The 71,828-nt window shown below is 41.8% G+C and overlaps 3 protein-coding genes across 3 annotated transcripts; 2 read left to right on the top strand and 1 right to left on the bottom strand.

The window, feature by feature from the left end:
* Positions 1 to 19,881: 19,881 nt before the first annotated feature.
* Positions 19,882 to 60,845, bottom strand: LOC147584689 (glutamine amidotransferase-like class 1 domain-containing protein 3, mitochondrial). Its single transcript, XM_086710107.1, has 5 exons — positions 59,777 to 60,845; positions 56,030 to 56,200; positions 51,245 to 51,447; positions 49,484 to 49,586; positions 19,882 to 20,159 (listed from the first exon to the last, which is right to left on the bottom strand). Exons 1-3 carry the CDS (start codon positions 59,798 to 59,800, stop codon positions 51,403 to 51,405), a joined length of 240 nt encoding a protein of 79 aa, XP_086566233.1. The 5' UTR covers positions 59,801 to 60,845; the 3' UTR covers positions 19,882 to 20,159; positions 49,484 to 49,586; positions 51,245 to 51,402.
* Positions 38,854 to 45,816, top strand: ACOD1 (aconitate decarboxylase 1). The gene is made up of 4 exons (XM_025924014.2): positions 38,854 to 39,075; positions 39,852 to 39,941; positions 41,422 to 41,627; positions 42,516 to 45,816. Exons 1-4 carry the CDS (start codon positions 38,869 to 38,871, stop codon positions 43,459 to 43,461), a joined length of 1,449 nt encoding a protein of 482 aa, XP_025779799.2. The 5' UTR covers positions 38,854 to 38,868; the 3' UTR covers positions 43,462 to 45,816.
* On the top strand, positions 60,744 to 71,169 carry CLN5 (CLN5 lysosomal BMP synthase). The gene is made up of 4 exons (XM_086710093.1): positions 60,744 to 60,956; positions 64,773 to 64,938; positions 65,608 to 65,833; positions 68,898 to 71,169. Exons 1-4 carry the CDS (start codon positions 60,802 to 60,804, stop codon positions 69,407 to 69,409), a joined length of 1,059 nt encoding a protein of 352 aa, XP_086566219.1. The 5' UTR covers positions 60,744 to 60,801; the 3' UTR covers positions 69,410 to 71,169.
* The last annotated feature ends 659 nt before the right edge of the window (positions 71,170 to 71,828 follow it).

The following is a 71,828-nucleotide window of genomic DNA, read 5'->3' as shown; positions in this document are numbered from 1 at the left end:
CCTAAGCTTGCTCAATAAAAGTTTGTTCAGTGAACGGATGAGTCAGTGAATGAACAACTAAACTGGATGAGTGAATCTGAGGGAAGAAGTGAATAAATATGTTCCAAGTGTCTAATTTGCCCAATTGGCTTATTTTGTTTTTTAAAATCACAATTTATTTAGCTTTTAATTTTTTTCCTGCCTCATATTTTTTTATCCATTGGGGAGAAAAAAATTAAAAATTTTTAATATTTAGAATTGCTGAATTTTAAATCAGATGCCTTGGTAAATTGTTTCTCAAAAAGGCCCAGTGGACATAAATATGAGGGTGGTTTACATTCTCTTTGTCTTCAAAAATGTTTATTTGCTATGTGTTTATCCACAAGCACTGGGTAGGACAAATCCTTCCAGGAAAGCTAAACAAACAGGGATCCCTATCAGCTGCCTATCATCTATCTCAAGACATTTAGCATGAACTATAAACAGCTTCCATACATTTTCCTCCTTCATAGATATATAGCATATTAACAATAATAAAACCTTTGGGTGATTCGTAATATATAACCAATAACTTAAAATTTTGTGGTTTTTATTGTCTCTCGAGTAATATGTCACCTTTTCGGGGAGAAATCATGTCAAGTGTCTTTTAAATGAAATTATAAGTCTGTAGCTTCTTTCCATTAATATAAATTAACAGCAACAAGAGGTATTGATACTCTTTAGTTTTCTAAAATGTGGTGTGGAATGATACCACAGAAAGCAGGTAGAAGTTTCACTGTCTACGAAATGTTGAATGCTTAGCCAACCACTTCCAAAATGTTGTATTGTTACAATGATGAGTAAACATGCAAGGTGAAGGTTTAGCTTGTGTTTAAATAGTAGTCAGGAGATGAAGAACTAAGTTGGTTTTACCTCCAGCTTGCTGTTGAGGGAAGATACATATGTATGTGATGGAGGAAGAGCAGCACCTAGTGGTAAAAAGTATCAGCTGCACCCACCAAGGAGCTGACTGGAAGTGTTCCAGAAAGTTCAGCCACATTTTTTTTAATGCCTTTTTTCTTTTTAAGTTTATTTATCTATTTTGAGGGAGAGAGACAGAGACAGAGAGCACGCAAGTTGGGGAGGGGCAGAGAGAGAGAGAAAGAGAGAGAGAATCCCAAGCTGGCTTTCAGGAACAGTGAGATCATTACCTGAGCTGAAATCAAGAGCCAGACTGACTGAGCCACCACCCAGGTACCCTTAAAAATGCATTTTGCATTTCAGGTATTTTAAATGCTGGCATCTTCAATTCTTCAGATGGGTGTTTATCATGTCAATTACCGATCTGAGTCAACTTTACATGCTTGATTATCTCCAGATAAAATGTAGAGATGATCAACATATCCAAGAATTTAGAAAAAGGCCCTCAACTTTCCAAACATTTCACAGGTACCTAAAGTAAGTATGGTAAAAGGTACAAGTTAAAATAGTATATTTCTTGGGTGACCTGAGATTTTATTTAACAATTATCCATCTAAGTCTACTAGTACATTTGAGCAAAAGAGTAATGCCTTCTTAAGCAAGAAATTAGTATTTCACTGAGATTATTTGAAGAACTAATTATTATTTGAAAGTACATTTAAATAGCTATTCTGAAATTCTCTTTTCTTTCAGTGATGGATAAGCATAACAGTATTTTACAGCATTTGGATATACAATAAATTAATAATTGAGCATTTAAAAACTTCTATAATGGAAACTAATTTTAATTATATAGCTTATCATTTCTTGACATTGACAGAGGTAGGGAGAAATTGTTGGTAAAATTATGAGTAATCATTTGTGTAAACATTGATTCCTAAATTAAGTGTAAATTCAACTAAAATTTTATTCCATCAGGGTAATCATATGAGTACGCCATTTGTCCTTGAGACCCTGATAGGAAAAGGCAGAATTGTGAAATTCAAACTGCATTTGTAAAACCATTTTGTTTTGATTCCCCAGACTACTTTTTCTAATAGCAGGAATCACACACACACACTCACACACACACACACACACACACACACACACACACACACAGGCCAATCATCATATGCCTCCCCTTGGCCTTTGGGATTGTTCCAAGATTGTCCATACGAAGTGCAACTGCCCGCAGAGATATCTTAAAGCAGAAAGGGAAGTCCCTTCTCTCCCCTCAGGTGGCCAGCTGTAAGGGGCCATGCTCCAGCACAAGAAGCGTACTGCAGCAGAGAATGAAGTCAAATCACAGAGAGGACAAATAGCCCTTAAGGCAGAAGTCTCCTGTTCTGGTTGCTGAGGTCCCTGGCTCCAAGTTCCTGTTTCTCTTCCCCAGTTTCTCTTCCCATAAATCTCTTTGAGACAAAATCTACTTTGAGATTTGCTTCTGCAACCTAAAGAGAACTGACTCATAGTGCATTTCTAAAATAAGGCATATCATGCTACCATCCTGGTCAGAAATCTCCATTGCTTGAAAAATAATCTCCAAGTTCGTTTGGCTTTATGATTTGCCTAATCTATCTTTCCAGCGTCATCTCACTCAATCTAGTGAAACTGAATTACTCTTTATTTCTTCAAAATACCTACTATTTATCCTTATCCACTCTGCCCCATGAAAATTATTTTCTACCTCCAGACACCCCAGTTTCTACCTTCTGAAATTGTGAAATCAGCCACTTTTAAGATCAGCCACAAATGATTCATCTTCTATAAGTCCTTCCCCATTACTCCATGAATCAGTTAAGGGTCAGCTGCCTATAAATGAAAATCTAAAATTATAATGGTTTAAAGAAGTGAGAAATTTAATTCTTGTTCATGTAAAAGAAGTCTAGAGGCAGGCATTCCCAGGCTGTTACAGCAACAACACACAGACATCAACGTGTTTGTGTTCTATGCTACATAACAAATTAGCACAAACTTAACAGCTTCAAACGACACATTTTTATTCTCTCTTAGTTTCTGCGAGTTAAAAGTCTGGCTATGGCTTAGCTGGGTGGTCTCACAAGACTGAAATCAAGGTGTGGGCTGGGCTACATCCTCATCGGGAGACTAGGGAGAAAATCCACTTCCCAGCTCCCTCAGGATTAATTTCTTTGTGGCTGTAAAATTCCTGAAGCATTACTGTTTCAAGGCCAGCAACAGAGAAAAACAGTGTGAGCTGCTTGGGAGTGTCTGAGTTCAGGGAAGGCAGCACAGCACCTCTTTTAAAGGCAAACCTACCCAGAATAATCTCCCTTTTGATGAGCTCAAACTCAACTGATTAGGGACCTTAATTACATCTACAGAATTCCTTCACCCTTGCCATATAATGAAGCGTAATCACAGGAGCGATATTTCATCTCCTTTACCATATCCTATTGATTAGAAGAAGCAAGTTATGGGTTCCATCCTAACCCAACGAGAGGGGATTCTACGAGGACATGACTCATTGGGGGCTACCTTGGTATTGTCCACACAGAGGCCTGGGTCCTTGATTTTTCTGCTCTACCCTATCACTAGCTTCCATCCTAAAGTTCCCCTCATGGTGCAAGAAAGTCCTAGAGCTCTGCCCATCATATCCACCAAACACCCTACAGAAAGGAGAAAGAAATAAAGAAAGAGTATTCCTCGCACCTGGTTCAGCTGCCTGTAAGCTGGCTTTGCAGGAGTCCTACAAATTCACTGAAATCTCTTCAGCCTCGGCCCCTGGCAATTAGGAGATACATCGTCTGTAAAAGAGTTATTAAGATGCAATAAAACAAACTTAAAGTCACTCTGCTTTTTATTGTCACGATTCACCAAAAATTCTAAATAATCCAGTGATAGAATACTCTTCCCTCGTCCCCAAAAAACATTGTAGGTGGTCTAATTTCTAAACAATTGGTGTTCTTATGGAAGAGTCTTAATAATATATGTGGAAGTTTCAAATTAGCAGAGTTTTATTACTTATCCTCTAATAACATGGTATTCTACTTGGAAGTTAATTCAAAGAACTCCCCATTCACATCCCAGCACAGGAGAAACCACCTACTTCAAGAGTATGTTCATAATGGTCTAGAATCTTCCAAGTCCCCCCCTCCCCAGGCACAGTTTGTGCCACCAGCTCCATTGGGATGACACATCTCTGAACTGAAACAACAGATACTAAATAAACAATGACAGTACAGGAAAGAAACAGAAATGGATGGGAATGCAAGCTGGTGCAGCCACTCTGGAAAACAGCATGGAGGTTCCTCAAAAAACTAAAAATAGTACTACCCTATGACCCAGCAATTGCACTACTAGGCATTTATTCAAAGGATACAGGTGTGCTGTTTCGAAAGGACACATACACCCCCATGTTTATAGCTGCACTATCAACAATAGCCAAAGTATGGAAAGAGCCCAAATGTCCATCGATGGATGAATGGGTAAAGAAGATGTGGTATATATATATACAATGGAGAATTACTCAGCAATCAAAAAGAATGAAATCTTGCCATTTGCAACCACGTGGATGGAACTGGAGAGTATTATGCTAAGTGAAATTAGTCAGTCAGAGAAAGAGAGAAATCATATGACTTCACTCATATGAGGACTTTAAGACACAAAACAGATGAACATAAGGGAAGGGAAACAAAAATAATATAAAAACAGGGAGGGGGACAAAACAGAAGACTCATAAATATGGAGAACAAACTGAGGGTTACGGGAGGGGTTGTGGGAGGGGGGAAGGGCTAAATGGATAAGGGGCACTAAGGAATCTACTCCTGAAATCATTGTTGCATTATATGCTAACTAATTTGGATGTAAATTTTAAAAAATCAAAAATAAAACAAGTTAATTTAAAAAAAAGGGAAAAAAAGAAACAAAAATGGAATTGATGACGTTTTGGGGTGATGGTGGGGGCTCTGGAGCCGACAACCAAGAAAGAATTCTTGAAGACATCTTTGGTGCAAAACAGTGATTTTATTAAATCACAGGAACAAGACCCGTGGACAGGAAAAGCTGCACTGGGGTTGTGAAGAGTGGCTCATTACATACTATGAAGTTGGGGGAGGTAAAGTCAAAAGGGAGGCCTCCTGAGGGACTTTGATGTGCTGAAGAGGACTCCTAAATTACCTGAGGCCTTGCTATTGTCAAGCGAAGATTGTTTTCCCTCTAGTAAGGAATTAACATTAGGATAGTAGTTCCTGGAGAAATGTTGTACTCTGTATTTGTCTCAAGTGTTGTCAGTGGGCTGCAGGTTATAAGGAAATTTAATTTCACCTGCCATTTCCTGCTTGCCGTTGTTCCCCATATCACTATGGAGGGGATGTGATGTTGGGGCTCCAGGGAACTGAGTCTACAGGTTACTGGAGATTAGGCTATTGATAAGATTGTCTTTTTTTTGTAATTTACCAAGACACCTGTAAACTGATAGAGATCCATGTCCTGTATGCCTGATCTCTCAGTTGGCCATTTGTTTTCTTTCCTTTCCCTTGTCCTTGGGCAGCCAGGAGTGCCTGAGGAATATCACACACATCCCACCTGCTGCCGGGGAGAAGGGGTGCTAGCTTGCACTTTGACCTCAGCACGACCCCATGCTCCCTCATCAGAATTGCTTCAATTCTTTCATTCTGTGTAACCACTTAGAGTTGTTTTGTTGTGTTTAAATTTAAACCAAGGGACAAGGGGCATCTAGGTGTCTCAGTTGGTTGGGCATCCGACTTTAGCTCAGGTCATGATCCTGCAGTTCGTGGGTTCATGCCCCGCATCGGGCTCTGTGCTAACAGCCCGGAGCCTGGATCCTGTTTTGGATTCTGTGTCTCCCTCTCCCTCTGCCCCTCCTCCGCTCACACTCTGTCTCACTCTCTCTTAAAAATAAATAAATATTTAAATAAATAAATAAGTAAATAAATAAATAAATAAATAAAACAAAAGAGGGGGTGCCTGACTGGCTCAGTCACTTGAGCACCTGAACACTCAGGTCATTATCTCGAGGTTTGTGAGTTTGCACCCGTGTTGGGTTCTATGCTGACAGCTCAGAGCCTGGAGTCTGCTTTGGAATCTGTGTCTCCCTCCCTCTCTGCTCCTCCCCCACTCATGCTCTCTCAAAAATAAATAAATGTTAAAAAAAATTTTTTTTAAGCAACAAAAGACAGTGCAAACTGTGAGGTGTATTTTTGTTTTTTTTGGTCACCTCAAATTTTAACTTATACGTGAAATATTTCACTTCATGATGATGATTTAAAATTTTTAAATATTTTTTTTAAGTAAGCTCTATGCCCAATGAAAAGCTCGAACTCACGACCCTGAGATCAAGAGTCACATGCTCCACCAACTGATCCAGTCAGGTGCCCCTTTCTTCTTGTTTAATTGTTAGTTGTTTCTCAACCAAAGAACAAATTCAGAAAGTGAGACATCACATCAGTGGCAATTTAATGGGTGCCTAATTTTTGCAGATGTTTTAGTTTTATTAAATTTTAACACATGGGATTCCCGGGAGGCTCAGTCAGTTGAGCACCTGACTTTTGATTTTGGCTCAGGTCATGATCTCACAGTTCATGAGATCTTGTTGGGCTCTACGCTGACAGTGTGGAGCCTGCTTGAGATTCCCTCTCTGCCCTTCCCCCACTCACGTTCTCCCTCTCTCTCTCTGTTTCTGTCTCTCTTTCTCTCTCAAAATAAATAAACATTTTTAAAAACGTTTTGTTTAACTTTTATTAACTTCATTAGTTACTATAAGGTTATCCATTACTATGACAGACAATTATACAGATATAATTGGGGTTTTTTTCCTTTCTATTTCTTTCCTTTTGACATACCTATGGAGCCCAATGATCTTGATTTATCTTTCTATAAAATAAATAAGTACAATAAGTAACTACAGAACATGCTTTGCTGAACTCTGTTTTGAGATGGAGAGATCTCTACTTTCCTGTGCTTCTGAGATGGAAAGAGAAAGAACCTTACTTATCCTGTTCTCTGCTCTCAGGTGCCCCAACCATGTATCAACATCAGGCCATTGTTCTGGCCTGAAAAATCTGGCCGTGAGGGAACCATCTCCCCCCACACAGGTGAGCTTTACAAGGTGTGAGTCAAGATCAAGCCATTGTTCACTCAGTAATAAACTGGGTGAGTTAGGAATAGAAATTGAAAAAAATCCTTTAAAATGGTAAATAATCTGTTATCTTTAATGGACAGAAAGATTGTTAGGGTTTAAAGAATTTGCCTTTCTTTTTCCTGTGCTCAACATTAGTTTGGAGGCTCAACCTTTTATCAACGTTTAAGTGCTCTATCTATCCCATTGAGAAGTTTGAACAAAGAATTCTCACCTTCTTTAGAATGAACAGGCTATGTTAACCAGGTGCATCGGGAAGGGGACACACAAAAACCCCATCCTGGAAATTCTTTACTCAGAATTACACTAGCTGGAACTGTATCCTGGAACCTCATTCTCAACAGATAGTGGAAAACACCCTGTCTCAAAAATCTGATAATGAAATGTTCATTCAATGCATTATGTAACCTCCCTCTATAACAAAGGACATCAAATTATCATCAGATCTTTCTGTCCAGGCAACTCATAGCTCCTTTCCACTTCTGGGTCTGTGCAAGTTCACCCGTTTCAGTCCACACCACTGGATATTTCCAGAAGAGGGCAGAGAGATGCGGTAATAGTATTGGTTTATGATTTTATGTAATTCTGACATTTGGTCTCCCCAAATGCCTCATCAATTAATCTGGGGAGGGGGCAGAAACAGAAACTGCTCATGCTCACTGGACTGGGGTAGGCTCGAGGAAGCATGACCCTCTGCTCACACATTCACTATTGAGAAAGATCCAGGACACTGGCCATGACAAGGACAGTGTTCATGTGTGGACATTCTCAAGCACAATACTTGTTTACTTCATTGTACAAGAAAACATGGATCATGGATCATGCATTTCAAAATTAAGTCATTTCTATATTTTAAATTCATATTCATAGAAATTGAATGCTATTTATTAAATAACTTTTAATAAATGTTATTCTCAGGAATATTAATTATTTACTAAATAATACTCCATGAATGTCATGTGTTACATAATAGTTATTAATAATATAATAGAAATAACATACCTTGAATAAATGTTATTAAATGAGAATATATTCAATTGTAAAATTAAACATCAAATCTCCACTGTGTTAAATATAAATAGTTAAGTCAAATACAAATGGAAAAAGAATAAAGAGGGTGTATTCTGGAGATAACATTTGCAACAGTGAGGATAAGACACGTATGTTCACTGCAAACCTCACATTTCCCCACCGCGGTGTGGGGGTGGGGAGAGGGTGTTAGACAAGTTGCTTGGAAGCCTTCCAGGGGCACCTCCTCCCCTTTGCTGGGTTTTGGTTCTTTCTGTCAGGGACCCACCTCCAAGTTCTCTGGGCCAAGAGATATATAGTCCATGTTGAGCCCAGAAGAGAAAAAGCAAGCCAGTCAAAGTAGAGAAGTTTGGTGGCTCTGGCTAAGAGCCTCCCCATTCTTTCTGGCGTTTCTCAAAATGGTTCTCTCTGGTTCAGAAGACACCTTCCCCCCCTCCCTCATGCTCCCTGACAACCAGTACTGTGGGGCAGATGCTCCCAAGACTGCAGTTTGAGAAACCCTGACCTTTTAAACAAACTGAACCTGAGATCCTCTTAACACAATAGAGTAAAACAATGCTTGGGCTTCGGGTTATTAAATGTATAATGCCTACTTTTTCTATTACTTAGTTAACACAGAAATAAGTGGGGAGGCAGGGATGAAAAGCATCAGAGGCGATCCAGTGCGACTGGGTTGGGGATGCTCGCGGATAAAGCACAGCCAGTGAAGTACGGTCCTGGGAAGAAATGCATGAGGTACAAACTAAGTCAGAACCTGAAGCCCCAAAATGCAAATTAAAATGGCTTAGTCCATAAAAGAAAGCAAGCCCCGAGGAAGAAAAAACAATTTGGGGAAATTGTGAAAATGGACCCATGAAAATGAAAGGGGGGGCTCCACGAATAAATTACTGCAAAAGTAATTTTTTTAAGCACACGGAATTTTTTAATATACTGCTCAACACCACACACACACACACACACACACACACACACACACACACACACAGAAATTCTTCCACTTTGCAATGGTAACTACAATGTCAGCAGAGATTTCTTCAAGCAGATGTTCTTTCTCCTTTAAGGGCCATATTGGAAAATTGACATGACTCTTTGCCCCAGGCCAAGATGCTGAGTCTGCAGCCAGCCCAGCCACTACCCCCCCACCACCGCCCTGCTTTTCTCCCTACTTACATCTTTTTCTGCTTCTGCAGCTGCCACCCTATTTGCTATTCTCTAGAATAGTAATAGCAATCTCAGGTGTTTCTTCTACTGACATCTTCTATGGCCATAAAATATCGTCACCATCTCCCTTTTTTAAAAACACATAATTTTTAATGTTTATTTATTTTTAAGAAAGAGAGAGAGGGGGCATGTGAGCAAGGAGAAAAGCAGAGAGAGGCAGACAGAGGATCCGAAGTGGGCTCCACACTGACCGCAGAGAGCCCGATGTGGGGCTCGAACTCAGGAACCGTGAGATCATGACCTAAGCTGCAGTGGGATGCTTAACTGAATGAGCGCCCCAGTCACCATCTCCCTCAGTGAAAATACCTTCAAGTGCCCCTTCACCCCCCTTTATTTTGCTTCACAAAGAAGGTCCTCCAAATAATCATAGGCAAACTGGTGTCTCTACCACGACGCTCCCACAGTTTGCCACTGCAAGCTGGCTTCTGCCCCATCACTGCTCTGAAAGTGCTTTCGCGAAGATCCCCGAAGGCCTCCTGTTGCCAAACGTAAATTCTTTTTATCAAGCCTCAGCATCCCCCAAACTCTCTCTGATGTTTGACCCTGTTGATCACTCTGTGTCTTTAAAACTTTTTTCTCCTTTGGGTTTCGAGTATACACTCCTAATTCTGCTGCCTTGCCTACATTCCTGCTCAGATTTTTTTGCTCCTTAAATCTGGGTGTTTCCTAGGGCTCTGCATTCATCCTAGTCTATACCTGTGGCTCCAACTGTGGTCTCCAGACAGGGACATCCTCATCCTCAATGGCCCTTGTTAGAAATGCAAATTATGGGGGCACCTGGGTGGTTCAGTCAGTTAAGCATGGGGCTCTTGATTTGGGCCCAGGTCATGATCCCAAAGTTCATGGGATTGAGCCCTGCTTCAGGCTCTCTACTGTGAGCGCAGAGCCTGGTTGGGATCCTCTGTCTCCCTCTCTCTCTGCTCCTCCCCTGCTTGCTCTCTCTCAAAAATAAACAAAAAATTTTTTAAAAAGAAATGCAAATTATGTTGCCAGATAGAATTAAAGATACCCAGTTCAACTGGAATGTCAGCAAGGAATAAATTTTATGATAAAAAGTATTTAGGGTAAGTACGTCCCATGTAATTTTGGGACACACTTATCCTTTTAAAAAAAATGTTTATCTGAAATTCAAATTTAATTAGGCATCTTGCTTTTTTTTTTCAGTTTGCTAAATCTTACAGTCCTAAATGCAAATTAGCAGTTCCTGTCAGAGTCCTACTTGATGAGGGAGCATGGGGCAGGCTGGGGGCAAAATACAAACTAGTACAACCTCACCCCTACCCAAGTGGGATATGTGTGACACTCCTCAGGCACTCCTGGCTGCCCAAGGACAAAGGAAAAGACAGAAAACAAATGGTTAAACTGATAGAGTATCCATCTCTACATCTAGTTTACAAATATCAGTAAATTACAAGAAAAAGGCAATCTTACCAATAGCCTGATCTCCAGTAACCTGTAGACTCAGTTCCCTGGAGCCCCAACATCACATCCCCTCCATAGTGATATGGGGAACAACGGCAAGAAGGAAATGGCAGGTGAAACTAAATTTCCTTATAACCTGCAGCCCACTGACAACACTTAAGACAGAGTACAGAGTACAACATTTCTCCAGGAACTACTGTCCTAATGTTAAATCCTTACTAGAGGGAAAACAATCTTCGCTTGACAATAGCAAGGCCTCAGGTAATTTAGGAGTCCTCTTCAGCACATCAAAGTCCCTCAGGAGGCCTCCCTTTTGACTTTACCTCCCCCAACTTCATAGTATGTAATGAGCCACTCTTCACAATCCCAATGCAGCTTTTCCTGCCCATGGGTACTGCCCCATGCTTTAATAAAATCACTGTTTTGCACCAAAGATGTCTTCAAGAATTCTTTTTTGGCTGTCACCTCCAAACCCCATGAAACCCACCATCACTCCAAAACCTCTTCACTACTGACAGTCTGGAGATGGGGCCCATAATCTGCATTTTAACAAGCTCTCTACATGATTCTAATATTGCCTAAAGTTTAAGGAGCACCTCTCCACACCAGACCCTCGGCCAACCTCATCTGTTCCCATGACACTTCCCCAAAGTGTGGGATGCTCCTGAACTGCTAACTGTTGTGAGTTTTCCTGAATTTGACTTAATCATGTGACCCACCTCTGTGTGGAAAAGTAGGAGCAACGCCAGAATAAAGTGATGGAGCGCTTGGCTTTAGAGCAATTTCAACCTGTCTTGGTGTGAGACTGAAAGATTTGGGAGTAGACTCATTGAGAGAGAATCTGTTTTTTCTGCAATTCGCTGCATAGAGTTATAAAAAATAAAAAAATAAAAAGTCCCTGGAAGCACGTTTGTGGCACCCAGTCCCACCTCCTCACCTCTAAAAGGGAAGGTGACAGGGACCCCCCCTGTAAGGTTGGGGGTCTGAGTGTAGAGCAGCCAGTGCATCCATCCGGAGTCCTTCTGAGCCACCATGGCTTTGGATCCTGTAGACAGCCTCGGACAGTGAATTAAGTTTGCACAGTTGCCTGTTCTTCCCTCCAGAAGAGTCTTATGGAGTTAACTGCGACATTATGGAGGAAGAAGCAGTCTTTAATCAAAATAGCGCTGTGGATCGCAGGATCCAATTGATTGAAAGCCTTGCTCTCCTTCTACACACTACAGTTTACTGAGCACCTACTAGGCACTGGGAACTGGCTCTGATGCTATACAGATTGTAACAGTTCTAACTGTGGGAGTTACTGATCAAACAAGAAACACTGCAAGAGCTGGGTTCCAATTCACTTTACCAATAATTGTGGTATAATTCTGGGTATGTTGCTATTATATGGAAATAAAAATCTCAACGGTAAATGGAAGTTATTAAAAAGAGCAGCTGCAATGAAGCCTCAGACACTTATATAACTTTAGAATGAAAATATCAAGAAGGACAACGGGAAAATCATGCAAGGCACATTCCATCAAATAATTAAAGACCGGACTTTTTTATAAATGCTTGATGGCAAGAAAATGTCACAAGTCAGAATAATGTTCATTATTTGTTGAATATGTTCCATATGTCACATGTGTGGATTTTCTAATCCTACGAGAGATTTCAGCTGAAAACTCCCATTGTGTTGACTAGAAAATGAGTGACTTACTTCTTCCCATGCAAGGGGCTGGGAAACCGATTTGGCACAGCAGGTGGCACTGTCTCCCTTGGGTTTCTCTGGTGGGGTCCCCTGGCCACACAGAGCCTTCCTTAAGGAGGCAGGGGTGACAGGGCCCTGTTGTCTTGCTGCAGGCTGCCCCCCAACTCACCTCTGCCACTCCCTCCAGTCACCTGCCTCTCCCTGAAGGTTCCCACTGCCAGCAATGCCCTTTCCCTGTTGCTCTACTTGGAAAATGTCTACTCATCCTTTTCTGTACAGCTTCATGAAATGTCACCTCCCCTGTGACACCTATTTGAGGCCTCCAAGCAGAATCGGTAACCCCCGCTCTCTATCGGTGCCGTAACGCTTTATATTTGCTCACGTATTTCTTCATGAAATATTTATTGATCAGCTGCTACGGACCAGACAGTGTGTCCGGCCCTGGAAACAGAAAGATATGTGGTGTGTGGGGTCTGCTGTCATGAAGCTGGCAAGCCACAGGGAAGGGTGGTACACTAAGGGTGGATGAGGATGTGCAAGGGGAGCATTAGGGAAGCACAGGGTGGGCCTGGGGAGGACAGAAGGTGGAGATGCCTGAGGGGATGCCTGAGATGACCATGCAAGGAGCAGTCAACGGATGGGAAGGAAGGAGAGGGCACTCTGGGAAGCGGGGACCGTGGAAAGGCCCGTGAGTTAGGCGTGCTGGGGATGGGGAGAACCTACAAGCAGTTGGATGTTTGGGGGAACTCAGAGATTGACAACAGATAAGGCAGGTAAGATGAGTAGAGATCAGAACATTCCCGTCCCTATAGGATGCTTATATCTCATCCAGGCAGCTTATTAGAATCACTCTGGTAGAATCATAAAAGTGCACACCCCCAGATGTGCTGATTTAGTTAGTAGGTCTGGGCAAGGGCCAGAAATCTTCCATTTTAACAAATGCTCAGGTAGCCGTGATACATTTGCCCAAAGAACCACATTTTTAAGAAACACTTCTATAATTGATGGGAAGCCCTTGAGGAATTTATAAAAGAACAAATAACAGAGATTTGTGTTTTAGAGAGAACACGCTTGCAGTTTAAAGGAGAATCAATTAAGAGAACGAAGCTGGAAGCGGAGTCCACTTAGGAGGCCTCTTCTGTGGTCAAAGTAAGAAATGGTAGGGGTCCCATCCAGAGCAACAGTTCAGGGGAAAATGAAATTCCCCAAGCCTGGTGATTAGATAGACCAGAGGACGAGAGAAGAGAAGGCTCCTGGTTTCCCAGCATGAACGGGGCCCCAAGTGAAACAGGGAAGACACAGGAGAAGGCAAGTTGGGGGAAAGAAGGTGGTGCAGTCTTTTTCATACAGAGCAGTCAGTGCCTGGGAACATCCAGACAGAGCACTCAGAGAGCTGAATGTGTGAGTCTGAAGCTTGGGAGAGCAGAATGAGCCCAGGAGACAGATCTGGAAATAGTCTGCCCCTGCTGCTCGTCGGGGACCATGAGACCTAGAAAGAGCCCCTGTGAGATCATTCAGCATGAGAAGAAGAAAGCCTACACAGACCTCCAGCGAGCACCAGGTGCAATGGACTAGCTGGGGGAGAGGAGCTATGGCGGACCAGGAGAGCATGGGTTAGGGGACCCAAAGAAGGGAAACATCAGGAGGGAGCACAGTGTTGGGATTAAGGGCATAGGTTCTTCCAACGTTTATTTATTTTTGGGACAGAGAGAGACAGAGCATGAACGGGGGAGGGGCAGAGAGAGAGGGAGACACAGAATCGGAAACAGGCTCCAGGCTCTGAGCCATCAGCCCAGAGCCTGACGCGGGGCTCGAACTCACGGACCGCGAGATCGTGACCTGGCTGAAGTTGGACGCCCAACCGACTGCGCCACCCAGGCGCCCCAAGGGCATAGGTTCTAAAGTCAGACTGCTCCAGCACTTACTAGTTGGGTAAAATGGAGTATTATCTTTTACTGTCTGTGTCTCAGTTCCCTCATTTGTAAAATGGGCATACTGAGGGGCACCCATCTCATTGGGTTATTCTGATGGTGAAGTCAGTTAATATAAAAAAAAGCATTTAGGCTATGTATGACCTCCACATATGAGGTTCTTTTTTTTAAAACAGTTTTATTGAGGTATAGTTGCAGAGTAAAACGGAGTCTCTCATGTCAAGCAGGGGCCTGTGTCAAGCAACGACATAAGCATTTAAAGGTGAGCAGGTATGCAATCTCACCTGGACCAGCATCAGCTGACACCCCGGAAGCGATAACATGCAGAACCAGAGGAAGTCTGCAGGAGCCAAGTGATTAAATCTTTTTAAAAAGGGGAGGATTTTTGCAGCAAACTATCAGACTCTTCAGACATGACCTCTCTATATCTGACCACTTAAAAAGGCAACTGCTGCTGAAGGCCCAGCCCGACTGAGGTACGAACAGAACCGAGATCCTAGTTCCTTCACTGCTTGGACATAATAAGCAGTAAGTGCTGAGAGCTGACCCGGACCCAACCAAAGCCTCATCTCAACTGTGCGCCCACAGACTGATGTCGAGTTTGGTTCGTTAACTTCCTACATCCTTCTGTTATCTTGTTTGTTGTGTGGTTCGTCTTACATCCTGCTCTGTGCACTGTGTAAGAAGCCAAGTGCGATCACATAGTTTGGAATCCTGAACCTGCTTTGTAACTGTGATTCACTTTGCTTTATGACTGAATGCAGCTGACACTAGAAAGACACAACTCACATGTGCGCCTTCCTAGCGCACTCATGACAAATTGATATGTAAAAACCTGCACGTATTTCACATATACAATTTGGTGAGTTTGGACATATGCCTACACACATGAAACCATCACCACAACTGAAGTAATAGAAGTATCCATCACCTCCAAAAGTTTCCTTATATCTGTGTGTGTGCGTGTGCGTGTGCGTGTGTGTGTGTGTAGTGAGAATACTTAACATGAGATCTACTCTGTTAACCAATGCTTAAGTGCACAGTACTGTTTTGTTAACTACAGGCATAAATGTTGTACAGCAGATCCCTAGGCTTAGGTGGACCAGAGACCTGAGCCCAGAAGGATCAATGATATCTCTGCCAAAGCCAGATCAGATGGACAATGACAACCTGGCCCTGATACTGGATACCTAGTGTTCTCCTAACCAGTCCACTAAGACAACATAAGTACCCTCCTCCTCCCCACAATACGCAGGATGGTGAGGGAGAAGGCGACCCTGGGTCCCACTAAGATTTAACTTCTGCCATTCGGCAGATGATAGATTCAACAAGAAAAGACATTAACTATATTCAGTTACAGAAATTCTACAAAAGATACACTTCTTAAACCTGTGTTTATGGGTAGAGATGTGTGCCTGCTACAGAAATCAGAGGAGGCTCTGATGAATGTCCTGCTAAATCCACACAGTCCTGTGCTCGTGTCTACGGTCTCATCAGCATTCCAAGAAGGAAGTGACATGACCTTGACTGTGGCAGGCCTTTTCTCCCATAACCAGCACTGAATGAGACCCGAGTGTTTACAATCCCTCCATTTAATGAGCCAGGTATGGCCTGGCAGGTTCCTGTTTGACTAAAGCAGTGCATTAGAAACAAAAGTCCTTAAATTTTTCAGACCCAAATAATCTTTCATATGCTTTATGATGCTAAATTCTGATCTTCTAACTAACCTATTAAAGTACCTGAGGAAATTTAGTGCTCTTTTTTGAGGAAAATATTGATCCTTCCCACAGGACCCTGTGTGACTGACACATGGCAAAAGACAGAAATCAGGCTTTTCAATTTCAACAACATGTTGGCAATTCTGCCTCCTTCCAGCCTCTGAGGTGTACAGATGGATCCTTCTGCCAACAACGCAGACCATAACTTAAGGTCCAAGTTGAAAAATCCAACCACAAACCAATTTAAAGCCAGCCCTTTCCAAATGGATAACGATGTGGTATATGTATACAACGGAATGTTACTCTGTGATCAAAAAGAATGAAATCTTGACATTTGCAACAACGTGAATGGAACTAGAATGTATTATGCTAAGAAAAATAAGTCAGAGAAAGACCAATAACATATGATTTCACTCATATGTGGAATTTAAGAAACAACACAGATGAGCAGAGGGGAAAGGGAAGGGAAAACAAGATAAAAACAGAGAGGGAGGCAAACTATAAGACTCCTAAATACAGAGAACAAACTGAGGGTTGCTGGCAGGGTGTTGGGTGGAGAGATGGGCTTAATGGGTGATGGGCATTAAGGAGGGCACTTGTTGGCATGAGCACTGGGGGTTATATGCTAAGTGATGAGTCACTAAATTCTACTCCTAAACCGTCATTACACTATATGTTAACTAACTTGAATATTAAATAAATAAATAAATAAATAAATAAATAAATAAATAAAACCAGCCCTTTCCAAAGGATCCTGTGAGGCCTCTGATATTTAGGGCACCGAGGGTCATGTAATGCCCCACTATCTCTTCCCCCTTTTAGAGCACTCCCCAGCCACCAGTGGGTTAGACAGCACAAAGTAACCACTCTGGCTCATATTAATTACCTAAGCTCCCTGCAGAAATGGCTTCCCTTCATCAAGATTTGTCTTCTCTTCAGTTTTTATAGATTGTATATATAAGAATATACAAGAAATAGCCACTTAAATAATGTCTCTGTGACTTTTCCAAAATTAGAGTTACTGCCCATTAGGTTATGAACTGTCCCTCATGGAAAACATAGTTGATAAACTGCTTCTTGATCCAGGGCAAGAAAAACTTCAGTTCCTCAAAGAGCTAGTCTGCATCTTCCTGTCAAGCAATACAAATTGTATTACTCAACTATTTCCCTTTTTGCCTCAGCTCCAGAAAAGTGAAAATTATTGTACCCTACTGCAGTAATTGATTTATCTCAAGGGCACTGTAACATTGATTCCCCTGCTATATTAATGTATCTCTGGTCTAAATTGTGCATTGTGTTTGATTTTGTAAACAGCCTCCGGCTTTTCTAGATATGGGGGGAGGTTATCATTTTAAAGAAATGCATTTTAATTTTACCAAAAATTGGTTTCCTTTGAAACTTTTATTTCAGTTTTATTTTTATGTTAATTTTTCTGTTTGACTAATCTCTGTGCCCTACATGAGAACCTCAGTTCCATGAGGGGAAAGACTCTATTTAATCTGCTCACTGATGTATCTTCAGTCCCTGGCGTCACGCCAGAGGGCCTTCCATACCTGTATCAGTCAAAATAGACCAAATTGTGCTGCATGAACATAGAGCCTGAAAACTCCTAAGAACAAACTGGTTTTTTTCTCACTTATTCTACATATCCATAGAGATCAGCTATGGGTGTTCTCTGCTTTATATCCACTGGAAGATTATCATGACAAAAAGAAAAGAGATAGGAGAAGCCACAAATCACTTGCCAGTGCTTTCCCTTGACTAGCCAAACTCCAATCACATGACCAGGAAGGGGATGTGTCACCCTCCCAGGAAGGGTTCCTACAGTAAGGGAATTTGGTGATTGGTCATACCATCTATAATGCTATGTTAGGAAATTAATTCATCTAGACTTATAAATTACATTTTCTCAAATTAGTGAGGTGCTGTTTATTCCTTCCCATGTATATTTAGCCTTTGGTACATTTTAAACTTGTTTTATAATAGCTTGATTTCAAAGTATCTCACTATACCATTGATTTGGTTATATTTAGGTAAAATATACTTCACCACGCATAATATCTCCCTCTTTCAAACAGCTCAGGAAGTCTTGAGAGCTGCATACTAACTTTTCCCAACCAACACCACAACAGTTTCAGAGACCTTAGTTGACTTTTGCCGAGCTGATATCAGAGTTTCCATGTTCTATAATTGGATAGCTCAGATAACCTTTCACTTCAAAACACCTGAAAATCCTGGACTACATATAACAAACATTCTCTTAAAGACATGCCTGAGCTTGGAATAAAATGAGGAAACTCCAAGGGCCAAAGATGAGAATAAAACTGAAAAATACAACAGGAAGCCAGAGAGCCAAGAGTGTAGCAATCATATGGTTGATGGGACTTTCCAGTTTGCTACCAGCCTCACAAACTCAGGGTTGAGATTTTAAAGTCTTCATGAAAGGAGGAGACCCCAGTCAAGTTGAGGAGTTACAACTGAGACCCCAAATAAAGCTTTACTCCCCAAAGGACCTCAGCCTAAGTAAAAGCTATGCCTGGGTTGCCGTATTTAGCAAATAATAATATAGGAACATCCAGTTAAATCGATAATGTGAATGAACAGCAAATAAAATTTTAATATAGGTATGTCCAGTATAGCATTTGGGACATACTTATACTAGAAAATTATTTGTTATCTATCTGAAATTCAGATTTAACTAGGAGCCCTGTATTTCACCTGGCAACCCTAGATACACCAGAAAAATTACCCACCAGTATAAGAGTCAATAAGAATGCTTGCCTATCTCCACGTGGGCTCTGAGTTGGGCCAGGAAAGTATCCCCCACAAGAATTAACAATCCAGAGTAGTTACAATTAACAACTCAGGCAACAACAGATGTTGGTGAGGATGCTGAGAAAGAGAAACCCTTTTGCACTGCTGGTGGGAATGCAAACTGGTGCAGCCGCTCTGGAAAACAGTATGGAGGCTCCTCAAAAAATTAAAAATAGAACTACCCTAAGACCCAGCAGCTGCATTACTAGGTATTTATCCAATGGACACAGGAGTGCTGATTCAAAGGGGCACATGCACCTCAATGTTTATAGCAGCACGATTGACAACAGCCAAAGTATGGAAAGAGCCCAAAGGACCATCGACTGATGAATGGATAAAGAAGATGTGTTGTGTATGTGTGTATATATGTAATGGAATATTACTCAGGAATCAAAACGAATGAAATCTTGCCATCTGCAACAACGTGAATGGAACTAGAGTGTATTATGTTAAGCGAAATTCAGTCAGAGAAAGACAATTATCATATGATTTCACTCATATGTGTTATTTAAGAAACATAACAGATGAACTTAGGGGAGGGGAAGCAAAACCAAGATAAAAACAGAGAGGGAGACAAACGATAAGAGACTCTTAAATACAGAGAACAAAATGAGGGTTGCTGGTGTGGTATTGGATAGGGGAATGGGCTAAATGGGTGATGGGCATTAAGGAGGGCACTTGTTGGGATGAGCACGGAGTGTTCATGATGAATCACTAAATTCTATTCCTGAAATTATTAATACACTATATGTTAACTAACTTGGATTTAAATTTTAAAAAATAAATAAAAATTAAAAATTAAAAAAAAGAATTAACAATCATAGGTCTGCCCTCTCACGGACTTAACAATTTAGCTTTACACTACCTGTATGATCCTCATCTACCAAGCCAGAAATTAGCATAAAAAATGCTCCCCAACTTTCCCCCCACTCACCCCCTCCCAAGACCATGATACCCCAGGACTCCTAGCAGAAGGAAATAACACCTGCTCTGAGTGGGGAGGGGTCTACCCTCAACTCAAGCCGCTGCGGAGGTCCACAGACAAAACCTCACTAAAGATGAACTCACAACCCAAAATTACAAAATATGGGGGTCACTTGTGTACAGCAGGGAAGGCTGGCCCTTTCACTCACCAGTTAAAAAAGTCAAAGGGCACAAAGTCTTTGAAACACATCCAGAGTCGCTCAAAGCTGATTTAGTTGGCTGTTTAGGTGGGGCAAATCAAGTATCCAGTTCCATGACTTCACACTGTATTCTCGTCTGGCCAACCATCTCACACAAATCCATCACCATTGCTGAGGGGGGAAAAGCAACACAAAAAAGCCAGTTCTAGTGACAGCAGGTTCAGCATTCGTTAATCCATTACAAACAGACCTTAAGGCACTTCAGTGCTTTTCATTTCCTTTTCTCATTAAGAACTACTTGTTTGCTAAAACTAGAGAAAAGCTGGAGCCAAGCACTTTTAAAGCCTTAGCTTTAATACACCTGCTGCCCTGAATTTCCCATAGACTAAGCCACATCCCAGTTTGCCTGGGACTTTTCTGGGTTTAGCAATGGAATGCCCCATCCTAGTCAAACCAAGAGAGTTGGTCACAGAAAGCATTCTTCATCTTAATAAAAGGGAAATTAAGTAAATCTGTGAAGGTTTTCCTCTTTGTTTTCCTACCAGCAGCATTCAGGCAAAACAAGCTAATAATTATTTCAAGAGGTTCTTGCAGAGTGCCTATAATTACAGCATAGGTATATAAATAGGCATACACACTTTTCACTCCTTGAGCTCTGGTTTCCGCATCTGTGAAACACAGACAACCATGGAACCATAAGGTTTTGGCAAGGATTAATGAGACCGTGTAGAATGTAGATCAAGCACTTAGCATGGTTCCTCGCCCATAATAAACACGCCAGCAAGATAGCTATCTTGATTACTAAGTTTCAGACTTTTGTAGCATACAGATTTTATACTTCAGAAACATTTACTATATGCTTCCATTTTGCACATTTTTGGTTTGAAGTAGCAGTTTTGTCGGTATTGCTGGATTATTCTCACACAGCTTGTCAGAATTTATTGACAGGTACAAATAATTTTCTCTTATTGTGTTTGGACACTTATCTGATCGTTCATCCTTTGACTTTCAGAATTCAAAAATATTCGCCAAGATTTAGGGAAAATAACAACAATCTTGATCATTTTTTCCCACTTTTTAGAAAGCAAACTTGATGTGCTTTATCTTGCCTGCCTATCCTTTTAGTCCAACATGTACGAGTAACTGCGAAAATAGCATTCTCTTTATCCCATCTCTGACTACCAGTGACCCAGAACTAACAGGTTTGTATTTCCACCTGACTGATTTTCAAAGTATTCAAACTCTAAATAACCTTAAATTGAGTATATATTTTATGTCATCCATTGTTGTACTGAAAGAGAAGGGGCTAAGAAAGCTCATATTTCCCCTGTGGCATTAGGCTGCATTGAGCATATGAGTATTAACAATCTTTTAAATTGCTGTCAATTTGAAGACATTACCTTCTCTCTGTTAGGACATAATGCTGAGTCATTTGGAGTGAGTTGGGACAGATTTGCCCTAAATCACTCCTAAAATCTTGTTCGGTTTCTTCTGGCCAGAATATCGTATAATATACTGGTTACTTTGGATATTGCAAGGTTTATCTTTGTTTGACATTAAAGGTCCTAAATGGGATCAAGACACATGATCTAACATTCCTCGTACTTAAATATACATACAAACCACATTTTGAGAAACTTGTTGAACACAGATTCTGATTTGATCAGTCTGGGCTGTGGCTTGGAACTCTGCATTTCCAGCAAGCCCCCAGGTGACACGGACCCTACTGGTCTGGGGACCACCCTACAGCAGCACGGGTGTAAGGCAGTAGTTCTAGGGGTGTGGTTATGGCACCAGTAGCACGGGCACCACCGGGGAATTTGTCAGAAATGTTAATCCTCAGACCTCACCCCAGACTTTCTAGATGAGAAACTCTAGGTACAAGCCCTCCAGGTCACTCTGATACACACAGTTTGAGAACCACTATTTTAAATAAGTAAATCTGCTTGCCTAGATGAACCAAGTACTGGGTTATATCCCACAAGGAAGGAAACCAAGGCTGTCTTTGAGCTAAAACGACCAAGACAAACAGCCAATCCTCAGTTACCTGCTGGAAACGAGCATTTAACAGATCCACCCACACTGGTGAGTGGCCTTTGGAGGAACAGACCTTGCGCGGATGCCAACTGAAAACTTGTCCAGCAGGTATATTCTCTATATCGAAATGTACAGGTAGTATTAAAGCATGCACTCAGCATCAGGGAAGTCTGATACGAGGTAACACAGTAGTGCTAAATTGCCCAACAGAGGAAATAGGCATCTGCTAAGCAGGGACACCAAAAAAAAAAAAAAAAAGAAAGAAAGAAAAAAGAAAAAAAGAAGAAAAGAAAAGAAAAGAAAAGAAAAGAAAAGAAAAAAATCTTGAAAGAATTTGACATTTTCCAGAAAAAAGCATCAAGAGATACCATGGGGAAACTCATACTATTCAACTTCTTTACACTCATTTGACTGTTTAGCATGGCTTGCTGTGGCCTGTGGAGTCTGACTGCCTGTCTCTAAGTCCTGGCTATAGCATGTCCTAGCTGAGTAACCTCAGGCAAGTTACTCAACTCTCATTGCCTCAGTTTGCTCACCTGCAAAATGAAGATAATGACGTTTTGTGAGAATCAAACATTACATTAATATATGTAAAGCTCTTAGAAAAATGCCTAATATTCAGTCAGTGCTTCATAAATATTTGTTTTTATTACAAGTAGGTGGAAAGGGCAGAAGGACTCTACATTTTCTTTTTCAGTGCTTAGGGTCTTCAAAGAATTAATTTCTTTCCCAGTAAGCCTGACATGGCATCGGAGAAGTCAGACAAAAGTCAGAAATGCATGGAGACAAGAGACAGAACTGGTGAGATCTGTGGGTCGGTCCCAGGGAAAAATTGAGAAAGAGCAGGATAGAACTAGAGAAACTGTGGGGCTCTGAACAAAGCCAGGTACATATCAGGAAAAGGAGCAAGACTTAAATCCCAGAGTGTAAGTCAGGAGACCAGTAAGCACTGACCACCCACAAGGATGGTAACATCATTAGCAATCTCGGGATTTTAGGCTCTCACCCTGGCTACAAATGGAATCAACTGGAGAGCATTAAAAAATGCTGATGCCTGTGTATCACCCCTAGAGAGTCTGTTTTGTTGGTTTGGGGCCTTACCTGGGGAGATTTCTAAAATCTCCCCTGAGTTTTTTAGATAGCATGGGTTAAGCATCTTATACTCCAGTCAGCACTGATGTTAGAAGTTGTGAGGGGCCTACATAGATGACAAATGAAATGGCTAAAAAAACACAGTCCCTGCTTATTATCCCCACCTTCACTCTTCTTTATATTTATGCTCTGGATTTACCTTCTCTCTGGCCACAGATAATTCACAGAGTGCCTTTTTTGCTATTCAGAAAAATGCTCCCCTTCTTCCATGCACCTTGTCAAGAACTGATGTTACACCACAAGCAAGATAACAATGTATCTTACCATAGTTTCATGGATGATGGCAGAAGACATGAGACTCCTGGGCCAGAGATAAAGGATTATTACTCACAGAAATAGTAGAGAATAAACATTTCCTTGCAACAAGAAAAAAACCCTTTCCCAAAACAATGGAAAGACGTGACATCTGCACATACAGTGAATTTTATTACAGGAAAGGAACCATGAATTTAGGGAACTTAAATCTTTTATAATGGGCAGTAAGCCTGCTGGCCTTTACTCTACAGAGATAACACTTCTATTTTCCAAGGCTATTTGCTATACACATTCTTCAAAGCACTAGAATAGTGCTGGCAAAATGTGAAAAACATGTAAGACCCATGGAGAATCATCTTCCAGCACACTTTACTTTAATTGTCCAAAAAAATTGCTATAATATAATGATTTCAGGGGCACCTGGGTGGCTCAGTCAGGTAAGATCTGACTCTTGATTTTGGCTTTGGTCATGATCTCATGGTTCGTGAGTTTGAACCCCACATCAGGCTTTGTGCTGACAGCAGTGGAGCCTGCTTGGGATCCTCTCTCTCCCTCTCTCTGTCCCCCCTCTACTTGCTCATATGCTTGCTCCCTCTTTCTCTCTCAAAATAATTTTAAAAACTTGAAAAAATATATATAATGATTTCATTAGAATAAAAAACTTCATATCTTCTGCTATACAATCATCATAGTAGATATGCAAAGCTACAATGTCTACGATGTAGATGGATCCCTCCTGCCTATGAGCAGTTTACAACCTATGCAAATATACACCATGGCATTTTATATTTTTATCTTACTCACCTATTCTATCCTTGTTGGGTCCTACCCAACCTCACTTTTGGACTTATTTTTTTTCCCCAATCATCTTATTCCTAATCATTTTCCTTCTTCCAGCCCAAATTTCCACAAACTATTTACCTTAAGATTTTAATACATTTATTTATTTATTTATTTATTTATTTATTTATTTATTTATTTATAACTTTTATTTATTTTTGAGAGACAGAAACAGAGTGCAAGTGGGGGACGGGCAGCGAGAGAGGGAGACACAGAACCTGCAGCAGGCTCCAGGCTCTAAGATGCCAGCACACAGCCCGACGTGGGATTTGAACTCATGAACCATGAGATCATTACCTGAGCCAAAGTTGGATGGTTAACCAACTGAGCCCTCTAAGCGCCCCAAGATTTTAATACTTTTAGACATGATCAGTCCCCTTCATTCTTGGGCTTACTCCTTGCTATTTGTGCAACTGAAGTAACATGAGGCACCCTTGAGACGGAGGCACACAGATTACCTTTCCATGTTAAACTGGCAAAATCCACATATAATGACTGTGTTCTGTACAAACGACCCATGCTAAGGACAAGATGAAACAACAGACTTCTAAGAGCTATGACAAGGTGTCAGGACCATGAAGATATTTCAGAAGGACATGAAGCGCCACAAGTAAGCTGACATCTTACTAGTTACAAGAACTCAAATGTAATTTCTGAGAACCACACTGTAAATGTGACCAAACAAGAATGTGCTCTCATGCATCTGAGTGTTGCAACAAGAGGAAGATGATCAGTTTGGCTTCTTAAAGGGGAATAAAGAAAAAGAAGTAAATAGAGACTGGCTAGGGTGACCTAGAAAGACTGCATCTGGTGAAGACTAATGGACAAGTATCCACTGTGTGGGAGCAGGGACTTATAAATGTCCTGGTGAATGTCTCTGAAATCTCTGCCACTGCTTTATTCCAGTTCCACACTCAGCAAGCAGCATATCATTCCTCGCCCAACTTCCCAGCCACGCTGGCCTAGGGAAGGACCATACATTGTGAAAGTATCTAGCTTTGCAACATAAAGAAACATCCAAAGTGTCAAATGACACCATGGCATTCTGATCTAAGTCCCAGCCTATTAACAGGGGTGAGATGGTCCCTCCCCAGTGGGGCTCAGCACTCAGGCTGGATCCAGAATGGTCACTCAGCGTTCATCCTTCCCCAAGGTGAGCTCCTGAGCTGAAACTGGTCCAGAAGTCTATGGAAGCAGAGCAGCTTCAGAGACTTTCAGGAAAGCCCCGGCCATCCATTTTAGGACACACAGGCAGAGTGTTACTCCCAGGGCTGAAATGCAATTTCTCAACTGTCCAAAAACTAGAATAGGGTAGGGACTTTGAGCTACCATACTCACCTAGGGTCCACATTTATGTCCTCCCTCACATTCCTTCACACAGCCCCCAGAACAAGGCAGAGACTATTAAAGGTACTGGAGATACAAAGACAAATGATATGGAATCTGCTGGCCCTGAGGGAATTTTGTGTTAGTCAGGGTTCCCCAGAGAAACAGAACCAACAGAACATGTGTGTGTATGTCTGTGTGTGTGTGTGTGTGTGTGTGTGTGTGTGTGTGTGTGATTAGATTTCATTCAAATGAAAGAGAGAGATTTCAGAGAACTAGTTCATGTGATTGTGAAGGCTGGCAAGTACGAAATCTGCAGAGCAGGCTGGTGGGTGCACCTGGATGGCTCTGCTGGTTGAGTGTCTGACTCTTGATTTCAGCTCAAGTCATGATCTCAGTTTGTGCAATCAAGCCCCGTATCGGGCTCTGTGCTAATAGCACAAATTCTTCTTGGGATTCTCTTTCTCTCTGTCTTTCTCTGCCCTTCCCTCGTCTGTGCGCACTCTCTCCCTCTCTAAATAAATAAATGAATAGATAAATAAATAAATAAATGTAATCTGCTTTACTCAAAGTCTACTGATTTAAATGTTAATCTCATCTAAAAAATACCTTCGGGGTGCTGAGTGGCTCAGTTGGTTAAGCGTCTGACCTGGGCTCAGGTCATGATCTCATGGTTTGTGAGTTTGAGCCCCCACACTGGGCCTGGCGCTGACAGCTCAGAGGCTGGAGCCTTCTTTGGATTCTGTGTCTCCTTCTCTCTCTCTGCCTCTGTCCCACTCTCACTCGGTCTTTCTCTCTCAAAAACAAATAAAGCATTAAAAAAATTTTTTTAATACCGTCAAAGCAACATCTAGACTGGTATTTGACCCAACACATAGCCTAGCCAAGTTGACACATAAAATTAACCATCATAGGTTTCCAGTACATTATGTTCCACAGACCCAAAGAGGGCAATTCCCAGTCTCCCCTCCACCCTAATCACCTCACCCCCAAACCCTCATATCACCTCTCCCCATCACACACACACACACACACACACACACACACACACACACACACACACTGTTTTCTATCACTGAAAAAAGTGAAGGATGTTTTTAAAAATAATGTGTTCCCTGTGAATCCCTCCCTATAATTCTTCACAACCAGGCACAATGAACCACGAAGTTTACAGAGAAGAGAGGCAAATGTAAATTTTTGAAGGCTTTGAGATTTCTTCAGAAAACTTATGCCAGAAGGTATCCCTGCTTACAGCCATTAATGGCTCCTTGGTTAGAAAGGGAAGGAAAGACGGGAAATTTATTAACCACCTCTGCCTCCAAATTCCCCTCCCTTTACTCTTCCCAATTTTTGCCAGAAGGAAGCTCCTATTCTCACCACAGAGCAAGTGAAAAAGCACTGGGGTGCAAGACATGCCTCCTTCCTTGGAAATAGGGAGAAGTCGAGGACAAGAAGCTGGTTGTCATGGTCCCTTCAGCCAGACCCCCACCCTGCTCATCCAAATCCCCTCCCCATAGCCTAAGGCCTGCATGCTCTGTGGAGCCTTCCAAGCACTTCTGCCTCAGTGTCCATTCTGGCCTCAGCCCCTTGGAACTCTGCTTCTCTTACTGTCATTCAGTCTCTACTCATTCAGGGTGCCTGGGTGACTCAGTCTGTTAGGCATCCAACTTCAGCTCAGGTCATGAGTTCATGAGTTTGAGCCCTGCATCAGGCTCTGTGCTGACAGCTCAGAGCCTGGAGCCTGCTTCAGATTCTGTCTCCCTCTCTCTTTGCCCCTCCACGGCTGATTCTCTCTCTCTCTCTCTCTCTCTCTCTCTCTCTCTCTCTCTCTCTCTTTCAAGAATAAACATTCTTGAATAAAAAAATAATAATAATAAAATAAGCCACTCATTCCATGCACACTGCTCTACAAAGTTCTCCTTTAAAGTCTCTGTTTCATGTCCCTGGAAGGTTGAACTATTTATTTTTCTAAAGACAAATAAAAATTTTAAACAGCAACAATAATAATACAAGAAGCTTAATTCTCCCTTCTACTAATAAGGGAAGAGATTCTCCTCCCCTCCTTAGAAAAATTAAAATTATAGGTACTTTCTCCTCTCTTTAAAATGTATATAAATCCTTTTGAAAGCTAGATAGGACTTTTGTCAGCTTTTTGATTCAAGAATATTTCTTAGGAAGCTGGAAACCATCTCTGAAATGTAAACACCAAGGGAGATAGTTCCCAGATCTCCCAGTGTCTGTTGGAGATAGGAGCCTAACTTTGATGGGTGCTCCATGTTGCAAAACTATCATCTCCTGTCATAAAGACCCAAGAAGTTTGGTTTTGCTTTGTATAAACTCAATTAGCCAACCTAGACAGTCACCTCCATTACTAGAGAAATTTAGGTACCTAAATTACCACTAGGTAAATGAACTATGTGTGACAGAAGGTGCTGTCAAGACCTCTGATTTGAGGACTAGTTATTGTTTATTTTGAGAAATGTATATAACAGGTTGTGTCTGCTTGGTTATAAAAGGAGGTAAGATTCTTTTTCATCTGCAGTCTCCTAAGGGATCGCCTAGAATGTGCATCGTATTCTGGTTAAATGCTTACTCAATAATATAAGTGTTTTCTTTCTCTGTTACCTCTATGGAGGGCATTTCTGCATTGAGAGATTTTGTTTTTAGTTATATCTCCCCAACATCTCATTCTTACACATCCACAGTCCTTAGCACATTGTTTTCTCACATATAAAAGATTCTCTTGATTGTAACCATTTCTTTTCCCATTTTTACACATCTGAGACCAAGACAATTTTTTTAGTTGATGGGGAAAAGAGTAACACCGATTCAAGGAATGAAAACACAAAGAGGTTGAAAAAGTTTGCAAAATAGATTTTATTGTGAATGTTAAAGCACAGAAAAAGGATACTTTTCTTGTGGATCCCAAGTGTAAAGGGAGAAAGGGAAGGAGCAGAGTCAAGTAGGAATTCCAGAAGACAGAGCCCATGTAACCATAAGGAAAACACCACATCTCAGAAACATCACATGAGGCCACTCTAATTTTAAATAGTTTCCTAAAAAGTTAAATAAAGACCCAGAAGTGGAAGTACATAGCTAATTTGCATACTTCAGATGAGTCACGACAGACATTTCAGCTGTCAGGAATTTTTCTCTCATTGAAACATAACAATCATGAGTTTTGCCTGTTAGTTGTCACCTTGTTGATTCCCAGAGCTGTGTTTTGTTGTGTAGTAAACTTGGAGGCTACAGACTTCACCCACATTACTGACAGACAAGGCTGATGTGTTTGGGATATAAAATTTAAAATCCAGGAATACTGAGGGGCGCCTGGGTGGCTCAGTTGGTTGAGCGTCCGACTTCAGCTCAGGTCACGATCTCGTGGTCTGTGGGTTCGAGCCCCGCGTCGGGCTCTGGGCTGATGGCTCGGAGCCTGGAGCCTGTTTCCGGTTCTGTGTCTCCCTCTCTCTCTGCCCCTCCCCTGTTCATGCTCTGTCTCTCTTTGTCTCAAAAATAAATAAACGTTAAAAAAATTTTTTTAAATCCAGGAATATCTGATTGTATTGTGATGTAAATTAGCATCATGTTTTTCATAGAAAAAAACCCCAAAATGTTAACAAAATAAAGGTAATTTATGGGGAAAAAAATAAGAATTTAGCCAATGCATCTAAGTAGAGAATATGGTAGCTTATGCACCGTGGGCATTAAGGAGGTGGATGAGTTCCTGGGGCAAGGATAGCATGGAGTCTACTTTTAGACAAACAGGCTTAAGCAATGGGATGAAGAAAGGGCCACAGTGATCACCTGGCTGAATACAGACAGGGCCATTAGTGGACCCACTCTGAAATACCCATAGGCCCTAAGTGACCAGTGGACTAACACTAGACACAGTTACCAAAAAAGGGAAAATTCCAAACGTCACCACACCTCCTCACCTTCCCTCCTTAAAAGTAGCCCCCTGCCACTGCCTCATAGCAGACAGCCTCTCCTCTGCTGTCCTGCCCACTGCTCCCTTGTGGTATATTTAATAAACTCTACCTCCTTTGTTTTTCTTCAGGTGAATTCTTTTACCTTCTGTGCCACCGGCTTCCACCCAATTGCAAGAGACATGATATCTGATGTGGGAAACAAAGGCAGAAGGAAATGGTAGAATTAAATTCCCTTATAACCTGCAGCCCATTGATAAATACTTGAGGCAAATACAGAGTAAAACATTTCTCTAGGAACGCCCTACCATCCTAATGTTAATGCTCTGCTAGAGGGAATAACAGCCTTAGCTTGACAGTAGCTAGGCCTTCAGTATCCTGTGAGTCTTCATTAGCATATGAAAATCTCAAGAGAAACTTTCTCTCGACTTTACCTCCCCCAACTCCTAAATGTATAAGTAGTCTCTTCAGAGGGTCCGGAACAGCTCTTCCTGCCCATGGGTCCTGTCTCCCTGCCTTAATAAAATCACCTTTTTGCACCAAAGACGTCTCAAGAATTCTTTCATGGCTCTCAGCTCCGGCCGGACCCCACGAACTCCACAATCACCCCCAAAACCTCATCAATATCTACCTAATATATGTTCAGAAGGAGAAAAGACAGGAAACTGAATGAAGAAAATAATAGAAAATTTCTTTGAGTTGAAGAAAGAGTTGATCATCCAAAAAAAAAAAAAAGCCTCTCATATGAAATGGGAATTATCAAAAGGAGATAGCTAGATGTTTGTTGCTGAAATGCTTAGGCACATTCTTTCTGAGAACCACAACAATTCCATAAATATAGCTTCTAAAGAACAAAACTATCTACGTCTATTCTGTCTGAAAAGGTGCATAGACAATGTCTGCATGGAATATGTTTTAAATGTCTGCTAGATTCATTCAAAGAAGGCATCCACCCAATTTATTCTACTTTTAGCCAGCATCTGCTGCAGAACAATAGAGGCATGGATAATCACTCCGTGCTTGCCAGTTAACTAAGAAACACTAACGGGCTATTTTATGAGGAAAGCTACAAACAATGCTTTTCTTTGAGGTGGAGTGATTTAAAGGATAAATTATAACCACCTTAAGCTTTCCACAAATGGAAAGAAAGATTTCTTCACAATAAAGTATGTTGAGTCAATTGCATTGAGCAATGATTTTATAGCCACACGTTCGTTCAATTGTTCACATTCTTCACGAATTAGTCCTTGGAACCTAATCCCTTCCTGTGCACTTGCAAAATTCCATTCAAACTTTAATAAGTTGGTAAAGTTTACACACACACTCGTATACACACACACTCATACACACACACACACACACACACACACACACACACACACACACAGAGGGAACATATAGAGAATATATACACACAAGACAGCCTTTCACTCTGAGGCATTCTCTTCAATCTTGTTTTAAAATACTCTTTCTTGAATCTTACTGAAGTTTTCATCTTTCCTGTTAAAATTAGGTTTTATCTTCTTGCCTGGTGTCTGGAGAAAATGGGGCCAGAACAATGGCAGACAGATAATGGCCTAAGTCATGGAGATGACGTTGATGGCCCTTATTACCATGGTTGCTGTTGTTGTTTTAAGGAAATTAAATATACTTTGCCCAAAGTTTCCTGTTTTACAGAACCAATGTCATGGCACGTGTGTTTAAATATCCCAAATGAATTAACAAAGAACTGATCAGGGAGACAAACCCTGGCTGCTTGCCAGTGTGACAGATTTCTGATAAAACATAAGCTTTCAAGAAAATGAAATTTAATCATCACAGTTTGGAGACAAACTCAGATTTTGCTCAATAGCAGCACAGGAAGGGCAAGGCAGGAAAAGGAGAAACTGAAATTCAAGTGCACCAAAGTAGCTAATCTGGGCAAAATTGATCAGCTTATGGGGTTTTTCTTTTTTAGAAATAGTCTGAAGTCTCACATTCTGATCTGCCATTTCAAATATTCCTGATTTCCTCTGACAGCTCATAGTCACAAGCCATCCCTTACAGCTAACACTGCTCTTGTCAAGATAAAGATCTGTCCATTGTACTCTACTTGCTACTAGAATAAAAGCCACAGCCATTAAAAAAAAAAATCTTCCTAGCCACTTCCATTGGGAATGAAGAGGGCTTAAATTTCATTCATGTAATAGTATGATTGACTTGTTGAAAGCATCGGGTTTGCATTAACGTATTCAACAAAATTTTATAATATGTAAGTATGTTTGTATGTAACATGTATGGAGTCCTGTGTGAGTTCCTAGGTTGTGGTCATCCACAGGGTAAGTCAGTTTCCTGCCAAACAGAACTTTCCCATCTAATAAGGGATATCAGGAGGCCCTTGTGCCCCAAGGGGACATGCAGGTAGGGCATGTTGAGCTAAACTTAGAATGTTGCACAGGGCTCCTAGATGTGGCCTCTGCACTTAGATAGGGGTTTCCCACCTGGGATATTATTAACATTTTGGAGCAGTTAACTTATTGTAGGGAGCTGTCCTGTACACGGCAGCATGTTTGGCAGCATCCCTGGCCCCTACCCACTAGATGCCACAAATCTGGTGAATGTCCCCAGACATTGCCAAAAGTCCCTTGGAGGACAAACTCATCTGACTTAGAATCTCTGACTTAGGTGGAAGATAAGAGAGTTGTGCGGTGACAGGGAATCTCTGGTACTGACAGGGACAAATCCGTTATAAGATGGCCGACAGGGCCGAGAGGGGAATTCCAGTCCCTGCCCGAAGACTCCCATTCCGGGTTTTTCTTCCCACTCACTTGTGGCGCGAACAGAATACAAATTGTCCCCTCTGCTTCTGCTCAGGACTCAGATCTCTGGAGAGGGATCTCCTCTGAGTCCACTGGTGTAAAATAAGACTCCGATCCACCAAGATCTCCAAGTGCCACTTGGTGTTTCCACCAGTGACCCAGCCTGGTTCCGTAATAGTACAAAGGTCCCGAGGATGATGAATACCTTGGTCCCTTGGGTGTGGGGAGATGCTAAGCCCAATATGAGAAAGACATAACTAGGTTCAGATCCAAAGGGCCTGTGTAAGGCTGGTTGACAGCTTGGAGTTTATAAATTATCTATTGCTGTGTAACAACCCTCAAGACATTTCCACTTAAAACAACAAACATCTATTGCCTAAACAGTTTCTGAGGGTCAGGAATCCTGGAGCAGCTTAGCTGGGCGGCTCTAGCTTAGGGTCTCTCACAAGGTCACGGTCAAGCTGGTAGCCAGGACCAGTCTTTGAAGACTGGACTTGCTATGGAAAGAGGAGGGTCCAGGCTGGCTGTGAGCAGGTGTGTTCAGTTCCTTCCTGTGTGGGCCTTCCACGGGGCTGGCCCTACATTGCTTTTCCCCAGGGACGGGGATGGAAGAGAAAATTTGCATTGAAAAACAATCACCCTGGCTTCTACTTAGAGTGAAGAGCAAAAGACAAAAGGAATTCAACAATCCTTTTTGATTGGAGAGGTGCCATCATAGTACAATTTATCATTTAAGCCCCTGGATACTTAGAAAGTGACTCTAATTACAGAAGCCCTTAGTCTTTAAATTGGTCACAGTTCCACAAAAGTACAAAGTAATTAAACTAGCAAATAACTGAACCAGCTCTTCTTCTGAATTCAATGGTGGCAAAACCTGGAATGTAAACCGGGGTAGCCACTGTGGAAAATGGTATGGAGATTACTCAAAAAATAAAAAAATTGAAATGCCACATAATCTAGTAGTTCCACTAGTAGTATTCAACCAAGGAAAATGAAAACACTAATTCAAAAAGATACATGTACCTCTATGTTTATTGCAGTGTTATTTACAATAGCCAAAATGTGGAAGCAGCCCAAGTATCTATGAATAGATGAATGTATAAAGAATATATGGTGTGTGTGCATATAATATGTATTCTATATAATGGAATATTACTCAGCCATAAAAAAAGAATGAGATTTTGCCATTTGCAATAACGTGGATCAAACTAGAGAGTATAATACTAAGTTAAATAAGTCAGAGAAAGACAAATACCATATGATTTCACTTACATGTGGAATCTTTAAAACAAAACAAAGCAGAAACACACCCCTAAATACAGAGAACAAACTGGTGGGGAGAATGGGCAAAATGGGAGAAGGGTGTGGAAGATAACGGACATCCAGTTATGGAATGAATAAGTCCGGGGGGCGAAAGGTACAGCATAGGGAAGATACTCCAGGGTCCCATAACAGACGGTAGCTACACTTGTGGTGAGCACAGCATAACATACAGAGTTGTCAAATCACTACATTACCTGAAACTAATGTAACATTGTGCGTCAACTATCCTTCAGTTAAAAAAAAAAATACTGGCAAAATGTGAGCCCAGAGAAGCTAAATGACGGCACTTCTGCGAAAGCTCATCAGATATGATAAAACTCATCATTCCTTTATAAAGCTTTTCCACGGTGAGATGGTTGAAGTCATCAGAGCCCGTTTTTCATTTCATGTAAAAATGGTCTTAGGAATTTCTCAGATTTTAACTAACCTGTCTTCTGTACCACTATGAGCATAAACCAATTGTCCAAGACTAGACAGCCCAAGGGAAATAACAATTACCCAGAGAAGCAGAGCGAGGTCCAGCCTAGCCAAGCCACAGTGATTGATTATCAGCAAAGAGGTCTGAACAAGCTGTCAGGCCAGCGTCTTTGGGCAATAATAGCAGGGAAGCAGGAGGTGTATCCTAAGCCAGGAGCCAGGCAGAGAACCAGGAATTGGAGACCTGTATATGCAAAAATGCAGTGCAGGAGCAAACAAGTGAACAAGCTGGGGAAAAGTGTGATTAACTCCCAACGCCCTTCTAGGCTCTTAATCTCAAGCTGTCAGGAACTCAGGCTGGCACATCTGTCCCTAGACCATGGTGTCCGACGGGGGTGAAATGGAAGGGGAAGATGAGTGGCCTTAAACACTGTACATGCCATATTCTTTTGTTCTTAATTTTTTAAATGTTTATTTATTTTTGAGAGAGAGACAGAGACAGAGTGTGAGCGGAGAAGGGGCAGAGAGAGAGGGAGACACAGAATCCAAAACAGGCTCCAGGCTCTGAGCTGTCAGCACAAAGCTTGATGCAGGGCTTGAACCCACGAACCACGAGCCATGAACCTGAGCCGAAGTCGGTCTCTCGACCGACTGAGCCACCCAGGCGCCCCTATGCATGCCATATTCTACTTAACGAATCCACAGGGGACGTTTGATTGTTTCTGATTTTTAATCTTATAAGCAAATCTGTGAATTCTTTTTGCTAAGTTTTTTTCTATACATCCATGCCTATTTCCTTAGGATAAATTTTTAGAAGTGAGAATACCTGGATAAAAGAGTGCAAATTTTTCTACTTTTGATGTATGGCATCTAAGCACAAGATGCATTCAGTTCCCTGATATCTATGAGAAATCATTTGACCATTTGTACATTACTTCCCAGCCTTGTCTAATTCCTCATCTCCAGTTGGGTTAAACAACTCATTGAGAGGAAGTGGAAGTAATCGTACTTGGGAGGTGTTGAAATCATGGAAACTTTAGCGTCAGAATGAAGTGAAAGAGAATGGGCTGGAAAGAATGAAGGGTATAAAGGGAGTCACCTAGCAAGTGAATTACTCCTCCAGTTCACTCCTGAGATAAGCCTCCTCTTTCAACACCACGATGCTCAAGGTATTGTTATATTTTATGTGCTTATTTAAATCAGTTTTCTAGCTTACCTCTCCTTTTCTCAATTTCCTTAGAGCTTCCTGCTTCTTCTTCAAAAAATGGCATTTTAACATTTCTCATGCCTCTGCGCTATTTAATTAACTGCATCTTGTTTTTCATCAGTGTTTTACCAGTAAGAGACATGATTCTGTTGCATACAATTAGGAAGAAAACGAATCATTGCAAGTTCATTGAATTGTAACCTCCCAGTCTTGTCTATATCCATTATGGCATGGCCAGATTGCCTTTGTAATGATCTGTTTACTGTCCTTAGTTTCCTGGAGAAGATAATCCTATTGTGGCAGGAATCGTAACATCTTGGTTTAGTATTCTAGAGAGCTTAGCACAGTGCCAGACACAGAGTAAGATGTCATGAAATATTTATCAAATGGTTGCATGTTTTGTCTTAATATATACATTAATCACAGCATGTTATTGAAAAGAAATGTAAATGTCATGAGAAAATCAGGAAGACCAAAAGAAGTATTTTAGAAATACATGGACTACAGACAGTGGGGCAGTTGCATGTTTATTTTCTCATGCTCCCTTCCTCAGGAGCCATTTCTTTGGCACACAGGGTGTTATTCAGAACTTGTCAGGGAATCCCCATGGGGTCCTACCTGCATAGGTCACCAGCACCATGGGAACATGCAAATGGATGCCACAGTCACCTTCCAGGTGCCATGTTGGAGCCCCGACAACAAATCCTCCCTAGGCATACAGCTTTCCCCATAACGCACTCCCAGGTCAGATCTAACCCTGAAGAGGTAAACAACCAATCACCAAACGCCCTTAACTGTGGGAGCTGTGGGAATGGAAAGAGACATTGAAAAATAAGGTCATTTGGCTTAGAAAAGGGGTCCAACCAGTTCTCAAAACTCCAAGTTTTACTTGGTGGATCATCAAGCCAGGGCTTTTTCCTCCTTGCCTCCCTCTGCCCCTAAATATGTTTACCCAAATTTCTAGCAGCATGACAAAGTTATTGTTATTCTCCATCCTAATTAGAAACACCTGTGCCAGCACCCTCTCTCTCCCATTCATGTTCTCTCCTGCTCTCTCCCACCCCAGACTCCCTCACCTTTCTACCAGAGCTTCAGAGACATACAATGTAGTCCATCCTTTTGAAAAAGGCAGGGTTTCCATGACTCGAGCATCTGAAGACTGAAAATATGGGACTAGCTGGTGGCCAGGTTGAGGACTTGTAGCTGGGCACTGGATCCATCTCTGTACCTCCGTGCAGGCACTATTCTTAGACACCCCGGATCTTCCAATTCAGAAACTCCTTACCCTATAGCTAATGTTTTAAAATGAGGTATCTGGGAGCACCTGGGTGGCTCAGTCTGTTGAGTGTCTGACTCTTGGTTTCAGCAGGTCGTGATCTCAGGGTCTGTGAGTTCGAGGCCTGTATCAGGCTCTGCGCTGACAGTGCAGAGCTTGCTTGGGATTCTCCCTCTCCCTCTGCTCCTTCCCCACTTGCTTGCTCTCTCTCTCAATATAAATAAATAAACTTTAAAATAAATAAATAAACAAACAAATAAATAAATAAATAAACTGACATATCTAATGCTCAGAGAGACCAAGGAGGTTGTACAATGATACAATACTCAGAGCAGAAAAGGGAAACCACCTGGCATTTACTAGGCAGTACTAAGCGCTAGGCATGTAGGGAAACACAGTTGAAGAGTGGATGCTTTTAGCTATACATAATAGATGTTCTCTTATGCAGATGTGTAGAACACAAAATAATTGCCTACACATTGAAGAACTTGATATTTAAAGGAATTGCAAAGTACTCTGCTGCTTATGAAATGCAAATAAGTCTGCGGGTTTTTATTATCTGGTTTGTGGGTGGAAGCAGAATGGTCTTCTCCGCTAGGATGACCATATTCAGCAGGCACTTCATATTCAGCAAGTTCACAGTGAGCCCATTATCATTGTTCAGCTGTTCCTCTTCCTGTGCTCCCTCTCTTGGCAAATGGCACTGCCATATCCCCATCCCGAACCCGGGCTATTGCAGCAGTCTCTTACCTGCCCTTGTCTACCCCTCGACCCATTCTCTACATGACAGACTACACGAGAGAGCTTTGCAAAACACAGTTCTGATCACATCTACCTTTTTAAAGACAGCACTATGGCGCCCCTTTGACAGGAAGTCTTCAGCATAGTGGAACCTCCCCAGCTTGGTCCAAGTCTGCGAATCCCTCTCACCTCCGCCCCTGCATGAAGCTCTGAAGCTGGGGTTGGCCCAAATCACTGCATCCTCTCACATCTCCAAGCCCCGCCCATGCTGCACCTCTGCCTTTAACCTCCACCCTTGTCCCAGGCCCCTTCACCTGCTGACTCCCTTAAGTGTTCATAGCCAGCCCAGGTATCCATGCCTTCAGGTAATCTCCATCAACAAGAATGAATGGGAAGTCGTTCTCAAGTCGTTCTCAGTCGGTTGAGCATCCGACTTCAGCTCAGGTCATGATCTCACCGTCTGTGAGTTTGGGCCCCATGTCGGGCTCTGTGCTGACAGCTCAGAGCCTGGAAACTGCTTCAGATTCTGTGTCTCCCTCTCTCTCTGCCCCTCCCCCACTCATGCTCTCCCTGTCTCTGAAAAATGAATAAACCTTAAAAAATTTTTAATAAAAAAATATATTTCATTTACCAATATATCCTAAATATTATCATCTTAGCATGTAATATTTTAAAATTATTAATGAGATGCTTTATATTCCTCTTTTCCTACTAAGTCTTCAAAATCCAGTGTTTATTTTACTCTCATGACACATCCCAGTTTGGACTAGCCACATTTCAAATGCTCAATAGCCAATGTGGAGAGTAGCTACCACGTTGGACATAATAGCACTAGAACATTTAAGAATCACCTAAAGATTTTAATGAAAACACAGAATCCTGTGCTATGCCTGCAAAGCTTCTGTTTCATCTGGGGGTAAGGGGTAGGATAATTCTGGAGGTCTGGAGTAGGGACTAGAATGTTCATTTTCAACAAGAACCCCAGGTGCTTCGAGGTTTGTTTTCCTCTTTAGGAAATGTGGCTTAATAATTACATGCTCAGTTTTGGAGTTAGACCCAGAGAAATTTGTGTCCAAACTCTACCACCTAAGAGCTGTGGAACTTAGTGATGTCACCTTTCCACATCTGGGTCTCTACACCTGCAAAGCGAGTGGCGCTCATAATACCTACCCAGAAACTCGTGGCATTAAATGGATACTGTATTTACAACAGGCAGGATGATGCCTGGCATGTATCTAATAACGGCAGCTCCTAGCTGAATGCACTGCCCCCCACTCAGGCATGCCCACTTTATGGATGAGATGTCTCTCCCATCCTCTCCTAACTCTGTGCTTCCCTCCTCCATAGCCTACCCACTCTGTGACCATCATCTGCATGTTAGTCTGTGTTCTCGGCTGGACTGAGGACGGAAACTGGATATTGTGCACTCCCACATCTCTTTGCCTCACACACCCAGTACAGGGGCTCAGTACTCATCAGTCTTCAGGAACGGAACTTAAGTTGATCACCTGAGTTTCTCCTTGTGAAGCGAAACTCTTCACATAATAGTACCTCAGGCTCTTGTATAGCAAGGAATGGGCAAATGCAAAGTGAGTACAGCACTGTTCTAACACTCTTCCCTTTAAAGTCTGTCACAGAAAGCTTTGCCAGAGTGATCCATGGCTTGACAGTGGAGCACCTGACAGACCACGTCATTCAGAGAAGCAAAAGAATGATTCTGGATACCCTGGGTGTCGGCTTCCTGGGAACCAATACAGAAGTGTTTCGCAAAGTCAGTGAATATAGTAAGGTAAGAAGTTCAGCGTCTACTTGAGAGGTAAAACCAAGTGTACACATATGCCTGCTCGTGAGTCATACCCACCAACGTGCCCAGAGATGTGTGCTCATGTGCTACTACTACTCTACTCTTCATTTTAGAGATATTACTTGGTGTGTATAGCATTGTTGTATATGGCTTTATGCTTTTCTATGCTCTATTTATCTGAGTTTTAATATTCATCCATATTTTTTGCTAAGTTACTATCTAAAGACCAATCTTAAGACTAGTTTTAACACTAGCAATATCACATAATTTATTGATATTATGACATAAAGCACTTTTTACCCGAGAGTCCTAGAAGCAATAACATCTACCCCAATAGTACCTACCATTCATTCGTGCAAAGACTTTAAGAGTCTCTTGGGAAAAAAGCTGGTTCGGCACTCTGAGCAGAGAGTGGGTGCTTATGCGGTAGACGTGATACCCACTCTCCACAATTAGTCCACCTTCGCCAGTATTTACCCTCAAGGAATAAATAAGAGTAAATTCAGACTCCATCCACTAGAGCACCTGTGGATCACAGTCTGGGATAGAGCAACAGCATCTCCTCTCCCTTCCATGGACAAAGTTGTGTATTCTTCTACAAGGAAGAGAGGAATCCAATGGTGAAGGCTGCCATCTAGCACGAAGTTTTCAAATAAGGACTCTTAAAGTCATGCCTCCACGATGAGGAATGGCTCTTAAAATGGTGACTTGGCATGCCATGTTTCCACTCTGTCTTACTGATTGATATTCCTTTCTTTCAGATCTACAGTTCCAATGTGGCCAGCACTGTTTGGGGTCAGCCAGACTTAAGGCTCCCGCCGACATATGCTGCTTTTGTGAACGGTGTGGCTGTAAGGAGGTTTACATCTTTTCTAATTTTAGGCAATCATAATAATTTCAGAGCCAGGAAATATCTCAGAAATTGCTCAATTTCCATGTTTCACTGATAAGTCATTGAGGTTCAGAGAGATAAAGTGGTCGGCCCTCTCTTCTATGTAGTTATTGATGCTTTACAGTGAACTGACGCTTTTCAAACACATTGTGAAAGAAAGGAAATCAGTTGGAGGATTTAGATAAAAATACCCTTATGGTATCTAACTTTGAACATCTATAGCAAAAAATATAAAACCCGCTATCCAGACTCAATTCCTTTTGTTGTGGCCACTACCAGTTCTTATTCAGTAACCAGCTTTTCATCCATCCTTTCATTCAACAGATATTTACTGAGAAAGAAACAGTGGCCATATGGTGTCTATATTTTCTGAAGCAAAAATCAGCACTTTTCATCTGACAATGTTTATGCTTTGTCTGTGTGTCAGCAGCAGTCTGTATCTATATACAAGATATAATTTAGACATGAATGTGTTGGGATGTCTGAGATAGTTTTATGTTTTGTGGGACAGTAGTTTAGAATACTGAAAGGCAAACGCAATAGTGTATCCCAGAGTAAATGTCCAGCAAGCAGTGTCCAGATCAGCCACATCCAAGAGACATGGAAATCGATTTTTTTTTTCAACGTTTTTTAATTTATTTTTGGGACAGAGAGAGACAGAGCATGAACGGGGGAGGGGCAGAGAGAGAGGGAGACACAGAATCGGAAACAGGCTCCAGGCTCCGAGCCAACAGCCCAGAGCCTGACGCGGGGCTCGAACTCACGGACCGTGAGATCGTGACCTGGTTGAAGTCGGACGCTTAACCGACTGCGCCACCCAGGCGCCCCGGAAATCGATTTTTAAGTGAACTTCTGGCTATTACTATTTCATATCAGGGATAAGCAAATGGCTAGGATGAAGAGGAATAAAACCTCATAGCAGAAAATAATGATTTTAAAATATACCTTAATAGTTAATCTGGGTTTGAGAGTTCTTGCAACTTCCCTGTAAGTTTGAAATTATTTCATAACAAAAAGGTACAAAAATATATGGCCTGATATGGAATAAATGGCATTAAACTTTCAGTGCAACTTGTCTGGAGGGTGGGGGAGGAAGAGAGGAACAGCCGCCTAACTTCACAGCTTTGTTTTTAAGCACTCTTTCCGGGTGCTGTGGCAGAGAGCTCTGGTTACCTGGGTAAGAGCCAAGCTCACTGGGGCTCTCTAGCTGCTCCCTAAAGTCCTGCCTGCTCTAAGCAGAGGACAGCACATCCAGTACCCCGCCATATGATTAAGAATTACAGCCGGTTTACAGGTTTTATTTTCAGATAATCAGAGCTAAAAATCTCATATCAAATAGAGTTATTACTAAATTAAACCCTTACTGGTCCAAAAGCCATTGCATTCAGGTAAATCTAATTTGGTTTTTGGTTGCTGTTTGTGTGTGTATGTTTACATAGATTCACTCAATGGATTTTGATGATACATGGCATCCTGCCACCCACCCTTCTGGAGCGGTCCTTCCTGTCCTGCTGGCTTTATCAGAAGCTCTGCCTCCAAGTCCAAAGTGTTCTGGCCTTGATCTGCTCTTAGCTTTCAATGTTGGGATTGAAGTGCAAGGCCAATTACTGTGTTTCTCCAAGGAAGCCAATGACATACCAAAGAGGTAGGGAGAGAATCTGCCCCATCCAGAGGTGGATGCATTCCCCCTTGACTTGTCCACTGTTCTTTCTGTAGAGCTTTCTGACATAGAGGTGAGTTAGATCAGCTGGAGATATTAACATTAGTGCTGAGAGCTAAGTCAATTCTCCAGCCACACAGCAAACCATATATCCATATACTAAGGTATGACCCCAGAAGAAATAATGAAAAATCCCATTTGGGTTTAGAGAATCAACTAACCACAACCATAAAATAAATTGGGGCCTCTCATCCTAGGGCGATTCACGTCATTTTGGCACCCAAGGTACTCTGAATATTCCTAGTCTCATCTCAGAGCAGAATCTACTTTGATATTTGCTGAGGTCCTTCAGATTGAGAACATTCAGAAGATCCTGAACCTGACTGTTCAACCCATAGAGCAAAAATAGTCACATGCTGGCTATATCATGTGATTCAATCTTATATTTATTTTTCCACTTGATCCAGCCTGCTAGCAGAGGAGTAGATTGGAATACCGGGCGAACTTTCAATTTCTGCAAGGCCCTCCATTTTTATAGCTACTTACATGGGATTTCAGCAAGCAGCAACTTTTGCCTTTCTGGCAATAACTATAAAGAATTTATTGTGTCAGGCACTGATGGAAGTATGTGAATTCATTCAAAACTCACAAAACCCTATGAGACACATATTATTGTCACCATGTTATGTAAGAGGAAACAGGTACAGACAAGTTGAATAACTTTCCCAAGATCACACAGCCCGTACGTAGTAGAGCTGAGATTTGAACCCAGGCAGCAGGGCTCTATTGTCTACATTCCCAACTATCATACCATACTGCCTCCTACTGACTGAGGTCTGTAAATCTCCAACTCTTTGCTTTTTTGCTTTCCAGATTCCATCCCCCCTCAGTGGTAGGAACCTTGGGTAGTGCTGCTGCTACATCCAAGTTTTTGGGGCTCAGCATGACAAAGTGCCGAGAGGCCCTGGCTATTGCTGTTTCTCATGCCGGGGCACCCATAGCAAACGCTGCCACTCAGACCAAGCCTCTTCATATCGGCAATGCTGCCAGGCATGGGATGGAAGCCGCTTTTCTGGCAATGCTGGGTCTCCAAGGAAACAGACAAATCTTGGACATGCAGACAGGGTTTGGGGCCTTCTATGCCAACTATTCCCCAAAAGTTCTTCCAAACCTAGATTCCCACACTTGGCTGCTGGACCAGCAGGATGTGGCCTTCAAGCGGTTCCCTGCACATTTGGCCACCCACTGGGTGGCAGACGCAGCTGCATCTGTGAGAAAGCACCTTGTAACAGACAGAGACCTGCTTCCCATTGACCGCATTGCAAGAATTGTGCTCAGAATTCCAGATGTCCAGTATGTAAACAGGCCCTTCCCAGACTCAGAGCATGAGGCTCGTCATTCCTTCCAGTTTGTGGCCTGTGCCACACTGCTTGATGGCGGCATCACTGTCCCATCATTCCACAAATGCCAGATCAACAGGCCACAGGTGAGGGAGTTGCTCAGTAAGGTGGAGCTGGAGCACCCTCAAGACAACCTGCCAAGCTTCAACACACTATACTGTGAGATAAGTGTCACTCTCGATGATGGAGCCACCTTCACAGAGCGCTCTGATACCTTCTATGGCCATTGGAGGAAGCCATTGAGCCAGGAGGACCTACGGGAGAAGTTCAGAGCCAATGCTTCCAGCGTGCTGTCCTGTGATACAGTAGATAGACTTACAGAGATGGTAGAGAACCTAGAAGACCTAGAAGACTGTTCTGTCCTAACCACTCTTCTGAAAGGACCATCTTCACCAGAGATGGTTTCAAAATCTATCTAGCATCCAACAATTTCATCAGACAGTTTCTCCTGAGGCTTACCAACATCTAAGTGACTTTATATTGGGGAAAAATCAGTGATCTGCTTTATACAGCAAGGGTTTACTATCGCTCTGCCCAGGAACAAGTGAAGCAAGGTGGAGAGAGTCCAGAAACAGAATTGGATTTTTATGGAAGGAGTCTTTTCCTATAAATTCTGCAAGACAGTTCCAATTACCTGAAGAAAAATAATAAATATGCAAGAAACACAGAGAAATTGATTTTATAAGTATTCATAAGGCTGAAATTCAAGTCACCTCTGATTTGCTTGTAAGGTTAATCTTTACAGAAGAGTTCTTTATGAACTTCATGAACCTTAAGATGTGGGAGGAATTTGAACCTACATGTAAGTTTGCTGACAGTCGACAAGGGCTCTGGCCTATTGTGCCACCAACATGTTTCTTGGACCATGGTTTTTTACAAGCCCCCCACAGTAGAGGGGGTGCTATTGGGTTTAAATATAAGGAATTAGTGGGTACAAATCCTGCCCCTACAACTTACTAGATGTGACCCTAAGCATGTTACTGGGTAGCCCTCTGCCTCAGTTTAAAGCAGAAATAAAAAGCGGTATAAAAAGTAAAACAGTTTGGCTCTGGAAGCCATGCTGCTAACCACTACAATATACTGCGTTTTGTTACAAAAAAATTTTTGAGAAAAATATGGATGAAGAGTTTGACATGTAATAAAGAACGACAGCAAAAAATATGTGGGTAATTAAATAACTATTGACTTTGTAAAATAATAAAAATGTCTTATGGGGTTAAAAATTGCAACTTTAGCAATACATATAAGCAGGGAGTTACTATAATTAATGTGCTCTAAATTCCTTATGTCATTCAAGAAAAGGGCAAAGCTATTAACTGTAGACTTTGATTTGTAAGTATGCATGTTGACATTTCCAGGGTAACCATTATAAGACAACAGTAGAATATACCACTTCCAGGTTAACAGAGAGAGAAATATGGAATTAGGAAAAAGAAAATAAACCAAAGGAAGGCAAGAAAGGAGGAGGAAAAGAAATATAAGAAAGGTAGAACATATAGAATATAAAATGATAGGAAAAAATCCAAATATATCTGTAATTACAAGAAGAATAAATGGACTAAATAGTTCAGTTAAAAAAATACAGAGACTATGTATACATAAAAAACAATCTTTAACAAGTTTGTTAGCATCTAATTTACAAACCATTAACTCATCTATCTTTTGTCCAATTCAATGAGTTTTAGTAAATTTATAGAGTTGTACAAACATCATCACCATCCAGTTTTGGAGAACTTCTCTTCATTTTTTTTAAAGATTTTATTTTTATGTTTTAAAAATTTATTTTTAAGTAATCTTAGGTAATCAAACCCATAACTCTGAGATCAAGAGTCACGTGCTCTACCAACTAAGTGAGCCAGGAGCCCCGGGAGTACTTCTATCATGCCAAAAACAGAGAAACAAATAAAACCCTCATGCTGGTCTGCAATCAATCCCTATTCCCACCTCCAGCCTTAGCAACCAATGATCCATTTTCTATCTCTATGGTTGTGTCTCCTTCAGACATTTCATATAAATGGAATCATATAATATGTGGTCTTATGTGTCCAGTGTCTTTCACTTAGCATAATGGTTTTAGATTTTTCCATATATGTATCGATACTTTATTCTCTTTCACTGCTGAGTAGCATTCTGTTGTATGGATATACTACATTTATTTACCCATCCAGGAGCTGATGGACAGCATATTGTTTCCAGTTTGGGTCTACTACGAATAATGTTTCTATGAATGTTCACATGCATGTCTTGGTGTGGACATATCTTTCCATTCCTGTTAGGTAGATACTTGTGAGTGGGAATGCTGGGTCATTTAGGAAGTACATGTTTAACTTTAGAAAAAACTGTTCTTCAAAGCAGCTCTATCACATTACATTTCCATCAGTAATGTGTGTGGGTTCCAGTTTCTCCAAATCCTCACCAACTCTTGGAATTGTCAGTCTTTTTTATTTTCTCCTGTGTAGTGAGTACATAATGGTATGTTGTGGCCTTAGTTTGCATTTTCCAAATGACTAACTCTTGCCTATTTTTGACAATTATTTTAATTAAGTTGTCTTCTTATCATTCAATTGTAGGAATTCTTTATATATCCTGAGTATAAGTTCTTTATAGATATAGGTTTTACAAATATTTTCTCCCAGTCTGTGGTTTGTCTTTTCATGTTTTTAATGGTCTCTTTTAAAGAGAAAAAGTTTTAAATTTTGATCAACTCCATTTTATCATTTTAAAAAATTTTACTAAAAAAATATAGAAAATAAAAAAAATTGTTATTGTTCCTGCTTTTGGTGTCATCAGGAGTCATTTCTTAAAAAATCCAGGGGCGCCTGGGTGGCTCAGTCGGTTAGCAGCTGACTTCAGCTCAGGTCATGAACTCGTGGTTCGTGAGTTCAAGCCCCATGTTGGACTCCGACTGCTGAGCTGGGCTGCTGACAGCTCAGAAGCCTGGAGTCTGATTCGGATTCTGTGTCTCCCTCTCTCTCTGCCCCTCCCCCACTCACACTCTGTCTCTGTCTCTGTCTCTGTCTCTCTCTAAAAATAAACATTAAAAAATAATAACAAAATTAAAAAACCAGTTATATAAGTTATTTAAGACTCATGAGGATGCAGAAAAGTTCAAAGTAAAAAAGTTGGGGAAATATCGATGGAACACTAACAAAAGCAAGCTGGAATAAATAAATGTTAATATTAAACAAAATAGAACTCAAGCAAAAAGCAGTCAGTTAAGCATCCAACTCTTGGTTTTGGTTCAGGTCATGATCTCGTGGTTTCATGAGTTTGAGCCCCACATCAGGCTCTGCACAGGCAGCACAGAGCCTGCTTGGGATTCTCTCTCTCTCCCTCTCTCTCTGCCCCTTCTCCACTGGTGCTGTCTCTGTCTCTCTCAAAATAAATAAATAAACTTAAAACAATAAATAAAGAAAAGAAAATATAATATAAAATAAATTAAATTAAATTAAATTAAATTAAATTAAATTAAATTAAAATCTCACAAGAACATTTATGGGGCGCCTGGGTGGCTCAGTCAGTTAAGCGACCGACTTTGGCTCAGGTAATGATCTCACAGTTTGTGGGTTCGAGCCCTGCATTGTGCTCACTGCTGTCAGTTCAGAGCTTGCTTTGGATCCTCTGTTCCCCCCTCTCTCTGCATACCCCCACTCTCACATGCTCTATCTCTCTCTCTCAAAAATAAACATTTAAGAAAATTAAAAATAAAAATCTCACAGAACATTTACAAAAAAGGACCATATACTGAGCCATAAAGCAAGTCTTAACAACTTTTTAAAGGACTGGAAGATATAGATCATTTTCTCTAATCACAATGAAATTTAAGTTCCATATTAAAAAAAAGATTAGACAAGACTGAAATGTTTAGAAATAAAAATTCCTTGAAATAACTTGGGTCACAGAAGAAATGATCACAAAAATTATAAAACATCTAGAACTTACCAATAACAAAACCGCATATATCAAAATTTGTAGGCTATACCTAAAACAGTACTTATAAGTGTGTAAACTTTCTATGGCTGGCTCTGTATCATTTGGATTATGCTGTTCCATAGGACATATCCTGTAACTGTAATTAATTTGTCTGAACATGGTAAATAAAACAGGAGATCAAAGTCGTGGTTTCTACTGTGGCCTTCAGATAAAATTTAATTATCCCGTCTTTATACACCAGAAATTTCTAGGGGCAAGATCTAAGGGCTAGTAATAATATCCTCAGATAATCCCTGTTAAAAACAAGACAATAGGCCCCAAGTGGAGTCCTTATGCTAAGTCCCACATCAGTAAAATGAGATATACTTACAGTTTCAGCATTCCCAGAAATGGAATCATATCAAACAGGTCATTCAGAAATTGCCAGATCAGCAATTTAGCCAATCAGTTAGCTGATCTGATCAGTTAGATCAGATCAGTTAGCCAATATGCCTAATAGAACCCCGCCATCCCCCAAAGAAAAGTAACCTTGTAATAACCTATTTTGTCTCATATAACTTCCTTGTTCCTGCTCCCTTCTACCTATAAAAGTCTCTCATCTTATACAGCTCCTTGGAGCTCCTTTCTATCTGCTAGGCTCCATGCTGTAGGATTCAAATCAATTTTTGCTCAAATAAATTCTTAAAAAAATTAATAGGCCTCAGTTTATCTTTACACACCCTTGATGGATGTTTCAGACAAAAAGCAGGGGTTGGGGAAGATCTCTCCTGAGGGGACCACAGCACTCAAGATGACCTTGATATTGGTTATTATGCACACCGAGTTAACTGAAGGCAGGAGAAAATATGAGGGAATGTGGGTCTGTAGAGAGAGCATAAGGGTCCTCTTCACTGGCAGCCCTGTGCATCATCCGCCCCCACCATACCACATACAAAAAAATCGACGGTTCCTTTCTAGGAGAGTCAAAAGCTAGGGTATTTTTTTAGCCAGAGTGCTGGTAGAGAGCTTTTGAGGGAATGGGAGAGTAAAGCCGAGCCTCTTGTCTCTTCTGTCCGTGAGGCTGGAGAACAAGGACAGCCTGTGAGTCTCCTCACCCTGAGAAAGGCCAAGGTGGGGGCCTGGACCGCTCTGATCTGCTATCTAGGCAGTGTGGCAAATGCTGGCTTTTCCCCTTCCATTCCCTTGGGGGTGGCAGCAAAGCATCCTGCTTAGTCTTTTGTGTTATAGGCTCTGTATCCAGGCAAATGAGTCCTCTACGTGGATCAGGACAGACAACGCGGGAGGAAACCCACTCAAGACTGGGACAAAGGCCCCAGCTCAGAAAGGGGTTCATTCCAGCACCCTGTGTTTCTGCATCCTCAGCACACATTCGAGGCCTTGAGTCAAACTTCCTGTCACCAGACACACCTGAGGAGCCCTGGTTCTGGCTAGTATGTATGTTTTGGGGATCCCAAGACCACACGCACACTCAGGGATCACCAGAGGAACTTCTGGGACTCAGCAAAGAGTTGCACTCTGGTTAAGGGTTATACAGTGCAAGGTTACGTGACAGGGTCAACTGGAGAAAAAGACACTGGCAGAGTCTGGAGGTTTGTGACGCCCCCTCCCACCAGCGAGGAGACACGTGAGTGTGTTCCTCTCTCCAGGAGTGAAAAATTCACTGAAGTCTGTACACTGTGTCTGCCTTGGGAAGAGACTCTGCACCCAAGGCTTTTAACAGTGTCTGGTCACGTAGGTCCCCTCCACCCAGCAACGATCAAAATCGCAAACTCCAAGAAGGCGAGAACAGCAATGTCTGCACAGCCTAGGCCAAGTGAACCAGTTTTATGAGTCAGGGAGTGTGTATGTGCCAAGCTCCCAGACGCCAGCCGAGACGAACCTCCTGAATAAGGCTTGATAAAGGCAGCAGCCTGAGGCCTCCTATGGTCTCCTTTCTGCACAACTTTTCCCAGACTAAAATGCCTTTCTTTCCTATTTGTGTGGCTTTGTGGGGGACGGACACATGACACCGACCAACTGGACTTTGCCTCCACCCCAGGAATTGTCTCTGCGCTGTAGCACTTGAGCTGTGTGTTCCATCACAGTATTAACTAAAACTGGTATCCCCGGGGCTTAAAGCTGTCACAGACCAAAGAGCTGTCATGATTTTAACCCAGGCACCGAAAACGAAAATGTGACTTTAAAGAGAAATTTTATATATTATGTTTTATAACAACTTTACTTGCAACCCTTTATCTAAAAAAGTTATCAGATAAGTCTCTTCCGACCCCACCTTAAGGTCTGTAATGGCTCATGGAGGGAATCTCTTTGGAGAAGCTGAGTAGCTGGTAGGCATTCATTACCAACAAATTCATATCAAGGGCCTAATACAACAGAGGATGTTCTCAGTGCAGGTGATAAAGCAGTCAACAGAATATTCAAGAACCTTTTACAATCATGAGCTTATAATCCAGTATGAGCAGAGAGCCCAGCAAAACAAGTACCTAGGACAAGGAAAGTGCTCCATACCTATTCCGGCCTGGCTGTGCTTCCTTCATGCTTCCCCGGAGCGAATGTGAACCTTCCTTCAGTGGACTTCATAGTTTCTAGCTCTTCTGGGCCGGAGCATGACCTGTGACATTAAAAGATTTGTGGCACTGTAGAAATGCAGCTTCCCTGTCAATTCTGGAAGGACTTCCCTGCAGAGAGCAAAGCTACAGGGAACCGAAGACGGGGTGGGGGGGGGGGGGGTGCAAAGCCACAATAAGATACCCCACTTTCCCTACAGCAGAGGTGTGCCCCTGTACACACACACGTGTTGTGTCTTCCCATCATACGAAATCTACCAGCAGTGTTGCAGATTTTTATCACTCGGTGAAATTGTTTCATTCTCCCTCTCTTCTCCTATCCCATATTAAAAAAACAACAAAAAAACCCACACAAAACAGTATAGCGGTAGTTCACAGCAAGTGATCATTGAAAAGACATCCAAAACAGAGGAGTGTTGCACAGGCTACTCTGGTTCCTGCTAAAGCCTGGGTGCCCAGCGACTGACAGCTGAACACTGAACATGTCAAAAGAATGTATGATACACAGTAACTTTAAGAAGGGTCCTGGCTTTATCTGAATCGTAAAGAACAGAATACCTTCACAGAAATCATGAAGATTAGTCATCTAGTTCAGTTGCAAATGCAGAAATCAACATTCAGAGGTGAGCATCTCACTTAAATTCTCCCTGCTTTCTGTTGCAGTTATTATTAAAAATAATCCAACCCACCCCAGCTACAGCTGGTGTCCGTACAGGAACCAAACTGGAGGTTCAGGAAAAAGCCTTTGGAACAGCCCAACGCCCATCTGTTTGAAACACGGCATGAGAGTGTTGTTTCCGACTTTAAAAAACGAAAGACAGAAATGAAAGCGTGCTTGTTTAGAAACCATGTATCTCTGAATGATTCAGAATGGTTATTTAATCTTTGAGCCAAGATCACATTGAAAGTTCCTATCAGTAAGTGACAAAGTGTGTACTTCATTTGGCTGGAGCTGAATCTTTTCACTTGAACAATTTCTTCTAATTATTATAAGTAAAATATCACTTTTCAAATCCATTATAAAACATTATAAAATAGCCATTCTTCCTATTCCTTCAAAAAGCTCGTGCAGAGGGGCAGCACCTGTGCGGCTCGGACACCCCCGCCCCCCGCAGCCGTGTTTGCATCTAGGCTTCTGTGCAGCCGTGGCTCCAGCAGCATCACCGAACCTATCAGAAGAGGGGACAACGGAGTGGAGGAAAATGCTTCTTCGGCAACAGACAGCAGCAGGACTGTGAAGAGAGTTACAATGATTAGCTTGCACTGGCCTCTCAAATGCTGCAGTGTGGAACAACAGCCCACAGGCACTCTGCACATAAAGTATCTGTCCTGACACGTGGCTTCATTTAAATATTCCCTTCGTAAGAGAAATGAAGGCTGTATGTACTAGGATCAATAGGAAATAATAAAGCAAGTATAATTTGATCCATACAGCTGAATGGTATCACACAAGAGAATTGCTGCATTGAAATTTGCTTCTTACAGAGAAAGCCAATATATGTTGAAAGAATATTTTCCCTATGATTCAAAGCCATCTGGTGTCATCACCTTAAATCACTGTCCCTTACCATGTCCGCCCCCCCCTGCCCTAATGCCAATCACCAAATATGGCAACCCCACAATGAAAGATGATTTGTTAAGTAGTCACATTTATATTCATCTGGAGGAAGGAAAATAGGAAAGCACTGTAGAGCCTGCTTACCCAGCAGTAAGCTTTTCATCCTTTTCTCCCCTTCCATCCACACTGAATAGCGTGACCCACTGTGACTTCACAAGCAGGAAGGTTGTAGCTGCCAGCACACTGGAAATGAAGCACCCGCTGATAGGCATCTTGGCACAGCGGAGGGCTGAAAGAGTCCTTTACAGAACTGTTGACAGGGCAGTTCTGGGCCACCCCAAAACCACCTACAAAGACAAGGAACCCAGGATTATTTGACGCAGCTGACAAGAAGAACCTATGAACAATTAATTCTTTTTTTTTGTAATTTTTATTCATTTATTTTTAATATTATTTTTAATTTTTAAAATTTATATCCAAATTAGTTAGTATATAGTGCAACAATGATTTCAGGACTAGATTCCTTAGTGCCCCTTACCCAGTTAGCCCATCCCCCTCCCACAACCATCCAGTAACCCTCAGTTTGTTCTCCATATTTATGAGTCTCTTCTGTTTTGTCCCCCTCCCTGTTTTTATATTATTTTTGTTTCCCTTCCCTTATGTTCATCTGTTTTGTCTCTTAAAGTCCTCATATAAGTGAAGTCATGTGATTTCTCTCTTTCTCTGACCAACTAATTTCACTTAGCATAATACCCTCCAGTTCCATCCACGTAGTTGCAAATGGCAAGATTTCATTCTTTTTGGCTGCCAAGTAATACTCCATTGTATATATATACCCCATCTTCTTTATCCATTCATCCATCAATGGACATTTGGGCTCTTTCCATACTTTGGCTATTGTTGATAGTGCTGCTATAAATGGGGGTGCATGTGTCCCTTCAAAACAGCACACCTGTATCCCTTGGATAAATGCCTAGTAGTGCAATTGCTGGGTCGTACGGTAGTTCTATGAACAATTAATTCTTAAGCAAAGAATTAAGGTATATGAGAGCAATAACACGTTATTAGAAAGGAAAAATAGCATTTCTTTAAGACTCTGGGGTTGACAATGACTCTAGTTAATTCATTAACTTCATTTTACAAAGTCAGACTAGCAACCTCTATCTCTCAAAGTTGTTCAGAGACCATTTTGACTTTTATTTTTTTAAGTTTACTTATTTATTTTGAGAGTGAGAGAAAAAAGAGAGCGCGCACATGTGCATAAGCAGGGGAGAGAGAGAATCCCAAGCAGGCTCCAAGATCGGCACAGAGCCTGATCCCACGAACCGTGAGATCATGACCAGAGCCAAAATCAGAGTCAGATGCTCAACCAAGCGAGCCACCCAGGCGCCCCTCAGAGATCCTTTTGTAAAGAGCTGGTGCCAAATGCTAAAACACCAACCCAATTATTAGGGAGTTTACATGGCTTCAATGTAGCCCTGTAGCAAATGGATTTTACAGATATAGAGGGTTTATATTAACCAAATAATAAGCACCATTTTGCATCAACAGTAAAATTCTGAAGACACAAGCTGGGATACCCATGTTGATAATAATTTTTGCTAAATACTTCAAGTGTGGTACAAATAGAACTATGTATTTTTAAAAAGCATTGGGGTAATTTCATTTCTCCTAAAAACAAAATGCATCTTCATGTGTTAGAATAAAATACTTTTTTTTCAAATCACAGTAATTTTTAAAAATTGATTTACAAGTAACACCATTTTAGATGTGAAAATACTAATTTTAACATCAGACCTCAAGGGCAATAATCTTTACAAACTGTCTCAGGGCATGCCTATTGGCAGTGAAAGAAAAAAGAATACAACTAAAAGACACCAGCAACTCAAATAAAATTATCTCCTTTACTGCCCTCACCCTGCATTTGGTAAATAGATATTTTAATTTATGTTATATATATAGTATGTAGAAAGTCTTCAAAGATGGTGCCCTAATATGCACGCCTCCTGGTACTCGTGCCTTTTGGTACTCTCCTTTCTTTGAACCTAGTCTCCCTTTTGATCAACAGAATGTGGCATAAGTGATTCTGAGGGACATCTGTGGCTAGAGCAGAAGAGGAAAGCCTGGGTCTCTTGGAATGCTTGCTCTGGGGGATGCCAGCTTGCATGTGAGAAGCTCAGACACCCCAAGGTCTGTAAGTTACAAAGAAGCCCAAGATTGCCACATGGAATGGCCAGATGGCTGCACAGCCAACCAATCCCGACTCAGGTATCAGACTGGAGCCTGATTGAATCTTCAGATGTCTGCAGCTCCAGCCACCATGCAGCTGCAGGAGAGGCCTCAAGCAAAGCTCAAGCTAAGCCTAGTCAACCAACAGAACCAGGAAAGATAATAAATTATTAAGACACTAAATTTTAGTGGTAATTGTCATATAGCAACAGATATCTGGAATACTTTATATGTAAAATAGCAGTAAGCAACCTGCTCAGATAAATATGTATAAGCATCCACAAGTGGCACACTTTTGTTTTTTTACATTTACCTATTTTTGAGAGACAGAGAGAGACAGAGCACAAGTGGGGGAGGGGCAGAGAGAAAATGAGACGCAGAATCCCAAGCAGGCTCCAGGCTTTGAGCTGTCAGCACAGAGCCCGACGCGGGGCTCGAACTCACAAACTACAAGATCACGACCTGAGCCAAAGTCGGATGCTTAACCAACTGAGCCACCCAGGTGCCCCCTCACTTTTTTTAAATGTTATTTATTTTTGAGAGAGAGAGAGAGAATGAGCAGAGGAGGCACAGAGAGAGGGAGACACAGAATCTGAAGCAGGCTCCAGGCGCTGTGCTGTCAGCACAGAGCACAGCGCAGGGCTTGAACTCATGAACTGTGAGGTCATGACCTGAGCTGAAATGGGACACTTAACTGAATGAGCCACCCAGGTGTCCCAGCACACTTCTTACCTAAAACGATGATTTCCGATTCTCACTGTGGGACATCTCCTAACTGCCTCCATAGATTTCAACAATATTGTGAATGTTTAAAGTACTCTTAAAATAGGGTCACCTGGGTGGCTGAGTCAGTGAAGTGTCTGACTCTTGATTTCGGCTCAGGTCATGATCTCACAGTTTGGGAGATGGAGCCCTGCATCAGGCTCTGCAATGGCAGTGTGGAGCCTGCTTGGGATTCTCTCTCTCCCTCTCTCTCTGCCCCACCCCCATGTGTTCATGTGTGCATGCTCTCTCTCAAAATAAATAAATAAACATTTAAAAAAAACAAAATAATCTTAAAATAAAACTGATTGTTAGTGTTTAAACAAACTAAACCAACTTGGGACACCTGGGTGGCTCAGTTGGTTGAACATCAGACTCTTGATTTCCTGGCTCAGGTCATGATCTCACGGTTCGTGAGTTTGAGCCCCACGTCGCTCTCTGCGCCAACAGTGAGGAGCCTGCTTGGGATTCTCTCTTTCCCTCTCTCTCTCTGCCCCTCCCCTGCTCTCTCCCTCTTTCAAAATAAATAAATAAATAATATATATATATATATACACACACACACACATGTATGTATATATGTATACGTGCATATATACATACATGTATATATGTATACATATATATATAATTAAACTAAAACTGGTTAGTTTGAAAAATAAATATATAACATTGAATTCCTTATGAGGGGATTAAATAAAAGGAAATAAAAAATACTTAAGACAATTATACTTGTAAGTCAATATTTATTTTATTTTTTAAAGAAAATTTTTAAACGTTTTTATTTATTTTTGAGACAGAGAGAGACAGAGCATGAGCAGGGGAGGGGCAGAGAGAGAGAGGGAGACACAGAATCCGAAGCAGGCTCCAGGCTCCGAGGCATCAGCCCAGAGCCCGACGCGGGGCTCAACTCATGGAGTGTGAGATCATGACCTGAGCCGAAGTTGGACGCCCAACCGACTGAGCCACCCAGGTGCCCCCATCATTTATTTTATTTTTTTTTAATTTTTTTTTCAACGTTTTTAATTTATTTTTGGGACAGAGAGAGACAGAGCATGAACGGGGGAGGGGCAGAGAGAGAGGGAGACACAGAATCGGAAACAGGCTCCGAGCCATCAGCCCAGAGCCTAACGCGGGGCTCGAACTCACGGACCGTGAGATCGTGACCTGGCTGAAGTTGGACGCTTAACCGACTGCGCCACCCAGGCGCCACCAATCATTTATTTTAAAAGGTAGGTATACATCCATATGTACAGGCATGTAGATAGGCAGGTCACCTATCTACAAAGTGATCACTGTGCTGAAAAGTTCTAGAAACAGGCAACCCTCCACTGTGATTTCCAGAGTCTTGAGGCCTCAAAATGTGGGCTGCATGCCACATGCCACCTGTCACCTGAGAGCTGAATAAGAATCTGCACTGTAACAAGATCTCCAGGTGAATCACCTACCAATTAAACTTAGAGATATGCCGTTCTAGTGCAGTGGATCCCAAATTTGTCTGCATATGAGAATCATCTAGGAACCTTAAAACTTCCAAAATTTTGGGAGGACACAGGCATTGGTGGTTTTAAAGCCTACCAGGTGATTCCAGGTGCAGCCAAGTCTGGGAACCACTGGTCATTCTTGATAGAGCACTGGTTCTCAATCTTTGCTACACAGTGGAAGAACCTGTAAAGCATCAAAAAGCACTGACATCTGTTTCCACCCCCAGAAAGTCTGATGTAACTGGTCTGAGATGTGACCCAGGCACTGAGACTGTTTAAAGGCTTTCCAAGTGACTTTCATGTGCAGCAAAGTTTGAGAACCATGACCTACCTCCTGGCACAGAGGCTTCAAAATGGCAGCTGAATCTGTGCAGCTTTTGCTGGAAGAGGGTTTAAAGTCAGTGAACATTAATTAAAATGAACAGTTGGCCTCAACAGCTTTCAGCTAACTCACCGGTGTAATGGCAGCTTCAAGCTTGCTGGAGTTCAGGTCTGCCAAATGTTGTAGGCCCCCATGGGCTCTTCTGGCACTTTCCTTTGGTACATTTCTCTTCTCTTCTGTTGGGCTCCCTTTCAAGTGATTAACAATGTACATCTGCTCAGCATTAGGAGCAAAGAGCTTCACCTTCAAAAATAGAAATAAAAACAAATGATGTCATTGCCTCTTTGAAAACAATCAAGCAAATCAATCTTAGAGCCTAAATAAACCAGGAAGGAAAGTCAGAAAACCACTAAGTAATTCCGTATGCCTTCAGGGCCAACACCAACTACAAATATCAGCCACAAGAAAGAAACTGCAGGGGACTTCTAGAGGGGAAAAAAAGAGCTATAAATTAGCTTCTAGAAAGAAAGTAGAACAGAAACAGGTTGCTTTCCAAATACATCTATCTATCTATCTACACACATACAGAAGTGTGTGTGTGTGTGTGTGTGTGTGTGTGTGTGTGTGTGTGTGTGCGTGTGTGTGTGTGTATACAGTTTACCCTTGAACAATACAGGGGTTAGGGACACTGACCTCCTATGCAGTCAAAAATTCATCTATTGGGGCACTTGGATGGTTCATGCAGTTAAGCATCCGACTCCTGATTTCAGCTCAAGTCATGATTTCACAGTTCGTGGGACTGAGTTCCACACCCAGCTCCGTACTGATGGCACAGAGCCTGCTTGGGATTCTCTCTCTCCCTCCCTGCACCTCCCCTGCTTACATATGTGCACTCTCTCTTAAAATAAATAAATAAACATTCTTAAAAATTTTGTGTATAGGGGCACCTATACAATGGGTCATGATCTCACGGTTTGTGAGTTCAAACCCCGCATCGGGCTCTGTGCTGACAGCTCAGAGCCTGGAGCCTGCTTTGGATTCTGTGTCTCCCTCTCTCTCTGCCCCCCCCCCCCACTTGCACTCTGTCTCTCTGTCTCTCAAAAATAAATAAACATTAAAAAAATTTTGTGTATAACTTCTGACTCCCCAAAAACTTAACTACTAATAGACTACTGTTGACCAAAAACCTTACTGATAACATAAACTGTCAATTAATACATATTTTGTATGTTATATATATTATATACTGCACTCTAACAATACAGTAAACTAGGAGAAAAGAAAATGTTAAGAACATCATAAGAGAAAATACACTGACAGTACTGTATTGTATTTATTTGAAAAAAATTCTGCATATAAGTGGTCCCATGCAGTTCAAACCCATGTTGTTCAAGAGTACACAATTTTTAAAGAGATATAAGAAAGGTTCCAATTTTATAGATAGGAACATATAGGGCTCAAAACCATAGGAGGGTTGATTAAATTTAGCTTTAACATCTTTCTAAAGCAGGGATTCTCAACCCTGGCTGCGTATTAGAATCACTTGGGCAACTTGAGGCCCAAACAGAACAGGTACATGGAAATTTCTGGGAATGAAGCACCATCTTGGATGGTGGTATGTCTTAAAATCTCCTTAAAATCCTCCATCATTTGCAGGGTTAGCAATGACTGATCTAAAGCAAATGGAAAATAAAACTCACAAACTCAGGGCTCTGAGTTAAAATCTCAAGGGTTTAAATGCCAATAGCCCAAAGTAGACCATTTGGAAGCCCTTGCTTGACCCACCTTCACACATCCAGCCCAACCAAACTCTGGATTGATACCCCCAGTCTGCCATCAGAAACCGTTCCTTTTTCCCCAACTGTTGGATCCTGCATGGGCACTGATCTGGGGAGCCATGAGGATTTGGAAGCAAGGAAGGAAGCTCAGGGTGGGCACCTATATACTAGGGGGCCTTGGTGTCCTACCTTCTTCACTGACTTCTACCCCACCTCAAAACTTGCAGGTGTACTTCTCCAGGAACTGGACAAGACTAGTCTGAGTCAAACGTCCCTTGGCTTTCTGAGAAGGCATCATTAAGACCTGAAAGCATATGGGTGCCTGGGTGGCTCAGTCGGTTGAGCATCCAACTCTTGATTTTGGCTCAGGTCATGATCCCAGAGTCGAGGGATTGAGCCCTGCATGAGCGTGGAGTCTGCTTAAGATTCTCTCTCTCTCCCTCTGCCCCTTCCCGTGCTTACACACTCTCACACTCTCTCTCAAATAAAAAAAAAAGAGAGAAACTTTATTTAAAAAAAAGGCTAGAAAGTGTATGACTATGTCTTAGCTTCCTGTTATTAAACTTTGTATTTGATTAAAATATATATTAATATTCTAAACATTCTCTCTTCCCTGTAGTTTTGGTTTTACAAAATTGAGCAATATCTCCTGTCTGTGGGACAGATCTCTCTATGGGAGAGATTCTAAGCACAGATACAACCCATTATTAGTAAAAAGAGAAGAAGAAAAAAAAAACCCTTAAAACATTCTGAAGGTCAAGAAAGATGCAAAAAAAATGTGGATTGGTTTTTAAACCAATAATTCTGGAAAACAGACTGGCTTGCTGTTGCTTTGTGAAATTAATCAGATCCACCTGCCTAAGGTGGAAGTGAAGATGAAAACTTAAATTTCACCTAACTCTACCCTGCCCCAGAATTCTATAACTCTATTTTTTCCTTTAAGAAGATGCCATACAGTTCCACTGGTGTGCAACAGTTCAATGGTTGATAAACATGATTTTATCAGACTACAGTAATGTTCTGAGTGTTCTTAAGCTAACTGAGCAAGGACCCAGAGGGAAAAAATTGGATTAAAATTCAACCTATTTTTTGATGAAATCTTCAAAGATTAAAAATCATGAACTGCACAATGAGGGATCAGGCAACAATAGTCTACAAGCATCTTTAGCCTGGGGTGCTGGGGTCATAGCCAAAAGGAACAGAAGGCTGAACCACACCACAGCAGATGGGAGCTAGTGAGAGGCTGATTTAGGGCTAATTTGAGGAACTGCTTTCTTGCCATTAGAGCTCCCTGCTCACGGAATGAAGAGACTGCAGTCCCAAGAGAGGAGATCCCCACCACTGACCATGGTCAACTTGAAGCTTGTTTCTGCAGCTCTGGGAAGTCTTGAGTAGGATGGGAAGCTCCACTGTGGCCCTCTAGTGTGTTCCATTATTTGTAAATTGTTACTCTGGAGAGGTGTCTCAGTTTTAAGCCATGTTCAAGTACATGCCCAGTGGGAATGCCCTGGTGCCCTTCAAATTGGAATTTCAGCTGTTATAGCTAGGATGTGTCCCCACGCCCTCACTTTTTGTGGGTCTTTAGGAGAGGCTTAGTTTAGGCTAGGTGATTTTGAACTGGGCCATGGTATATGGAGGAGAGCTAGGATTGGAGCCACCTAAACACTTAGATAAATGGGTGTTAAAATGGTGCCCTGCTTGGATCTCCACAGAATTCCTCAACCCAGTGCAGCAAGTGGTCAAAGGTGGGGGGGGGGTGGGGTGCGAGGGGGCGGGGAGGGTTAGGGGAGAACTAATTCCCATCAGCCCTCAGAAAACCTTGTATGCTTAGGGAAGCACCCCATGCTCCTGCCATCCCCAGCAAGGGTCATTGGTGGTCACCTATGGCCACTGCAGCCACCTCACTTATTCCATTATGCTTACAAATACCATGAGGGTTCACTCATGTTGTGGGTGAAGTGAAGGCATGCTGCTCTCTTGTAAAAAAAAAAAAAAGAAAGAAAGAAAAACGTGACTATAAGTTATTACACTTTTAATGCACTACTTATAGACATAAGTCAGTATCTTTGTATAAAAGTATGACAGGCCACAAATATCTCACCAGAAACAAGGCAGTTGATCCCATTGTCTTCAAGTGGATGAAAGGTCAAAGAAAGGGTAATGCAGAATCTTCTCCTCTGTTCACGTGGTAGAGCCCAACAAGGACGACCATCTGGGGATAAGGGGCCGAGGGCATTACAGAGCATTTAGGGGTACCTGGGTGGCTCAGTTGGTTAAGCATCTGACTCTTGATTTCGGCTCAGGTCATGATTTCCCGGTTTGAGAGAGGAAGTCCTGCATTGGGCTCTGTGCTGACAGCGTGGAGCCTGCTTGGAATTCTCTTTCCTCTCTTTGCCCCTCTCCTGCTTGCACATGCTCTCTCTCAAAATAAATAAATTAAAGCATTTAGAGTAGTATTATGGGCTATATATAGTAAGTGCTGGCCATTGTTCTCACTGGCTTAAGACGGGGGGGGGGGGGGGGGGGGGGGGGGGGGGGGGGGGAGGACCAGTCATTCCTCCATTATTGTCTTCCTCACTGCACCACCACCTCCAAATAATGATTCTTATACTCAAATGTTTGTTGTCACCTAGTCTGGGCCCTGTGTGGCAGGGTAAGAGTTCCGTACTAGAGAAGCCAAAGGAAGAGCCCAAAGTTGGATTGGTTTCTTGGTTTGGTTTGGTTTGGCTGGTAGTTACTGCGCAGAGGTCAGAAAACACCTCCAAACACGCGGTGATCTCTACACAGACGCGGGGCCAGAAGAACAAGGCATTATGAGTCAGTTTCAGAAAAAGGAGGCCCCACGGCGCGGATGGAGTGCGCCAGGGTGCCGGGCCCCAGCGCCGCGGCACGGTCTGCTGAGGGCAGGGGAAATGGCTGCACTGCAAGGCTCCAGTGTCTCACCCCCAGGCAGGCGCCCCGCGCCCCAGTCTCCGGTCAGGGAGAGGGCGGGACCCGGCCGACCAAAGTGGCCCAGTCCAGGGGTCACACGGCTCGCGGGGGGGCGGGGTTCCGTGCGCATGCTCAGCTCGCGGGCCCTTCGCGTCGCCGGGCTCGGGAGGCGCCGGAAGCACCGGGAGCCGCCACATGGCGCAGGCGGGGAGCGCTGGCCTGGGGGCCGCGGGGCAGAAGCCCGCGGGCGCGGCCCCGGGGTGCGCGCTTTGGCGCTGGGCCCTGGGGCTGCTGTGGCTGGCGTTGGCCGCCGCGGGCTCCTCCCGGCGCCAGTGGCCCGTGCCCTACAAGTGAGTGCGCGCGGCGCGCGGGCGTGGCGGGGCGGACGCGCGCACTGGCGGGGCGGACGCGCGCACTGGCGGGGCGGGGTGCCGGGGTCGGGAGGCGGAGGCGGCGCGGTGGAGGACCGAGTTGAGCTGTTCGCTGCGCGTCGCCCAGGCCCTTTCTTCCTCTTGGGACACTTGAACTGCTTTCTAGGTGGCTTAGGCTCAGGGCAGGCCGGAGTCATGGAAGAAACGGGAGTAATGTAATTTTATTTGAGTGACTTTTAGATGCAAGTGATCAACTCTTTGAATGGTTTGAGGAGACTTTGAATATCGTGCTTATTACTTGACGTCATGCATGTCATTAGTTATCATGAGTACGTACCCATTGGCACAATATACAACATGACCTACTGGTCTTGGTTCTCTGGGAATTTCCATTTTTAGCCGTAAAAGTCACGCGTCCTGGGAATTCCCCGCTCCCTTTGTCCGGGGCTCACCGGAAGGGTTGGTGACCTCGTGTGTCCCCCGTTTTCAGTCTGGTCTTACGACGAGGACAGAGACTGCACACCTGTGGAGCTGATTGGAGCCTTTGACCTAGAAGAGTATCTACACGGCCTTAGATGTTCAGGTGGCTAAACAGAAAGAAAACACGCTGCTAACATCAAGCAGGCGAAAGGCCAACAGATTTTGAAAACACGGCTATTTCGGATGACAAAATAGTGAGCGGGGAGGCAGGATAACCTAATGGTCAGGAATGAGTTCTGGGTTCCAGTCGAATCAGGCACCACCAGCACTAGCTTTTGAAATTGGCAACGTGATTCAGTGTCTCTGTGCCCATGTGACCTGCCCTAGAAAGTAGGAATGGATGGGACGCCTTGATGGCTCAGTCCTCAGGCGCCCGATTTTGGTTCAGGTCATGATATCAGGGTCTGTGAGTTCAAGCCCTGCGCGTGGGGACTCTGTGCTGACAGCCCAGAGCCTGGAGCCTGCTTCAGATTCTGTGTCTCCCTCTCTCTCTGCCCCTCCCTGGCTCACACTCTGTCTTTCTCTCCTTCAAAAATAAATAAACATTAAAAAAAAATATTTTTTTTTTAAAGAAAGTAGGAACGGTAACAGCATTTCCCCCAGGCTTGTTAGAGGATTAAATCTAATAAATGTCAGCTATTGTCAAGCGGGGATAGGAGTGTATTCTGTTCACTGGAATGGTTTGCACCACTTCCTTGTTTTGCTTGATATATATGAAAAGAGAAGTTGGGGCTTTCTTGAAAAGAAAAAGTTAATAAAACGTTCATAAGAAGTAAAATTAAATGTTCAGTAAAATAAGGAAGAGATTGTAAATGCAAAACTACTTGATTTATAGTTAGGGCAAGGTATTGACGATACCTTAGAGTTTCTATAAAAGTTTCAAGTATTAAGTATCTGTCCCCATTTAGTCTTCTCAACTGAATATAATAAAATTTAACTTTATTAAGTTATGCTTTTGAAATTACCTTTGACCTAAAAGATTTTGCTTCAAGCAAGTGAAAACTAAATAGTTACGTGTTTAAACAACCCGTTGAGCATCTATAAAAACAAGGAAGTATGTATAAGTTTCATAAACATTGGGGGGTTGTTAATACTCTTGGCTAACATCAAGATATTAACTTCTTAAAATAGAATTTTTTGTTGATGTGTTAAGATTGTAAAAAAATAGATCTGCCTAAAATTTTAGAGATCCGTGGTGCCTAGAAGATAGATAGAAGCAGTGTCTTTCTTTCTTCCGTCTTTCTCTTGCCAAATATGGAAGGTGACCAGTGTCTGTTGAGCCGACTTCAGCAGTAGTCCCTCCTCTCGTCTTACTGCCATGGCTTCTCTTCTTATTACATTATTGCTATAACCTCCTAATTGACCTCTGCCTTAATTTCGCTTCTCTTGCCGCTCTCCTGTAACTCATACAAACAAGGTTTGTTTCATAGCAAATTCAGTCATATCAGGTCTGCTACTTAAAATCCTTTAAGCTCACTCCTGGGCTCAGCCCTCACCAGCTGTAGGAGTCCTGTGGTGCGGTTCACACTGCATCAGTGCAAAATGACAGTCCCTGCCTGTTTCTCCTACCTTGAAGCCTGAATTCCAGCATTATTTACCTACTGTCTTATAAGCCTTAATATTGTCCCTTTTATGTCCTAACCATCGAAAGTATTTTAAAAGCCTAAGCCAGATCTTCATCCCTTTCTTTGCTCTTCTCACCCCACCCATTCCACATCAGGTAAAAGTGATTTCTCTCTTTTTTGTGCCCATAGGACTTTGTATATTTCTTTAGCACTCACCACACTGCGCCATACTACTTATTTAATGTCTTCCCAGTCCCCACCTAAATGTCCTTGAGGAAGGGAACATCATTTTAATTTTGTTTCCCTCCTTCCTAGTATAGTGTCCTACATATAGTAGATCCTTAGTAAATATCTATTGATCGGTGGCTATTTTTTTTTAATTTTAATTTTTTTAACGTTCATTCATTTTTGAGAGACAGAGCAGGGGAGGGGCAGAGAAAGAGAGGGAGACACAGAATCTGAATCAGGCTCCAGGCTTTAAGCTGTCAACACAGACACAGGGCTCAAACCCACTAACCGCAAGATCATGACCTGAGCCAAAGTTGGACACTTAACCAACTGAGCCACCCAGGTGCCCCAATTTTTTTTTTTTAAACTCTAATTGGCTTTATTAAATGATTCACGAATTGGGCAGCATTCCATCTAGCAAATAGAGGGACACTCCTGTCAGTTAATTTTTTTTTATGTTTATTTATTTTGAGGGAAAGAGAGAATCCCAAGAAGGCTCTGCACTCTCAATGCAGAGTCAGACATGGGGCTCAAACCCAGGAACTATGAGATCATACCTGAGCTGAAATCAAGAATCAGACACTTGGGGCGCCTGGGTGGCCCAGTCAGCTAAGCATTCGACTTCGACTCAGGTCATGATCTCATGGTTTGTGAGTTCGAGCCCCACTTCAGGCTCTGTGCTGATAGCACTGTGCTGATAGCACTGAGCCTGGAACCCACATCAAGTTCTATGTCTCCCTCTCTCTGCCCCTCCCCTGTTCGTTCTCTCTCTCTCTCTCTCAAATATAAACAAACATTTAAAAAAAAAAAGAATCAGACACTTAACTGAGCCACCCAGGCACCCCCTGTTGGTTAATTCTTTAGAAAATAGAAAATATAGTGGGGCGTCTGGGTGGTGGCTCAATCGCTTCAGCATCTGACTTCAGCTCAGGTCATGATCTCACAGGTGATGAGTTCGAGCCCCCGTCAGACTCTGTGTTGACAGCTCAGAGCCTGGAGCCAGCTTCAGATTCTGTGTCTCCCTGTCTCTCTGCCCCTCCCCTGCTCGTGCTTCTGTCTCTCTCTGTCTTAAAAATAAATAAACATTAATAAACATTAAAAAAAGAAAATAGAAAATATATTCTATTTAATAATTATTTTGAAATAATCTTAACATGTGGACTGTTTACGAAATTAAATGTCATTTGAAAAATATTCCTTTATTCAGTGAATATTTGTTTGTCTATAAATAAATGTGGATCTATAGACATTCTAAGGTATGGCCCCTGTGTTCAAAATTCTCACAATGAGAGCAGATAACAGGGAAGCATGCCTTTATCAAAGTGCTTGTAATATATCATTTGCTATTAAAGACTTCGTCGGAGTTGTTGACAGAATAACAAAATGTTTAAACACTATAACCTTTGAATGTTTTCTCTGAAAGTGTTATTGATGGTGATACTAAAATCTGGATTCTAAAATGTGCAAGAAGAACGAAAGTCCTGTTGGAATCTAAGTTTGTGGTTTCTTTTTTCTTTATTAGACGCTTTTCCTTCCGCCCAGAACCAGATCCTTATTGTCAAGCTAAATACACTTTCTGTCCAACCGGCTCACCTATCCCAATTATGAAAGATGATGATGTCATTGAAGTCTTTCGGTTACAAGCCCCAGTATGGGAATTTAAATATGGGAATCTCCTGGGACACCTGGTAAGGCTGCATCTTGATCTTGTAACTTTGGTTAATTAAATTATTTATTAAGTGGATTTGAGGGAATAATCGCTGTTCAAAGGGCTGATTTTAGATCGTGTATAATTGCTGTTCCTCTTGGCATATTTAAAATGAGTAGTCAAAAAATATTAGCATGTTTTGTGATTCTGACAGTAACAAATGCAGTTGCTTAATCCCTTTTTAATAATCTGAATCCATACCCAACTCCTGTACCTAGCTCCTGGCAGGTAAGAAAGGAGGAGGCCCAGCGGAACGGGCAAGGCAGGCAGGAGACACTTCATTTCCAGTCCCTGCTATACACATTTTCCTAGCTTAGCTCACCAGTTGAGCCTCTGTCACCCTGTGAAGCATGTAGACTTCCTGAGCCTGTGGCATGGAGCTTCTCCAACCCATTTTAAAGTGGAAAGAAATTAAGAGTGTGTCCATATATAGCATATCTGAGATAAGCAGCAATGGTCAAAACCAGAGTGGAAGAGGGCCTGGAATCGGAGGAGCCACAGAGTGGACACAAGAATAGCAACATGGAAGAGGAACAGCTGAGTCGTTCTACTTGATATACAGTTGTGACATATTATGTTTTCTCCCATCTGGCTCCTGGACCAGTGGTTACTTCACAGATGCTTTCATACATGTATGGTCTTTCCACAGAAAATTATGCATGATGCCATTGGATTCAAGAGTACTTTAACTGGCCAGAACTACACAATGGAATGGTACGAACTTTTCCAACTTGGAAATTGCACATTTCCCCATCTCCGACCTGAAATGAATGCCCCTTTCTGGTGTAATCAAGGAGCTGCATGCTTTTTTGAAGGAATTGATGATATTCACTGGAAGGCAAATGGGACATTAGTTCAAGTAGCAACTATACCAGGTAAGTTTCAAAAATACGGCATTTGTTTGATGATTACATCGATATCCAAATGAAAAAAATTGCTTTCCTTGAGGCATTTCAGTCATGTTCTACTCTTTAGAGGTCAGTTTACAAAATGTACTTCTGGAAGCAGTAAGGTTTGATCCAAACTATTACTCATGCAAAACGTTACCTTTAGTTTTCTTTTTTTAATGTTTATTTATTTTTGAGAGAGAGAGAGAGAGTATGAGAAGGGGAGGGGCAGAGAGAGAGGGAGATACAGAATCTGAAGCAGGCTCCAGGCTCTGAACTGTCAACAGAGCCCGATGTGGGGCTTGAACTCACAGACTGCAAGATCATGATCTGAGCCGAAGTTGGATGCTCAACTGACTGAGCCACCCAGGCTCCCTGCAAAATGTCACCTTTAGGTGATGAGTAGTGTATCTCCTCTATTCCATAGTAAAAAATGAAATGGTAAAATGTTTTCTGCAGTTGAATTGGACTTTCTAAATAAACATGTGGAAGAAAATCCACAAAATGCCTGTGAAAATATTTGATCAAAGGACCTGTTAAATGTATCTGGAAAAAGACTTTGAGTGATGACAAAATGTTTTTATGTCAAGAAATAATAACAGCTACCACTCATGGGGACTTACTCTGGGTCCAGCAGTGTTCCGAGTGCTTTACCTATATCATGTCATTTATCATCACAACAAGCCCCTGAGATAGTTACGGTTATTTCCCTCATTTTACAGATGGCTAAAGTGAGGCACAAAGTGGTTAAAATCACACAACCAAGAAGTAGGTGGGACCCTAACTCTGGCAGTGAAGCTTTATTGGCCATTTTCTTAACTACTTCTCTACATTGCTTCCCAAAACACATACAATCTTAGCATTTGAGGCTCCTTGAGCAATCAAAATACTTTATCTTTGAGATTTTCTGTTCTTTTGGATGTATCGGAAAGTTGCTGAAACACTTAGAATTTTGCTGCATGTGTTGCATTGTTGGTTAATGCTGAAGAAAGGAGTTCAGAACTTTTATCAGAAACTGGTATGTGACCTTGGGTCATATTTTTACTTTGACTCATTACGTCATGTGTAGAACGGGGATGAGACTGCCATTGCATTCTGGAGGTAGGGAGCTTGCCCATACGATTTAGAGAGCTCTGCATTATAATTGTTGTTCTCCAAGAAAGTGGAAATACCTGAAATGAAAGCACTGTTTGTGGTAAGAATTATTCAGTGAGCCATAGACCTTGAGGAAGTTATCAAGCTTTCCACTTGGATAGCCCTTTACAAAGCATTTTGGAGCATGTTATCTCACAGCTCAGTGGGGAGGAGAAAACACTCTTCTTCCTTTTAAAAATAAGGATTTGAGGGTCAGCCAGGTAGCATGACTTGCCAGTCACAGATCTGGATGTAGAACCAGGAATAGAATTGTGTCTTAAATGTAATCTGGGGATCTTTTAACTCTACACCATGCTGTTTTCTAATCTTCCTTCCTTCTTTCTAATTAATACGCCCCAAACCATCCCAAGCAATATCAAAGCCCGTTTCTCTTTTAACAGTGCTCAGTGTGATACTTTTTTTTTTCATCTCAGGCCAGTTCACGTTGCTCTTTTCTCCTTGTCCACCTATTTCATTATCTGAAAACTCTTCCTTCTGACATCAGTATATGATATGAACAAGTGATCACTATTTCATGTAAAATAGTACTAATATGCTAGTACTTAAATCTTTCAAGTTTTCCGTCTGCTTTGTGATTAATCGTGTTCATTGACATTTTCTCATGTTACAGAATAGTGTTTTGAAGTATTCTCTCTTAATTACAGTAGTAACTTTTTAAGGTTGAAGAACACTAAGAACAGTATACCCAGGTCTAAGAAAACAAGCTTTAAGGGTGCCTGGGTGGCTCCATCTGTTAAGCGACTGACTTCAGCTCAGGTCACGATCTTGTGGTTCGAGCCCCACATCGGGCTCTGTGCTGACAGCTCAGATCCTGGAGCCTCCTTTGGGTTCTGGTCTCCCTCTCTCCCTCTTTCTCTGCCCCTCAACTGCTCATGCTGTCTCTTTTTCTCAAAAATAAATAAACAACAACAACAACAAAAAGAAAACAAGCTTTATATTATTCCATAGTTTTAATTCTAAAAAACTGATAAAGGCAGCCGCTGTATTCATTTTATAGGACATGAAATATTGATTTCATGGACTCAAGTTGGAGCACTTAAGAAAGGTTCACATATATGGTGACAAATTGAAATGCTGTAGTGAAGCTTTATTAGGCACTGTAAATGCCCAGATGAGGTTGTAACCACGCAAAGTATGGTGTTTTGTTAACATTTGGAGAGATTCCTTTGGTCGGGTACAAGGTCGTAGGAGAGCGTGAGCTGTTCCGGAGTCTGTAATAGGCCACGAACGTGGCCGAAAACATTTCCAGTTTAGTTGATTCATTGGAAGAATTTGTATGGTTAGTGGGAAGGTTGTGAGCAGAATCCGAACAGTTACAAGTACAAAAAGAAAAAGGAAATACCAGGTATTCAGGGTGGACAGGGTATGGTACTTTCTCTTGTAACATTAGTAGGCCAGCCTTCTAAAGTAGCTGTTCCTCTGGCTGCCGTTCGTACTGTACACACGCAATGCTTTGTGACAGAAAAGCTCTGCATTTCACCCTCCTCCATTCTTACACTGCCTTTGCCCCACTCACTTTTCCCTCTATCCACAATTTTTCCTTGTTTTCTTTCTTTACCTTTGAATCCAAGATTTGTTGGGTGGGGTAAAGAGGGCTTCTGCATGTGTATGATTTATAGCTTAAATGATTACAGAATTGGTATGTAAGACTTGATACCCCTATTATATCTAAGGTTTACAATTCAGAAATACCTTGTGCTTTGAAAAATGGAATGAAAATTGGCTAAGCTTGGATTCCTATTGTGAGTACGGGTTTGGAACTGATATTACAAATAATTTAATAATTTAATAATAATATTATTTATTTATGACCTTAATCAGGTTAGAACATTTGACATAAGACTAATGATTGGCTTTGATGTTCACATAGGAAATTTTTTTTTTTTTTTTTAACTAGGAAACACATTTAACAAGATGGCAAAGTGGGTAAAATGGGACAATGAAACAGGGATTTATTATGAGACATGGACCGTCCAGGCCAGCCCAGAAAAGGGGGCGGAGACATGGTTTGAATCCTACGACTGTTCCAAATTTGTGTTAAGGACATATAACAAGTTGGCTGAACTTGGAGCAGAGTTCAAGAAGATAGAAACCAACTACACAAGAATATTTCTTTACAGTGGAGAGCCTACTTATTTGGGAAATGAAACGTCTATTTTTGGGCCAACAGGAAATCAGACTCTTGCTTTAGCCATAAAAAGGTTTTATTACCCCTTCAAACCACATTCATCAACTAAAGAATTTCTGTTCAGTTTCTTGCAAATTTTTGATGCAGTGATTATACACAGACAGTTCTATTTGTTTTATAATTTTGAATATTGGTTTTTACCTATGAAATTCCCTTTTATTAAAATAACATATGAAGAAATCCCTTTACCTAACAGAAACAACACACTCTCTGGTTTATAAAATTTTAATTCTTCTGCTTTTTTTTTTTTCTCCTGTCACCAGCATATATGTTTTTCAGGTAGTGGTTTTACATTCATGGATTTTCTTAGGCCCTTCTTCCTTGGAGCAGAAGGGTAGAATGTACTTGGGCAGAACTGCAGCATATCATCTCAGGACCTTTTTTGGAGAGGAGCTGAAACTCTCATTGCATTAGCCTAAGTGAGCCCATTAGGTGATCTTGATTTCAAACTTCAAGCCTTTGTTAAAATGAATTACAGTTCATATCAGATACATAGGATCTTTGGACCCCATATTTTTTTTTTTTTTTTTTTCAATGTTTATTTATTTTTGGGACAGAGAGAGACAGAGCATGAACGGGGGAGGGGCAGAGAGAGAGGGAGACACAGAATGTGAAACAGTCTCCAGGCTCTGAGCCATCAGCCCAGAGCCCGATGCGGGGCTCGAACTCACGGACCGCGAGATCGTGACCTGGCTGAAGTCGGACGCTTAACCGACTGCGCCACCCAGGCGCCCCAAGGACCCCATATTTTTTAATTGTGGATATGGTGTGCCCAGATTTAAAAATACCCTCAGTGACATTTTCATGGTGGGGGCTGCTTTTCTCTGGTACAGTTACACTTTTTCATTTAAGTACTTTTTGATGGTTTAGACTGACTTTGCAACTTTTGTAACTTTGGGGACCAGGTCTAGTAGTTTGATTTTGTTCTTTTACTTAAAGACTAATTTGGATACCATGGCTGGAGTGGTTTTGCTTCCAGATGTGGTAAAAAGTGTTAAAGAGCACAAGTTCCTAGCTAGCATTTTAGAACTAGCCAGTAACTGGCATTTTGTGATGTAGGCAGCTTAGCATTTCTGAACCTTAGTATCCTTATCTTTAAGAGGAGTCATCCGTCAGGATTGTTGTAAAAATTGAAGCCATGTATGTTTGGCATAGGAAAGTTACAGAAAATGGTAGCTACAATGATGAATCAAAGAACAAACTGCCGTCCTTGATCTGGCTTAATGTAGTTTACATGCCAACCTTTCCTGGGTTTTATAGTAATAATCTAAACTTTGAGCTGACAGCTTTAATGCTTCTGCAGTTGTTTAAGCACATTGGGACATGGAAGTATCTGACTGCAGACACATCTGGGTGAATAGGCACCATATGACTCCTTTACTGCTTCATGTAGTCCTTCCACCCTAGTAGAGGTGCCAGCTCAGTAGGAGGGTACACTTCTCAGGGGACAGGTCTTTGTCAAGGGTCTCCAAGTAGCTGTGCTTCCATTTAGGGCCATCAAACAAGGTTTCAGGGTCCTTTAAATGCCTAATGACCAACTGAACACTGTCTATTCATGGAAAAAAGGCCAGTCAGTAAGATGATGAAGCAGAGACCATCTGTTTAATATGTAAACTATGTTGTTCAGTTTCTACCAACATTTGAGTGTCTCCTGAGAGGTTAGTACATTGAGTTCTCCTACAAAGCCTAAACACAGGTATTATTTACCTGATCAAATGAGTAAATTGGGGCTTAGAAAGTCTAAATGACCTTTCCAGGGCTACCCTGCTATTGGTAATGGAGCCACATCTTGAACCAGTTCTGACTGGATGGGATACATGATCAAGCAAGGTTTCATTGTCAGAGTGTAGTCCTCAGACCCATGCCTGTACCATAAGTTACTAACACAGCAGGTTACTGGTCAAGCACAGATACTGGTGGGAAACTTCTTTTAAAGTAATTTTGTTTTTGTTGAATCTAATAAAAAAAAATGGGGCTTGTATTTTTGTATGTGTTTTTATTTCATTTGTCAAGGACTTCACTTTTATTGTCGTTTTCAAAACTATAGGCACTGCCACAGTCTGAAAATAAAAAGCCAGCCCTTTACCACAGATAGCTTGAGAAGCACTGGATTATCCTGCCTACTGCACAGAGGCAAAGCCAGGCTGAAATACATAAGGAGAACTTTACTTCACTGCCTCCCATTTAGCCTTTGTATTCCTGTCAATAGTGTAAACACTAATTAATTTTGCCTCTTTAACTTGCTGGTTGTCTTCAGAATGTCACAAACTTGGATCTTTGTGTTATCACCACCTAGTGGCTAAAATCAGGCAATGCCAATTTCTCCTGGATTCTTAAAATTGATCTGGGAAAACAGAATTTTGGATTTTCTAGAACTGCACTGGGGTAACATGGAAGAACTCTTGTGCCACATCTGTGTTAACTGTAAAGCACAGAATCTGGTTCTGTAGCAAAGACAAATGAGGACACCTGGATGTGGAGGCTGAATTTTAAAGCAAGATTCTAAGCAGTTAACATTTAAAAAGTAGTAAAGATTTTTCAGTTCCTATGAATATTAACAAATGAAATTTTGTGAAAGTAATAGACTCAGGTGACTATAAAATAGAGAGAACAAAATTCATATTGAGTACTTAAGAGTTT

Source organism: Puma concolor, chromosome A1 (genome assembly GCF_028749965.1).
Source record: "Puma concolor isolate L17-30 chromosome A1, mPumCon1.1.hap2, whole genome shotgun sequence".
Taxonomy (NCBI): Eukaryota; Metazoa; Chordata; class Mammalia; order Carnivora; family Felidae; genus Puma; species Puma concolor.
This window is presented reverse-complemented; position numbering and strand designations above follow the sequence as displayed.

Bases quoted from the DNA above. Each gene is read 5' to 3' on its own strand.
- LOC147584689 (XM_086710107.1), bottom strand. From the start codon at position 59,800: ATGGGATCAACTGCCTTGTTTCTG. The intron at 56,201-59,776 runs GTGAGATATTTG...CTATTTTTGAAG, and splicing joins GATCAACTGCCTTGTTTCTG to GTGAAGCTCTTTGCTCCTAA. The intron at 51,448-56,029 runs GTGAGTTAGCTG...TTGTCTTTGTAG, and splicing joins TTGAAGCTGCCATTACACCG to GTGGTTTTGGGGTGGCCCAG.
- ACOD1 (XM_025924014.2), top strand. From the start codon at position 38,869: ATGCAAAGTGAGTACAGCACTGTTCTAACACTCTTCCCTTTAAAGTCT. The intron at 39,076-39,851 runs GTAAGAAGTTCA...CCTTTCTTTCAG, and splicing joins AAGTCAGTGAATATAGTAAG to ATCTACAGTTCCAATGTGGC. The intron at 39,942-41,421 runs GTAAGGAGGTTT...ATGTTTACATAG, and splicing joins CTTTTGTGAACGGTGTGGCT to ATTCACTCAATGGATTTTGA.
- CLN5 (XM_086710093.1), top strand. From the start codon at position 60,802: ATGGCGCAGGCGGGGAGCGCTGGCCTGGGGGCCGCGGGGCAGAAGCCC. The intron at 64,939-65,607 runs GTAAGGCTGCAT...GTCTTTCCACAG, and splicing joins GGAATCTCCTGGGACACCTG to AAAATTATGCATGATGCCAT. The intron at 65,834-68,897 runs GTAAGTTTCAAA...TTTTTTAACTAG, and splicing joins TCAAGTAGCAACTATACCAG to GAAACACATTTAACAAGATG.